The 72,089-nt window shown below is 45.7% G+C and overlaps 1 long non-coding RNA gene across 1 annotated transcript; it reads left to right on the forward strand.

The window, feature by feature from the left end:
• The first annotated feature begins 20,936 nt into the window (after window positions 1-20,936).
• Window positions 20,937-29,687, forward strand: LOC147747410 (uncharacterized). Its single transcript, XR_015299470.1, has 3 exons — window positions 20,937-21,030; window positions 22,080-22,239; window positions 28,867-29,687. It is a non-coding gene; the product is annotated as an uncharacterized LOC147747410 (long non-coding RNA).
• The last annotated feature ends 42,402 nt before the right edge of the window (window positions 29,688-72,089 follow it).

Genomic DNA, 72,089 nt, shown 5'->3' on the forward strand with positions numbered 1-72,089 from the left:
GTCGGCAGAAGGAGGTGAGGCCTAGTAGGGAGCGAACCTGTTCCTGAGTCTTAGGGACATGTGTTTCGAGAATGGTTTGGATCCGGTCGGGAGTGAGTTTCCTTCCGTCTTTGGACAAAAGGTGGCCTAGGTAAGTGACCTGGGGTTGGCAGAATTGCAACTTCTTCTTGGAGACCTTGTGGCCGTTTTCCGCAAGGAAGTGCAGGAGTTGAATGGTGGCTGCAACTGCTAATGGAGTGGTGTCGGCTGCCAAAAGGATGTCATCGACATATTGCACTAACACCACTCCATCGGGTAACTGGACTTGATCTAGTTGTCTCTTGAGGGCCTGGCTGTAGATGCTAGGGCTTTCTGTGTAGCCCTGGGGTGCTCGGCAGAACCTATATGAGCGGGCTTTTAGGGTGAAGCTGAAGAGATATCGGCTGTCTGGGTGGATGGGGATGGAAAAGAATGCATTTTTGAGGTCAATGACAGTGAAGGTGGTGGCCGTAGAAGGGATCAGAGTCAGGATGGTGGTAATGTCTGAGACCACGGGGTACTGGGGTACCACCACTTTGTTGATCTCTCGAAGGTCAATGATAAAGCGGTATGCTTTCTCATCTCCTTCTCCCTGTTTCTTGATGATGGGCAAGATAGGGCTGTTGCAAACGTTGCTGACCACTTCCTCTACCACTCCTGGGAGACCTCTGGTGACAGACCCTTAACATAATTCTGGACAAACAGATGGTGTCCGGTTGCAGTGGTCATGTCCTGGCCGCTGTAATCGGAGAACACCGTTTCAAACTGGGAGAAGTAATCCGATACATCCTCCTGGGGTTTCTGGCGACAGGCCGTTACTATCGACCAGTCCACTTTCTTTTCTGGAATCAGGGTTTTTAATTTCTGTACGATCTTATCTGGGAGGTCTAAAATGGATTTCAAAGGCTTTTGTCCAGGTTCTCGTTGCTTATCAATGCCATCGATTTGTGACCAGGTATGTCCAAACAGCTCAAGGTGGTCGACTTTCCGGATTTGTTTCCACACATCAGCTGGTAGACATAACCCGAAAAACAAGTCGATGTCAGCCAGGGTCATAATCGTTGAACCTAGGGCTGTAGCTAACTCAGTATAGAAGGCAGTGGGGTTTTTACGTAGATCGGGCAGAGATTTCCGGAATGCCAGAATCTCTTGCCGGTCCCACGGCTGGTAGACCCAGTTGTACACTACCCTTCCTTTTGCATCTTTGTTGTTTGCATCATCGTGAGTCCCCTCACCTCGTGGAGGAACCCAGTAAGAGGCAGCTTCTCATATCGGCATCATGGCGTTAGATTGCTCAGTTTGTGGTTCGGTCACTACGGATGTCGTGGTTTTAGGGATTGGTGTCAGTACAACGCGTTGTGTTACAACGCATTCCGTTACAACGCAGATTTTACAACGCGGGATCCATTACAACGGATGTCAATACAATGCATGGCATTACATCGCAGATGCTATTACAACGCATGGCATTACATCGTAAGTATAGGTAAGTATACCTTTTTTTAAAAATGTTATTTAGTTTATTGTAATTAATATTTTTAAAATAATTTAATTAAAAGACATTTAAAAATTGTCATTAATTTAATTTAATAAAATAATATCTATTTAATAAATGTAATTTTATTAAAAATTGTAATTAATTTAGTTTAATAAAAAAAAAGTAATTAGTTTAATGTACATATTTTTTAAAATGAAATTAAATTAAATTAAAATTATTAATTTATTTAATTTAATTAATTTAATTAAAAAATGTAATTAATGTAAAATAATTAATTTAATTTATTAAATATATTTTAAAATGGTAAATATAATTTAATTATCCCTAAACCCAAACCCTGCCCTAAAACCTAAAAACACCCCTGTACCCCAAAACCCAAACCCTGCCCTAAAACCTAAAAACACCCCTGTACCCCAAAACCCAAACCCTACCCTAAAACCTAAAAACACCCCTGTACCCCAAAACCCAAACCCTACCCTAAAACCTAAAAACACCCCTGTACCCCAAAACCCAAACCCTGCCCTAAAACCTAAAAACACCCCTGTACCCCAAAACCCAAACCCTGCCCTAAAACCTAAAAACACCCCTGTACCCCAAAACCCAAACCCTGCCCTAAAACCTAAAAACACCCCTGTACCCCAAAACCCAAACCCTGCCCTAAAACCTAAAAACACCCCTGTACCCCAAAACCCAAACCCTGCCCTAAAACCTAAAAACACCCCTGTACCCCAAAACCCAAACCCTGCCCTAAAACCTAAAAACACCCCTGTACCCCAAAACCCAAACCCTGCCCTAAAACCTAAAAACACCCCTGTACCCCAAAACCCAAACCCTGCCCTAAAACCTAAAAACACCCCTGTACCCCAAAACCCAAACCCTGCCCTAAAACCTAAAAACACCCCTGTACCCCAAAACCCAAACCCTACCCTAAAACCTAAAAACCCCCCTGTACCCCAAAACCCAAACCCTACCCTAAAACCTAAAAACACCCCTGTACCCCAAAACCCAAACCCTGCCCTAAAACCTAAAAACACCCCTGTACCCCAAAACCCAAACCCTGCCCTAAAACCTAAAAACACCCCTGTACCCCAAAACCCAAACCCTACCCTAAAACCTAAAAACACCCCTGTACCCCAAAACCCAAACCATGCCCTAAAACCTAAAAACACCCCTGAACCCCAAAACCCAAACCCTGCCCTAAAACCTATAAATACCCAAACACCCCAAAACATATACCTCAGTACCCCAAAACATATACTCCTATACTCATACTTATTTAAAAAATCACTTAAATTAATATATTTAATTTATAATATTTAAAAACAAAAATAAATATTTTTTTTATTATTAATAATAATTAAATCAATTAAATAATATTAAATAAAATTAAAAAAAATTAAATACTTACCAATACTTACGATGTCATAGTATGCGTTGTAATAGCATCTGCGATGTAATGCCATGCATTGTAATGACATCCGATGTAATGGATCCCGCGTTGTAAAATCTACGTTGTAACGGAATGCTACGTAAAAGTTGCGTTGTAGGAGTAACATACCGGTTTTAGTTCCCGATTTTTGTTCAGTGAGGTGGCGGAAAACCTCAAGCGTGCGCGTAAGGAGGTCCGTCACATCACACTCGCCCTCATCCCCGATATCGACCTTCCGGTACAGAGTCGTTAGGCTCTCAGGACCTTTGTCTCGATATCGGTCTTCGTATGCGTTCAAGACATAGTAACACAGTCGAACGGTAAAGTGTCGTCTGTGACTTCCTGTATACGATCTAAACATATCTGTGATATACTCTTCATCTTCCTTCCTTTCTACCAGTGTCCTTGCTATCTTGTCAATCCCTGCTCGCTCATCTTTGCTTAATCTGTTTGTTCTTGCAGAACCGGCCCCTCGGGTCTCGGGGTCGCCTAACGTTGTTGTTTGTGTAGTATCTAATACAAGGAGTTCGGCCGGCACAGAGGCCATGGGGGCCGAAGCTGTGGCACTACTCTTGTTTGTACTTGGGGGTAATGGGTGCTGTGCTAGGAGTTGGGAGGGGGCATATGGAGGGGGCATGTAGATGATCGGAGGACCTAACAGCAGATCATCGTTGGTTCGTTGTTTCGAGGGTAATTCAGGATAGAGCGTAGGGGGCGTTCTAACCGGACACTGGTTTGATGTTTCTATTTCTAGTTTCTGTTTGGCTTCCTCTCTTTCTTTTATCTCTTCTTCTAGTTTCTGAGCAGCTAGGTGGTCTGCTTTTCGCAGCTCTTTTCCCAACCTACTCTCAGTTTTCTTTTTACGTTGTTCAGTTTCTTTGCGCCACATGCCGAAACTATCAAGCATAGTGGGTGTTGTCTTGTTTTTACCAAGGGCCGTTTCTAGCGCGTTCATTTTATCATCATCGAAGGATCCTATCAGTGGCCACTGACTTTCTCGATCCTTTTTTGTATATTTATGCCACAGCTTGCTATAGGCTATAGCGATCAATCCATGCTTCATGAACATGTCCTTATTAGGGGTGCCCTCCAGTGGAGCCGGATGGTTCATCTCTAATAAGCGGTCCGGGCTAAACAGGCTACCAATCAGTGGGGAGAAGACAGGCATGACGGATCAAAATGGGGACAAAAGTCAGCACTACCTATCTTATCACTGCGTGCAAAGACTAGACAGAATATTTCTATTCTACGTTGTTTGCAGGCGGTGAATACCTCAAGAACCAATATCAAACAGTCGATGCTCGGTCAATCAAACAATCAATGGGGAGAATAAATAGGCACACAAAGGTCTGCGTTCCCTACCCTTTCACTACCTGCAAAGAGGGAACCTGTTCTTTCCTGTTTGTAGACAGAGAATCTCCAGAAAGTAATCCGCGAACAGTAGTTCGGGTTCAATCAATTAATCAGTAGGGGAGAAAGATAGGTACGACAGCTGCGTTACCTATCCTTCACTGTTTGCAAAGAGAGAGCCTGTTGTTTCTCCGTTTGCAGACAGCGAGTCTCCAAATCAATCAAAGAGTAATACTAGTATTTTCTAAACAATCAAACAATCATTTCGCAATTCATCGTGTTTACACGACCTTACCCGGACCGCATGGACAGTTTCTTGTCTTCCGAATCCAGCGCCCGATCGTCCTCTATTCTTCGTATTCCTCGTGGCACTCCTGATGGTTCCCAGTCAGGACCGTAGATCACTCGAGAGAGGTCTGTTCGGAATCAGTGAAGTTCGGATGATCGGCTGTCAGACGAGGGTCTATCGGACAGGTGCACTCCCGATCGTTGCAGTCGTTCACTCTGTCGTCAGGACCTCTCCCACTGGATCCACTGGTCGCTGATGGGCCCCACGTTTGGGACGCCAATTGTTGAAAAAGGTACAGGCAGAAGACCTTCTCCGAAGTTGCCCGGCGTTAGTCGCCTCTATACCCACTCACGTTTACCCAAACAAAGAGGCAGGCGCTGGAGACTGGAAGGCAGGAAACAGAAGTTTTATTCCGACGGAGCAGAACACGTCAAATCAGACAACAGGGTATCTTCACGAGGTGCTCTAGCTGCATCTCCGAGGCCTGGCCTCTTATACACAGGTTTATTACTTTATTGCATAAAACACATCTCTGTCAACCCTTTGATGTACGGAAAGACATCCTCAGAATCCCCGCTTCAGGCCCGTTCCCACACACATTTACAGTTGAAGTCCCCACCCCGGTCACAACAGGTGATGATTATCGCGCAGCTGGACATTCCGCCGATTCACGGAATGTGTGAGGTTGATCGGATCTCATGGGGTGGGGGCTTTGATCAACCCTTGGATCCTTTGATGAGGGGAACTTCCTACTGTACAGGAGAGGGGGGCAATAACAGCATCCGCAGGGCCAGGTGGCGGCCTGGGAACGAGAAAGACAAAACGGGTGCAGAGGAAAGGGGGTTTTATCAAAGGATCCGGGACCATGAAAGGAATGGTGGGAGGCGTCGCGCTGGGAACAGGATGAGGTTCCGAGGCAGAGCTGTGTGGAAGAGGGGTTTACGATCCAAGGCATGTGAGAGCGGGGGTTGTCAGCGTGCGGGGGGATGTTTTGCGAGGTCAGGGGAGAGAGAGAGAGAGAGAGAGAAAGACGCGCTGGCTATCAACGATGGGCAGAGAGGCCATAGTACTCAAAATGGCTGCCGTTTACGCGCATGAATGGGCTTGAAAAAAAGGGGGCAAGATGGCGCCGATAATGTTGACGCTGCGACCTAAGGTTTAACAGATTGAAGTCTAACATTCAAAGGCATTCCCGACTGACATACCAATACGGAGCCCTAAATGTGAAGCCCACTACAAAACACTTCTAGTTCAGTAGTGTTTACGACCGTATAAGAGGTGGCTCACATTGTTACTCACGGTTATGTTATTGTATATTATTTTTATAGTATTTTACCACGTATTTTCGTGGCTCGGGGGTGCCCTACATGCAGAAATGAATATACTTCAGCAAACCGCAAGATTTTGAGGTACTTTCTTTGTAAAGCAGGAAATTCAATGCGACTTGATAAACTGCGGATTCAAAAGAATGGAAGGGTGAACGTTACCTGAATGTTTGTTTATTCGCGAATTCAAATTCAACGTGCCCTGTAATAAAGATTAAAACCCACATTTGGCTCAGTTCTCTATGCTTGTTCTGCGTGCAGCTCGAGACACCTATTACCCTTTAAGGTTTCACCCAAGCATCAGTCACAGGGGTTCGATAACTTGAAACCATTAATCACAGCTATCAGTGCTAATAGTAATAACCATGGAACATCAAGTGAAGCCAGTACTCACCCACCTCAAAGTGTATTTCAAGATTCAAATCAATCCACTTATGGCGTCAAATTGAACAATATCAATGTTCAAATACTCTGCCTCTTGCAAGATATGAAAGCTAATGCTTATTCATGTGAAGGATGAAGCAAAGCCGTTTCTTGGTATGACCTTTGAAGTAGCTTTGCAGATGCAGGCACGGGGGCAGTCTGTAGTTGCTAGTAACTATTCCCCTTGTCGAGTCCCTTCAATACATTTCGGCAGCTTTCTGAATTAACTTTTTTGATTTCCTGCCTCCTGTTACTGTCTCGGGAATTCTACATGGAGATTTTTGGATCACTGGGCTTAGCTATTCTTGGCCAGGTGTCGTTCTGGTCGAGAAAGGTGAGTGGGATCTTGTCTTTGAAGTGAATACAAAAAGATATTGCTTGTTTGCTTTCTGTTTGTGAAAGTTGCCCCAACTCCCTCCTGTGACAGGTCGCCGGGGTTGAATCCTGTCTTATAGTGCTTACACCTGTGAAACCTTGCAGCTGTAATCAAAAACTGCTGTGATTTAATTAAAGTAAATTTTTTGGGGTTGTTTTTGGCCTCGTTCCCTCAGATCTTTTTCTTTTCCAGCAAAGCAACAGCTGTTTGTTTCGCTCTTTTGTTCTCTGTTTTTTTACCTTGTGTGACTATTATAACTTCTGATTTACACACACACGTTATGCAGTGCAGGTATGGATTAGCTTTGTGGATCTTGGTCATTTACATCAGGCAGGGTGTATTTAAACTTCACTACACAACTGATCGGTGGCTCTGATTTCTGGGACACTGGCACTGACCAGGCCGTGAGGTAATTGGAATTTTTATGGTCAATTGTGTCCCCTAACGTAGACCCCAACGGCTCCATGTACGTGCTTCAAGTACATGTAATTTCCCTCCATGACCAGATATGAAGACGCAAATACATTTGCGACCAACGTTAACATGTCCTCTTTCAGATCCACCATGAATGGGTCGATGATTCCGTTCCTAAGTATGCCGTGCCACCGTCTTTACATGGTGCACTTTCACGTTTCCCTGACTCGACTGTCGAGTTAGGCCCTGATTTCTGCCATCGAGCCCTTTCTGCCTTCTGCCTCAGAAAACTGCAGCCTGGACCTGCGTCCATGACCCTTACCCTACTCCCTGTGCGGCGAGCGGTGCCCGGCTCGGCCTGCTTGCCTGCCAAGACAATTCAGCCTTCAAGTTATCTGCTCCGCTCCTCGAAAATGCATTCCTGTCTAGTGATTTAGGTAAACATCTCCCCAGCTGCAGAGCAAAGGGCCCGGCCTTTCTGTCTCCGTGCATGAAATTCATTGCTCCTGTTACCATGGTAGGCCCATGGCCCCTCGCATTACACGTAGACACGTAGACACATATGCACGCACTAGCAGTCAGTATAGAATAGCCTCTGCCCGACAGACCTTTCCTTCTAGATAAAACAGTTCTACAACACAAGATATCAGATATGATTTGGGTTTAGGTTGTTCTGACACGCCAGACTTCTGTCTCCCCTTTTGGTGCTAAATGTCAAGTCCCCTTCACCCTCCAGTTCCACGTCAATCACACGTCATGTTGCCTGCGCGCGCATCCAGCCACATATTTCTGCTGACACTGCAGGATTCCTCTATGAATCCACCCACTTGTGACACTTTCATGTGACGTTTCTAGCACACACCTCCGTGTACGCCCTCGTGCACGCCTTCTGTTACGCACATGTGTTCTTATCTCGTTTCTTTCAGCTGTTGCACCTTCTGTATCCTCACCATTGTATGCATTTACTATATATAATGTGCACTGTTAATAAAGCATTGTCTATCCCTTCCTGAACCTTCGTGGTGATGGAACATGATACCATGGTTCGAACCATTCCATTGCATGGAATAAAACCCTTATAAACTCAGGCTACACGGACTCTGCCTCTCATTTTTGATTGAGCTATTCTATTGAACTTATACCGCATAGAAATTCAGTATACGGTAAATTTATTTACCACATAATTGGCGCCCGAACAGGGACCCCTCCCCCACCTTACACGCCGGCGATGCGTCGCAGGCCTTGCCCCCTGCCACAGCCGTGACGGACAACTACGCGTACCCGCAGGATTTCCTGTATCTCCCTCAGGCCTACGGAGGTGACGGAGACTGCGATCGACATCCAGACAAGGCGGTAAGGAGTGCGGAGGATCCCGACCAGAGCCCAGCCGAGAGAGCAAGGTCCGAGGTGTCTAGAGGCCCACCAGTTCCGAAGTACCTACGTCACGTGTCGAGTCGAGTCCAGTCGGGTCGAGTCCAGTCGAGTTTCCGAGGCCTTCTGTTCTGTGCTTCCCGGTGAGTACCGTTGCTGGGGACGCATCTAGACGGGTGCATTAATTTGTGTCCGGTCAAGACGGGTTTGGGTACGCAGACCCGGTCTGCACTGTTTTAGCAGTGTATCTGTACTGTTTAGCAGTATATCCAGTATCCAGTTATTCAGTTATTGTTCGTTCTGAAATGTTTAAATGTATTTTCATGTCGTGGTATGAGTGATTGTTTGATCTTCATTCCTGTGTTTATTGTATTAGTTGTGTCCAAGTCCGAGTAGGTATCAAGTATCAAGTATCGAGTTACAGGATGCCTCTATTCTCTAAACTAAGACAGATAGGAACTAGAAAAGGGATACTTGAGGAGGCTGTTCCCATCCCACCCAGGGACACTCCCGGTCATTTTATGTACCACAAACACGGCTTAGACGCCGTATTATATCTCGACTTATGGGTAGACTACACTAAGGATTTAGCAGAGAATCAGAGATGGCCCACTACAGGGACATGGGATGCCGAGTGCATCATGAGAGTAGAAGAAGTGTTGTGGAAAAAGAAAGCCAGACAGTCTCAGAAAGATGCCATCGAATTGTGGCGTAAAGAAGCACACAGACGGACAGAGAAAGCACTCAGAAAAGCAGAGAAAAGTAGATAGGATTCTGAAAAAGCCAAAGAAAAAGAACTACTAGAAGAAGGAGAACGAGTTAGAATGGAACAACACGACCGACAGAGTAATGCCATTTTGACAGGATTGTATCCAGTCCTGGCCGAGGGCCTGCCAAGGCGACCCCGGAAACACCGAAAAATCTGCCCCCTCCATTGGTTCCGACCAAATTACGTCATAAGACCGCAGCAGATATTTTTCTTTCATCCTATTTAGACGATGTAGCTCCCGCATATACCAATGTACCCGCTCATGTACCCCCTGCTGACCTTAACCTACCCCATGATCATCAGCCCCCAGGTCCGCAACAACCGACCCCTCCCGGTCCGCTTCCTGCACCCGTACCTGTTGGTCCCCCTATTAATCCGCTTAATCCTTTTGGGTCTGGCATGGTTCAGGTTCCAACCCAGTTACAGCAGGTACCAACCCTACAGCCAGGTTATGCCTCAGCCTCCGCTTCAGGAGGTGCTACAGGAGGTTATCGCACCCCGCCCCAGTTACATCGAGTAACATTGAGAGAATTCGCAATGTCGCGGACACCTAAAGGTGCCCCAGCCGAAAAGCTCAGATAACAGCTTACAGATTGCAGATATGACACAGTGCCTGGTAAAACAGGGCCCATGTTGTTAGCTTCCCTACGTTTAAGACGTGTTACAGATTATTTGCAATTGCTACCAGAAATGCCAGACCATCTAGACAAAATGTATCATTTCATTAGAACAGGAGAAGGACCGGAGAGTGTTGGTGACGCCATGTCACGTCAGAAAGTTGAGAACAAAGGTTTAATCATGCGATTTTTGGTTAATTGTTTGATAAGAGAACAAGATCAGGCAGGTTTTCCACAAAATGAAATGGATAGATTGAACAGATGGAGTCAGAATATTGCTGATGGTAAACATGATAGAGAGAACTGTGTACATGCTATGGTTAGAAAGATCCGTAAAGAAATAATAGCAATACATGCCCGTCGAGAGTCTGAAGAGCCACTCGAATCAGACGATCAGGACTCCTCACAGGAGGAGGATGAACTAGAGAAGACAGCAGAAACTTTGCAACTAGCAAGCAGAGACATGATAGTATATGTAGGTAGAGAGAAACATCCTAGACCCCACTCTTTTGATAGGCCCTTCGATAGACCCATTTGTAAACAAGAATCGTTCGAAAACAAGGAACGTTACCTCTGTCCGATACCAGAGCGATGTACCCTTGAACATGTATTCCAAATGACTGACAAAGTACTTAAAGAAAGGGTAGGTTATCAAGAACTCCATACCCTACGTGATCAGGAACTAGCTCGGTCCGCAGTACAGTGGGCCGGAGATGACAGCATATATAAAGATGATTCGGTAGTGCAAACATTTTTAAGTCTTATTCCAGAAGAACAGCGATTAGCTGGTATATACATGACACAACACCTCATTATACAGTATGAAAATAGAGCATCTGGCCCAGGTCCGTTATATAACTTACTGCAGGACTTACTCCTGAGAAGATGGAGAGGTCTAGGTACTGAACTAATTGAAACAATTTTAGAACAACGCCACAAATATAGAACATTCTTGGCACCACATCTTGTTTCTGTTCCACCCCCAGTCAGGAAACCATTTCACTTTGACAAACAGAATCCTTTACGAGAAGTACATCCAGTCAGGAATGCTGATGATACCCTTACACGTGTTTACGTATATACGCCTATAACTAAAATGGAATTATTAGAAATGAAGAAAATAGTGCCCAGTCATGATAAAGACCCTGCAGGTTTCCACCGTGAAATAAAAGACATGTTACTCATGGGTGATTACACCTATCCCGACATTATGAAAATATTGAAAGTTTTACTGCCTGCCGGTATTTACGAGAAACTCAAAGAAAAAGAATGGGAGGTGGGAGATCAAAAGATTGAGTGGGCTGCATTAGAAAATGAAGAAACGACTCGAACCCCAGGTTTGGGTCTTGGGGATAAAACTAAAGCATTACCAGGATTGTTAGTACAGGTTTTGCCACGTTTGTTAGCAACTAAAAAGGAGGACTGGGATGCAATCTCAGCCTGCAAACAGAAAACCGATGAAGACACTAGTGATTTTTATTCCCGATTTGAGAAATGTTTTATTATTAATAGTGGCCTAAAAGCAAGTAGCGAGTCATACCCACACCTTTTTGTATCCAAATTAGTCGAGAATTCATTGCCCCAGGTTAAGAACTGTGTACTGAAAGTCGAGAGCACATGGCAAGCTAATTCGCCTTCACAAATGTTACAAATGTTACAGTATCACCAGAATAGGATTAGGGAAGAACATGACCATGAACAGAGACGTATGAAAGACACGAAAATGAAAATGCTAGTTGCTCAGTCAGTCCCAACAGACGGTCATAAAAGGGGTACTACACAATCCAATAATTCAAATTCAGCAGCTCCTGTTAAAGGGATATGCAACTATTGTAAACAGCCAGGTCACTATGTAAACGATTGTACAGTTTTGAAACACAACATAGCCACAGGTAAAACTAAAGAGAGACCGCGTCCACCTAGACAGGACCAGGCCCCACAACACGTTCCACAGAATGTTCAGCCTATGCAGACTTCACAACAGACTGTAGCGGTACCACAGCCACAACCCATTGCCGCAACACAACATGCAACCCAGCAGATGTACCAATATGCACAATCTGACTATCCCGATTATCAGCGATACACATGAAACAGCCTAGAGAGGGAGGTCGGCTTGCCTCTTATTGAGGTTCCTGTAGATCAAGAGGGTCCTTATGTACATAGTCAGGTATTAGGGAAAGATAGAAAGTTTTTGATTGACACAGGGGCAAGCAGGACAACAATCAGTCACGACGAAGTCCCAGGGGCACCCCTCTCAGGCTCACAGAATGTTTCCCTTGGATTTTCAGGAAAGCCTATTGTTAATGAAGTATCGAAACCAGTCCCACTTGCAGTTGGTCCATTGTCCCGCACCACTGATTTATTACTCACGAAATCATGTCCAGAAAACTTACTTGGTATAAAGACCCTAAAAGCTCTAGGAGCTGTAATTTGTTGTTCTCCGGAAGGAGTAAGATTGTTTCTGCGTGATTTCAAAGGCCATTACGTATTGAGAGATTTTGACCCCCGGTTACAAAATGTTCCTGCACATTTATGGGCGAAAGGCCCCACTGATGTAGGTTGTATGCACATCACTCCATATCGCGTCACACTGAAGCCAGGAGTCGTACTACCACGCATTCGGCAATACAACTTACCACCAGATGCTGTAGTGGCTTTACTGAAAATCATTTACGAGCTCATTGCACAAGGAGTGGTTGTAGAAACCGACTCCAATCTATGTAATTCCCCTATCATTCCAATTCTTAAACGTACTGATCCAAATGCACCTCCAGTTTATCGATTAATTATCGATTTACGAGAATTGAATAAATGCATTGTACCACAATATCACGTGGTCCCAGATATTTCATCCCTATTGACAGCTATTGAATCCGAAACGACGTTCTTCACTGTAATTGACCTCAAGAACGCCTTCTTTAGTGTCCCAATAGACCTGGAAAGCCAATATCTATTCGGATTCTGTTTACATGGCAGAAGCTTCAAATTTGCACGCGCACCTCAAGGATTCACAGAAAGCCCCAGTATCTACAGCCAAGCATTGAAAAGAGAACTTGACAGTATCCACATGCCTGACAACACTGCCCTACTCCAGTACGTCGATGATCTATTGATCACCGCCCGTAGTGACCCAGAATGTGAGCAAGCGTCACTGACAGTTTTGCATTTCCTGGCGGACAAGGGACACAAGGTGTCTCCTTCGAAGCTACAATTCTGTGCCCAGCAATTGGTGTACCTTGGGCACTTGCTGTCCAAGTGGGGTAGGCAGCTGACACCTGACCGAATTCAGTTAATTGCACATATTCCACAACCTAAGACACAGAAAGAAGTACGAGCCTTTATTGGACTCACTTCCTATTGCAGACAATAGATTCCACAATATGCATTCCTAGCTAAGCCACTCATACAGTTGACAGCACAGGAGGCAGCGTCTTCGACTGTCCTCCCTTGGACTCAGGAACATACACAAGCTTTTGACGAATTAAAGAAAGCCTTATGTCAGGCACCAGTTTTAGCAACACCATGTTACAGCAAGCCTTTTACACTTTTTGTCACTGAACGCGAAGGTACTGCATTGTCAGTACTCACCCAGGATCAAGCAGGTTCACACAAACCGTGTGCTTATTTTTCTAGTACATTAGATCCTGTAGCCCAGGCTCTGCCTGCGTGCTTGAAATCTGTAGCATCAACAGCTCTAGCGATCAGACAGAGTGTTAGGACATCAATTGACAGTACAAGTTCCATATTCCGTGGAAGTCCTCTTGAACAGAACACAGACTCAACATCTGACTATAGCACGACTGACAGGGTATGAATTGACATTGTTTCAGCCACACATAGATATCAGACGCTGCAATACATTGAATCCTGCTACACTTTTACCATTAAGTGAGACAGACCCTTTGGCACATGATTGTGTTGAAGTCATTACCATTACGACGAAACCCAGACAAGACTTAACAGACACTGTATTACCAGATCCAGACCTGACACTTTATGTGGATGGTTCATGTATGAGAACAAGTACAGGAGAGTTAGTGGCCGCATATGCAGTGACTACTGAAACTGAAGTCATAGAAACACATCGCATTGACACACTGTCAGCCCAAGCAGCAGAGCTTATTGCTCTGACTCAAGCCTGTATACAAGCAAAGAACAAGAGAGTTAACATTTACACGGATTCACGTTATGCATTCGGAGTTGTACACGACTTCGGTGTACTCTGGCGAGAAAGAGGTTTCTTGACCTCTCACGGGGCCAAGATCCAGCACGGTCCCCTCATCCAAGCTCTGTTAGAAGCAATACATTTGCCTACAGCCATATCCATCATGAAGTGCAAAGCACATACGAAAGTTACAGATATCATTTCCCAGGGTAATGACCTGGAAGATCGAACAGCCAAGCATACAGCTCAGACTCACACTCACACAATCGATATGACAAAGACAGTAGTCCCGACACCGACACATTGCATGACAGTTAGGGATCCCGCCTTAGATGTAATTGACATACAGACACATGCTACACCAGATGAAATCAAGAAATGGATTGAATTAGGAGGGATACAGACAGAACAGGGATGGATGACGAAGGGGAAAGCCACATGGTTTCTCCCCGACTCTATGGTTCAAGTTATCATTAACACAGCACATAGTCCTGCACATTTAGGAGAAAAAGCCATGTTAGACAGTATTCAAAACCTTTGGTTCAATAAGCATTTACGAGCAGCAGCAAAACAGAAAGTGCGTACTTGCATGATCTGTTGTCAGTTCAACCCAGGAAAAGGCATTCCCGTAGAACAAGGTGGATTTCATCCTCCCGATCACCCGTTTGAAGTCCTCCAGATGGATTATATCCAGATGGAACGTTGTCGAGGATTCAAATATGTCCTCGTAGTTGTATGTGCACTCTCCCGATGGACAGAAGCATATCCAGTCCCAGATTACACTGCTCCGACCACTGCCAAGCAGCTGGTACGTGAATTCTTCCCCCGGTATGGTTTACCCCGTATCGTGTACTCAGACAATGGTCAGCCATTCTCGTCCGAGCTTATGAAGCAGGTATCACTCCTGCTAGGATATCAGTGGAAGTTCCACTGTGTCCGACATCCCGAGGCAGCAGGTCTCGTAGAGAGACACAATCAGACCCTGAAAACACGTCTCGCCAAAGTGTGTAAAGAGAAGGGCGTAGATTGGATAGTAGCTTTACCAGTTGCTCTTTTCTTCATGAGAATGGTAGCCCATTCGAGAACAGGGCTATCCCCGTACGAGGTGGTCTTTGGTAGGCCACCGAATATGTGGGGGACGCCTCTGCCTCGTAAGATCACAGATGTTGACTGTAATATGCTGACAGATTACCTTGCCTCCTTGATGTCTGCACTACAATCATGTCGTTCACAGGTAGCTGCAGCCTTTCCCGACAACACCGAGGTGAAGCCACACGAGATCGTCCCTGGAGATCTAGTACTTATCCGGAATTTCGATCGGAGGAATCCGCTGGAGCCCCGCTGGCAGGAGCTGAAGCTTGTTCTTCTCACAACAAGGACCGCCGTGAAGGTGGAGGGCCGCAAAGGCTGGCTCCACTCGAGTCACATTAAGAAATACCATGGACTTCCGCCAAAAACAGACTCCCAGCCCTGCCCCGTTTCAGAGACTGATACTAAACTCCCCCTGGTAGAAAATACTCCTCAGCAGGAGTACAAACTGAAATTGAGGTCTAGCAAGTCAGACAGTTTAATTGTTTAAGTCCTCCCCTAGGTGAAGCGGTTAGACAGGTTCCTGACATGTATCAGTTAGACCCCAATAGAGAGAGAGATAGACAGAAACAGATCAAGAAAGAGAAATATTGTAAATCTCTCCGTAGCCATTGCATTGTTGCATTATTGATTATGTTTTTTCTGAGTCTTACAATTATTGCTACAAGTTTATTATTACACATGTATTTTCCTATTTCCGTACGTGCACATTCTTCCTCAAATGACACTGTCGAGCATACTTTCAGTGAATTGCCCCCTCACGAGTTATCTTACCGACTTGCGCTGCGCAACAATACTTTCATCAGTATGTTACATCATTCTCATCAGACCAGCAACGCTACAAATTGTTGGATATGTGGCCGACTCCCTCCCTATCAGAAATACAAGGGAGTTCTGCCCCTCTTTCCGTATCCGTTTACACACAATGGATCCTGTGGTGCATGGTTTAGTTTAATAAATTCTTTAAATTCTGATTCCATAGTTTACCAGGGCAATTGGGTATGGGGGAATCTGAACACAGTTATGCATAACGCATGTTTCCCTGACAAGGAGGGTCTTCCACAAAGGACAGGGACTGATCTAGAAAACGAAGTGTACGGATTGGGTAATTTTACACTTAACCTCCTGATTCTGAATGTACTGTCCGATACAAAACCAGACTTACCCGCTATGTCAGAATTACCAGTCAAAGGTGAATTATGTGTCAGAAAGAATGGTTCAGTACACCTAGGTCATAGTGAATGTACTACTGTAATTGAATTCAGTGATAAAGGCAAGTCTACATTCAAAGCTTCCCGTCATTCCTATTTCATTTGTGGTCAGACAGCTTATGTACGCTTGCCCCTAGATTGGGATGGTACTTGTTACATTGCATTCCTTCTGCCACCTGTTTTCCTAGCCCCACCTGATTATCATAAGGACTCCCATCTAGTACACAATAGACCCAAGAGAGATCTCCCGATTGTCGACTATACTGAAACGGCATGGGAGCAATACACAGACTTTAATAAAGGTTTCTTTCCCTATTTAGGCACTGTCTCAAATAGTAAACTAATACGTAAATTAACCAGAACCCTTGAAGCAGTAGTGAATGAAACTACTTCCGCCCTAGGCAACCTAACAGAGGAACAGTCTGCTATGAGACTTGTTGTTCTTCAGAATCGTCTTGTTCTTGACGTCATCCTGGCCGATAGGGGCGGAGCTTGTAGAGTCATCGGATCGAGCTGCTGTGTTTTCATTCCAGAAAATGCACCATCAGTATATAAAGCCATAACCCGTCTCCACAAGATTGCAAGTCAGATACACCAGAATCCAGGCACCTGGACTTGGTCCGGTTGGCTCTGGAGCGTGTTATCAGCCTGGGGATGGAAGGTCCTATCCTTCCTCGGAATAGCCCTTCTCATAGTATTCAGTTGTTGCCTATGTTTACAATGTGGGCCGGCGATTTGCGGCCTATGTGCCACATCATGTATTCCCCATCCAAGTCCACGTTCTAAATCCCGCCTAAAAAAGGAAGAGCAAATGATGTTATATGAACAAATAGATGGACTAATGAAGATTGATATATCATGAAGGGTCCGTAGGGGGCAAGGAGGGAATGAGGTAATTGGAATTTTTATGGTCAATTGTGTCCCCTAACGTAGACCCCAACGGCTCCATGTACGTGCTTCAAGTACATGTAATTTCCCTCCATGACCAGATATGAAGACGCAAATACATTTGCATCCAACGTTAACATGTCCTCTTTCAGATCCACCATGAATGGGTCGATAATTCCGTTCCTAAGTATGCCGTGCCACCGTCTTTACATGGTGCACTTTCACGTTTCCCTGACTCTGTCGAGTTAGGCCCTGATTTCTGCCATCGAGCCCTTTCTGCCTTCTGCCTCAGAAAACTGCAGCCTGGACCTGCGTCCATGACCCTTACCCTACTCCCTGTGGGGCAAGCGGTGCCCGGCTCGGCCTGCTTGCCTGCCAAGACAATTCAGCCTTCAAGTTATCTGCTCCGCTCCTCGAAAATACATTCCTGTCTAGTGATTTAGGTAAACATCTCCCCAGCTGCAGAGCAAAGGGCCCGGCCTTTCTGTCTCCGTGCATGAAATTCATTGCTCCTGTTACCATGGTAGGCCCATAGCCCCTCGCATTACACGTAGACACGTAGACACATATGCACGCACTAGCAGTCAGTATAGAATAGCCTCTGCCCGACAGACCTTTCCTTCTAGATAAAACAGTTCTACAACATAAGATATCAGATATGATTTGGGTTTAGGTTGTTCTGACACGCCAGACTTCTGTCTTCCCTTTTGGTGCTAAATGTCAAGTCCCCTTCACCCTCCAGTTCCACGTCAATCACACGTCATGTTGCCTGCGCGCGCATCCAGCCACATATTTCTGCTGACACTGCAGGATTCCTCTATGAATCCACCCACTTGTGACACTTTCATGTGACGTTTCTAGCACACACCTCCGTGTACGCCCTCGTGCACGCCTTCTGTTACGCACATGTGTTCTTATCTCGTTTCTTTCAGCTGTTACGCCTTCTGTATCCTCACCATTGTATGCATTTACTATATATAATGTGCACTGTTAATAAAGCATTGTCTATCTCTTCCTGAACCTTCGTGGTGATGGAACATGATACCATGGTTCGTACCATTCCATTGCATGGAATAAAACCCTTATAAACTCAGCCTCCACGGACTCTGCCTCTCATTTTTGATTGAGCTATTCTATTGAACTTATACCGCATAGAAATTCAGTATACGGTAAATTTATTTACCACACTCCTGTTACTGTCTCGGGAATTCTACATGGAGATTTTTGGATCACTGGGCTTAGCTATTCTTGGCCAGGTGTCGTTCTGGTCGAGAAAGGTGAGTGGGATCTTGTCTTTGAAGTGAATACAAAAAGATATTGCTTGTTTGCTTTCTGTTTGTGAAAGTTGCCCCAACTCCCTCCTGTGACAGGTCGCCGGGGTTGAATCCTGTCTTATAGTGCTAACACCTGTGAAACCTTGCAGCTGTAATCAAAAACTGCTGTGATTTAATTAAAGTAAATTTTTTGGGGTTGTTTTTGGCCTCGTTCCCTCAGATCTTTTTCTTTTCCAGCAAAGCAACAGCTGTTTGTTTTGCTCTTTTGTTCTCTGTTTTTTTACCTTGTGTGACTATTATAACTTCTGATTTACACACACATTATGCAGTGCAGGTATGGATTAGCTTTGTGGATCTTGGTCATTTACATCAGGCAGGGTGTATTTAAACTTCACTACACAACTGATCGGTGGCTCTGATTTCTGGGACACTGGCACTGACCAGGCCGTCGTGTCCATGTGCTCTCGGATGATCCACTCAGTGAATTAATCGTTCATTGACGGTGACCTGATCGCACTTAGTCAAGCACTTAAGGCCCCCAGAAAAACATGTGATGTGTCAGGACCTGGGAGGGAGTACAATGACGTGTATGATGTCTTCTCTACTCCCCTTTAGGGTAGAGAAATGTTGCATTACTTCCATTATCCTTTATTAGGTTCAGGGGGTTTTGCCTGATTCCACTACACTCTACTTGACAGAGTGGAAAAATAATGGATACCAGTACGATTTTGGGGGTAGCGGGTAGTATGGCTTCAATTGCTCATATGGGTTTCGTCCAGTTGTATGTCTTCCACTACTCTTTCAGGGAAGGGGAGAGTCGGGCGCCTTCATCTACTCTCTGTAGGACAGAGGAAGGATAACTCCTATGCTCTTTCCAGGAGTGGGAGCGTTGGATGGTAGGATTGCTTCCTCTACTTAACAGCAGTAAGTTGCTTCTACCACTGTATTACAGTGTGGGTGGAGATTATTTTTTTCCACTACACTCTCCTGGACAGAAAGGAGTAGGAGTTTCCAGACCTCCTTTAGGGTAGGGGACAAGAGAATGGATGCTCGTAGTCTCATTGGGGTTTGAAGTTAGTTTGATGGGGCTGACTTCCACTACACTCTTTCAGGCAGAGGAGAGGAAAGTAGAAGCGTTTCCACAACTCTCCATCAGATAGAGTAGAATGGAAACAAGTACTCTTATTTGGAAAGTTGTTTGACTTCCTCCACCATCCGTAAAGTAGCGTAATGTATCTGGCCGTCTTAAACTACCTCATGGCCAGCAGGGGAGCATTCACCACTTTCATTGTTCTTCCCTTTCTGGGGTCCAAGCATGGCTTCCTTCCATCCACCTGAACAGGCAATTTGGGTTTTGTAATTCAGTATTTTGAAGGGTGGTGTTGAGGGCGTCCCTTCCTAATACCAAATCGCAGTGTTATGTATGAATGTTCTAGGACCGAAATGTGATTGCAAAATATTTAGCAATTTACCACTAATTCAAAGTTGGTGGTAACCCATTCGCACATGGGAAGGGTTTGCCCGAGGGTGTTTTTTTTAAAAGCAATCATGTGATGTAGTGTTCTGATCCTTTTTAGATCTGGTTAATCGTAGTTTTAGATGCCTGGAAGACCTTATAACCTCACTTCTTCAAAAAAATGGATGAAGTAGAGAGTGAGAAGATAGGCTTTGCATCGGCTCCCTTAAGCCATTTGCTTGCATATATTTGTCTTGGTTTGCCCTTGCATGGATTAGTTATCCATCAAGGCTATGGCACCTCTTGGATGGTAACATTGTCCCGTTTGGGTACCCACTAGATTTTGGTGATGGGGTATTAAGTAATATGTTTACTAAACTGCAGATGCGACCTGATCTATAGTTTGTAATTTCAAGCTTGAGTGTTCTTTGATGTATTTGTTCCGCTGATACAGCCCCTTTTTAAATGCTTATTTATGTTTTTTTTTGTTCAGGAGGTGGTGCTGTTTAGAGGCCTTAGCCTGTCATAAAGATATAGTGCTATTTAAGTTCACCTATGTTATGTACAGTTCTTCATATGACTCATTTTCATAACTCTTCTTTGATGGTACAGCTCAACTCTGTTAAGACAGTTTGTTTTCACCCAGGATGTTGCTTCTTTATGGATTATTAATTATGTGGCTGCAGGAGGCAATAATCAGTCACCCTACTATTCCTAACAACTTCCACTAACACAGCCAGGCAGACATATTGGCTTTGTCAATGGTTTTTTGGTAGGGTTTTCACTATGTATGTATTTAAGATAAATACAATAAAATAACTCCAGACATGAAGAAAAAAAACTGACCCCCCCTGCTTAAAAAGAGGACAATGCAGTTATTGCTTCATTGACTAAAAATTAAGATTTGGAAAGAATAAGCTGTACACCAGGAGTTAATATTGTCTGCTTGATTTCTGCAGATTCCGTTTCAACGAAAGTGATATACCTCTTCTTAAATCCCTTCCACAGTCTGACATTGGATTCAAGTTGTAACCATCAGCTTCAAACAATGGCTGCGTGTGACAGGTGAGTGCTCACCAAGACACTGAACATCCCACTAATAAGCTCAGCAGACCAAGAACAGCCATGTTTACCAAAGTTCCAATAATTGTGGCCCGGTTTCAAGCTCGTTCTCGTCTTATTTCCTTCATTTTATGCTTTATCTGCCTAATCTCAGTTTTATATGCAACACTATACCTCCGACAATGCTGTTAGCTTTGCCCAAGGGTATTTATTGATGCCATACAATAAAGGCGTCCTGCTGTCAGGCCACTCTCTGATTTGATGGAGAAGGAAAATTCATTTTTTTATCATATAGATTACATGACTATTAAAAGTGCTGTAAACGTGATTAAGTGACGGTGTAGGGCTTTAGTGATATTCATGTGCAAACAAGTGAATCGCAGAGCGAAGCGCCTGGGAAGAGGATTTCAGTGGCTGTTATGTTTTCTGAGAAGTAGGTGGGTAAACACTGCCCGCTCATCTATTAGATCTTCTTGCTGAGTGGTATCAAATCTGCAGACTGAGAAATTTGTCGAGGTTTTGACGCAAATTAAGTGTTTTTAAGGTGTCGTTATATAAAAGATTTAAAAAGGTAAGTCACCGTATGTTAATACAAGCAAGCTGTGTTGATTAGGTAAGAAGGCTGGACCGTTTCATATCAATCTAGAATTTCAGGGCAGGCGACGGCCTAGATTGGTAGGATAAGGTCGGGCAGACACAAGTGCCCAAAGGCAAGAAGATACTTCGAAGGGCTAGCTTGAAAAGGCTCAGTTCTGTTTTAATCCCTCTGAGTTTAACCTGATGACAGTGTGGTTATCTATGTCCAGCCAGTTGAAAGAGGCTTCAGAATTGATGGCAGAAGCACAATCATCAATGTTCTTGGACAAACTCACTGGGGAATTTTAAGCTGACTCTAGAAAGGTGGAATTCTTATGCTCTGGGTGTTAGTGTGGTACATGGTAAAATAGGCCATCCACTCTTAACATATAATAAGATCTCTGTGGGTGACTGGTTTGTTATTTTGACAGGTGTCTGAGGAATTAATCATTTTGGAGATGTGTTTTCTTCCACAGAGTGCACCACAAGGAACTCTTTGGCCCTTGACTGATTAGGCAGATCAACAACAACAGCTATGGACTGTGCTGGAAGAACCCAGAGTAGACCATCTTCTGCATTCCCTGGAAGCCTCTCGCCAGGAAGGATATTATGGGTCAGGACTGTGAGCTTTTCAAGGTACTGCAAGATTCATGATTTATCCAGGCAGGGCTTCGTGGGCTGAATCAAGATATACAGCTGAATCCCACTGTTCAGTATAAATTACGCTAGATAAGAATAATTGTTATATCAAGTTTTTTATGTAAATCGTACAGTATACAAATTGCAATCTATCCCAAAAAAAACCCAACAATTTGGAAGCTTTTAAGGTATTTGTAGAGTAGAGTAGTGTGGCGAGATCTGCCTCTCACCTCACATTCACCAATTTCGCTCGTCATATTTTTCCAAAGGACAACATATCGTGATCCCTTTTCCTCTTTCCAAATATTTCCTGCCAACTCCTCTTTCAGGGAAAAGGTTGAATTTAATGAAAGGGGGTGAAGATGGAGAGGATTTGCTACTCGAATCTACTCAATAGCGGTACAGGTCGTTAAATAATCATGTGTATCCATTGGTTGAATTACATAACATAATAAGCTGTAACTGGTCAGTGAAATGCTACACAAATACTAAAGATTGAGATGTTTTGCGCATCCTGGCCATACCTCTGACCCTGCCCACTGATCCAATCCTCAGGTTATTCCCATTCTCTGATTCTCCGCCCACAGTACCCCTACTTTTTTCCCCCCACTTTGACCACTGATTTAAAGTAATCTAAAGGTGCATGATTTATGAACATTCCTTGTCCTGCTTACTGTCCACTTTAACACAGAATTTTAATCTGCTGCTGTAAGGGAATACCAAGCATTGAAAATGCAATAGGTCTTGCCTTTGACTAAGTTGAAGCCATTTGCTTTGCTAATGGTATTGTATAGCAAAGCAAATGGCTTTAACTTAATAAAAGGCGAGACCTATTGCATTTTTATTGCTTGTTCCAGTATGTAGTAAAGCGTCACTTGGAACGCGCAAGCTAAGCAAAACAGTTAAGTGCCGTCGGCCATTGTAAGGCGTTGTAAATCTTACTGGGCATGAGGCTGCCGATCAGCTCCTACTGGCACCGGGGACGCCATGGAGATTCGCGCAGCAGGAGTTCTAGTCTTGTGGTTGCCATTGTCAAGATACTGACATGCTTTCCTTTGAGAGCACTATACTGACGTCTGAATTCTGATGCATTTGTACAGCACAACAAGCTCTACTTCCTCCAGAAAGCACGTAGAGATTGGGACATTGGGGCCCCAGGGGGAGCAGAGTGAGAGCAGTCTCCCACTGGGGTCTTTCGCCCAGATGGACAAGCCCAAGGACGGCGTTAGGCAGGTAGGGATTGAAGCAGGGGCGCGCGCTGAGGGAGGTCGTGAGGCGGCAGCTGGGTGGCAGGAGGTTAGTTTTTTGCGAGTGCGACATCGTTTTTGGCATATTTACTGTAGCGGCCTTTTGTAGTGGGGCATTTTCTTGTTGCTGAGAATGTCACTGAAAGCGGAGCTGCTCGAAGCGCTCCGCATCATACAGGAGGCGGGTCCGGCTGATTTATTATCGGTCGAGGCCCGCAGGGTGACGCAGCATTCACTGGTCAGGCCGCGAAGGCAGGCGGCGACCGGAGTACAGCGTGCTGTGGCTGCGTGTTTGCCACAGAGTTCAGTGAGAGGGCGGGGAGCTTCGCGTTTGGCAAAAAAGAGGCCTGCCAGCATCTGTGGAACCAGGGGCACAGCACGCCCAGCGCTGAAGAGGCAGGCGCGCTCCCTGTCGCCAGTTGGGGCACTTGTGGACCGAGAGACTGTGAGGGAAGAGTCCGTGGAGTGGTTGGGACCAGTGGAAGGTAGGGGCAATTTGGCAGGGTTGAGAGCGTTTTTTGTTTGCGCAAGGCACCTTTCAAAGGGTATAGCAGGCGTGGAGGAAAGTGTGGTGGACGAGTTAGTGGTGGTGCAGGTCATGTGGTAGATACACGGACGGAAGCAGTGCAGCAGACATTGCCAGATAATGCAGGAATGCCTGGAAATGTTGCCCTTGTCTTTTCTTAGTCTGCCACATCGCAGCAGACCCCTTCATTGGTACTTTATTGTAGTGATTCTGAAGAGGACCAGGAGGCGCAGGAGCCTTTGGTAAACACAGTGAGCTTTTCATTAGCAAAAGCACCTGGTGGTGTCCTGTCGCAAGTCAAGAGTAATGTCATTGCTAAGAACCAGTTTGTGGGTGGTGCTGGCAATTTGCTCTCCAGTGTAGAGCCCGAACTGGGGAATGTGAGGGACGGCGCTTACGTATGCCAGGCAGCAGATTGTGATTTTGAGGTAGTGGAGGTGAGGCCCCACAGGCAATCATTTCCACAGAGTGTTGTAGGACAGGATTGTACCGTTAGGGAGCCAGTGAGCCGTTATAAGACTGAGAACATTTTTCCTGGTGCCAGGTCCCCTCCAGGCCAGAGGTCCTATAAACACGCCTAGGTTAAGTGGGAGGAAGAAGGTCAGTGGGTGTGGGTTTCACATGACAAGACATAGGGTTGTGATAAGGAGAATGTTTTTCACGTGTTGGATACAGAGTCAGGCACGTCCCTTTCCCCTCATTTTGCGTCAGATAAAAGGACAAGGAAGAATGTTTTGGTCGCAGCCACACATGACGGCCGTATAGTTGGGAAGCTGCGGCGCAGTTTGCGGTTGCCAACAGTACTGCAGTGAGTGACGTGTCACGTGCGGATTCTCTCCAAGCAGGCAGACCTACTGAGCGGAGGTCTGTCAGAGACTGGACTGAATTTGATGGAGGCATAGGTGACGGTGAAAGCACTAGTACTAAGCGGTCTGGTGGTGAGGATCCAAATTTTTATTTTGAGGTGGACAGCAATATTTTGGAGGAAGGTGAATTATGTGATGTGCAAGATAATGATGGGTGGGTAGGTGATGGGAGGGGTTTGTGTGGGTCAGGGAGGGGGGAAACATTTTGTGCTCCCTCATTGCAGAAGTCAAGAGCGGACCGGACAACTACAGAGAAAATTCACCAACGTAAGCAGCAAAGCAACAGCTGTTTGTTTCGCTCTTTTGTTCTGGTTTTTTTACCTTGTGTGACTATTAGAACTTCTGATTTACACACCCATTATGCACTGCAGGTATGGATTAGCTTTATGCATCTTGGTCATTTACATCAGGCAGGGTGTATTTAAAGTAATCTAAAGGTGGATGATTTATGAACATTCCTTGTCCTGCTTACTGTCCACTTTAACACAGAATTTTAATCTGTAAGAATTTCAAGACAGAGCGGAGCAACAGCCTGGGATTTCACTGGTCATACTTTAGGCAAGCGGGTGGGGGAAGGTCTAAGGGAGCAGGACAAACAGGTACGGTCATGGGCTAAGAAGAAGGGTAATTTGCCCGATACCTTGGAATAAATCCCCATTGTTCAAGTGGGATGGAGTGACGAGGCTGTGCAACAGGACAAGCATCAGTTAGTTCCAAAATCGACAGTTACTGAGGTAAACATAAAGAAACGTCTCCCTTACATGGGTTTGGCGATGCCTTTAGACACACATTCATCATTAAAAATGAAACAAAGAATTTGGGATCATTAATATGTAGACGTTTTTAAGTTACTGCATAGAGACGTGCAGGCCAAAGAAGAGTCAAAGTAAGAAGAGTGGGAGTTAGCGAGGCGTCCTAGGGTCCCCCGCAATATTGAGAATTGGACGTCGGCATTTCTCATCTTTGCCAGCATATACACTGAAAAAGACCCCGTGAGAGGGCGGTTTCTCTTTTTAAATACATGGATTTAGTCCGAAAAGTGCAGATGCATTTTGGGGGTTATTCATGGCTTAATTATGAAGAAGAATTTCAAGCCAGAAGGAGTATATGTCCAGAGAAACCTTGGGGGGGACGTAGATGCAGAATTGTGGCTACAATGGATGTCATCGACAAATCCGCCAGCTACAACACATACGGCTAGCGGTCTACCAGTTGTCTATCGTCCCTTTCTGCCGCGTCCCGCTCAGCCAGGGGCGGGTAACCAGGGAGAGGTCAGATGGCAGGATTTGGAACATGTTGGAATTTCAACAGAGGTTTTTGCAGCCGGCCAGTCTGCCGTTTTAGACATGAATGTTCCCAATGCGGAGGCTGCCACCCTGTTACCCAGTGTGTTGCAGTGCCATCAGGGCAAGGAGGACAAAGGGTGCCAGAAGCAAACTTTGTTGCGAGAGGAAGGGGGACCCCATTCCCAGTTGTTCAAAAGGCGGCTACGCCAAGTAAGTTAGAAGCTATGATAGCATGGTTGGAAATTTACCCGGACTGGCATGCAGCGAACAAATTGTATTGGGGATTTCTTGAAGGTTTTCAGATCAGTTATCAAGGGCCTAGAGTACGACGCTGGGCCGATAACCAAAGTCAGCAAAATAATTTCCCGAAATAGTGCGAAAGAAATTAGATGAAAAGGTGTCATTAGGCAGAGTAGCAGGTCCTTTTGAGATGTGTCCCTTGCCTAACTTGATTGTGTCACCAGTGGAAGTTATTCCTAAGAAGACAGCTGGTGAGTTTAGAATGATACAGCATTTGTCATGGCCGGAGGGCCAATCAGTTAACGACTTTATTTCTCCCATGGATACAACAGTTTCATACATGTCAATTGATGCGGCCCTGAAAATGGTCAATAATTTGGGCAAAGACACGGAGTTGGCAAAGTGCGATATTCAATCTGCATTTAGGTTAATACCGATACACCCGTCAGATTTTGAGTTGTTGGGTATGTTTTTTGAAGGATGTTACTATGTGGACAGAATGCTTCCCATGGGTTGTGCGGCCTCATGTGCGCTATTTGAGATCTTTAGCACCTTTTTAAATTGGGTATTCACACAGACTTGTCAGCAGGGTGAAGCATGTCACTATTTGGACGATTTTCTTTTCATGGGAAGAGGGCGGACACGGGACTGTCAGGTGGCATTAGATACATTTCAGACATTGGCAGAGAATTTGGGTGTGCCCTTAGCGCCGGCAAAATCTGTAGGTCCTACCACAAGGTTAACTTTCCTTGGCATTGAGATTGACACAGTTGAAATGATGGCAAAGTTGTCAAAAGACAAATTGCAGGAGATTAAGGAGTCTGTGACAAGTGCTTTAGGACAAACAAAATTGGAGCTTAGACAGGTACAGCGTTTACTAGGTTATCTGAATTTCACATGCAGAGTCATCAGAGCAGGCTGTACTTTTAGTAGAACTCTGGGCATGGCTATGTCAGGCGCCTGGCTAACTCATCATAGGGTGCGCATTTCTAGACCAGTGAAGGAAGATTTGAATGTTTGGTTAACATTCTTGCAGGAGTTTAATGGGGTACCATTGCATTTCATAGAGGAACAATTAGTTTGGCAGGTACAACTGTATTCTGATGCAGCGGGCTCCAAAGGTTTTGGCATATTTTGGGACGGACGATGGTGTGCCGAGGAGTGGCTGGAGGATTGGAAGACTCAAGGGAGGAGTATAGCATTTCTAGAACTATTTCCCCTTATTGCAGCACTTTTGGTATGGGGCATAGAATTTCAGAACAGGTCGGTCCTTTTTCATGTAGACAACATGGCTGTAGTGAATCTAATCAACCATCAAAAAGCTAAGGATTTGAGGGTTTTGCGGCTGCTCAGGGAATTTATGCTGATCAGTTTGAAATTAAATATTGTCTTTAAAGCAAAATACATCCCTGGGGTTAATAACTGCATTGCTGTCGCCTTGTCTCGTTTCAATTGGCAGCGTTTTCGTGCTTTGGCGCCAGGGGCAGAGGCCAGCAAAACCCTCATCCCAGACAAAATTTGGGCCCAGGGGACTGAGAATTACCCAACTGATAGAAGACTCTTTGGCCGAGACTACTAAAAAGAATTACAGACAAGCATGGGTGGAGTTCCTCAGTTATGTGCAGTATTCACAGATCAGTAGCAGTACACAAGTATTGGTTCCCATTATGTTGGATTATATTCTGTTTTTGTCTACCAAGGGTTTATTGTCTAACACAATAAGAGGTAAATTAGCTGGGGTTTCGTTTTATAGCCGGTTACATTGGGGCATTGACCCAGTTGATAGCTTTCTGGTCACAAGGATGATGAAAGGTTTGAGTGAAAAGACGAAAATAGTCCCCAAGCCTAGGGCGCCCATTACTTTTCAATTGTTACAAAATATTTTATCTACCCTACCCAATTGTTACAATACACACGAAGTGGCTTCATTCAGACTGTGCATGATTTGGTTATTTTTTGGAGCCTTTCGAGTATCGGAATTGCTGGGAGTGAGGGGTAAAGAGGGTCTCAGTTCAGAGGATGTGGTATTGGAGGGCAATAGAATTCGTATATGGTTAAAAAGCTCCAAGACGGATCAGTTGGGCAGGGGTGTTTAGGTTTTTCTGAGTAAAAGTGGTTTTATAAGTTGTTGCCCAGTTTTAGAGTGGGAGAAATTTCAGTTGCTCATGAATTTTCAAGGAGGGGATGTGTTTGTTCATAAGTCTGGTGCTCATGTATCAAGCTCCCATTTGTTGGCAGTCTTAAGGAAGGCTTTGCTCATCATTGGGGAAAACCCTGCGGCATACGGGACGCACTCATTTAGGATAGGAGCAGCCACAGAGGCGGCACAGTTGGGCTTGGGATGGGAGGCCATCAAAAAAATAGGGAGATGGAAATCAGGTTGCTGTGCCCGTTATGTGCTCAAATGATAGTTTGATTGCTGTTTGTGGCTTGTTTTTCTAATTGTGTTTTCTATATAGGTGATATTCGCGGTGTACCAGGAAAGAAACAAATCTGGATTGTCGGGCATTTATTTGTCAAATGGGCGGCCATCTTTGCTGAGCGGCAAATTTATGGACGGAGCCTCGGCATTCCAAGCGATGGACATGAACTACAGTGGCGCGGGAAAGGTGGTATGAGATGGGTGGAGCTATTCCCTACTCTTACCAAAATGAGGTATGACAGAGGTTTGCCAGCGGTATTAGTAATCCATCTTGGCGAAAACGACTTGGTGCCCCTGTCCGGCTTAAAAATAATAAAATGTATGCAACTAGATTTGGCAGTTTTAAAAAACAATTGGTTAGGTACCTGTATTATGTGGACCGATTTCATCTACAGACAACACTGGAGGAACACTAGGGACAATTCCTCAATGGACAAGACTCAACAGAAATTGAACAGGGCTATGAGGGTTTTTTGCGCAGGGATGGATATAAAGTACATCTGTCATGAGCACATTGGTAGCAGAGAAGGCCACTTGTTTAGGGATTTTGGGGTGCACTTGACGGATTTGGGTTTAGCATGTTATTTTCTGGAGCTGCAAGATTTTTTAGCAAAAGAACTGCAAGTGAATTTGTGGTGCACTGGAAGGGATTAACCAATTTGAAGTACAACATGGGTGGGGTCCATGAAAACTCTTCGGTTTTCCTGGGTGGCGTTGGTATTGGGGTGGGTAAGTCTGGAGCAGATTTGCCCACCTCGGATTTTGGGAAAAAAGAATGGTGAAAGGAGTAAAGGTAACAAATGAAGAGAAATGAAACACAAGGTTTGTAAAGAATGTGATAACATAATATTTTATGGTTTCGGTCTGAAAATGCTAATATTTAATACGCAGGAAATTATTAAAGGTTTTGGCACGTTTGACTAAATTGTGGATCTTATGAACTCAATTGCCTGAGTTTGGAGTTACCTGATCTAAAATAAAGGTAGCCTTTTCTGCTATTTAATAAACATGAGTCCGGGGCTGGTTATTTTGGGCGTTTATCATTGGAGATTTTCTAACACATGACGTTGTGTGTTGAGTGCAAGTTTAGAACGCGTAGACTGGGTACTAGTCATGAGGCCTTTGGGGTGGGCTATCAAAGGAGACATTTTAAGAAGTTTTAATTCTGCAGTAGAGAGTTTGTTGACTTCACAGGAGTGCAGGATCATGCTAGCAAGTGATCTGGAGACAACCTGTGACAGACTCATGCAATGGTATCATTCTGATTTTCTTCAGTTGTGAGAGTTGAGTTTTGGATTCGATGGATGCAATGTTCAGGTGAGAAATCGCTCACTGGAGGAAAAGACATTGCATTACCTGTGAAGGCTGTTTTATGTCATGTCATCCAGTGGCATATGTAGGGTCGAGGGGGTGCTGGCGATTCCTGTGTTAGCCGCCCTGCGACGGGCGCAGGTAAGAATCCCCAATACTCGTGCTGCCCACCCCCCATTCTCCTCTTGCTACGCAACTGCATGTCACACTATTTCAATGCAGATGTTTGTAGATATGTATTAGTGTGCTATGGCAAGTTTTAGTTGTGGTAAGGTTTAGGGCGTATCTGTATTACACCCCGCTTTTGTGTCCACCCTTGGGGCAGTGTGTAAGCCCAAGGTTCCACCCTTCCTAAGGGATTAAGGGCGTTGGGGCATTTGTTTAGCCTAAGATTGTACAGGTGTATGTTTTCTCTGTCCTGTTTACTATGCAGAAGTAGGAGAGCGGGTTGAGTGACAATTTTGTGAAGTGTGATTTTGGCCATCCTTCCTAAAGGGGTTTAGGATGTAGGGGCAATGTGTTAAGCCCGGTGGGTAGACACCATCCTTCCTATTGGGTTAGGAGGATGGGGCAGTTTTTAGCCCAATGTTAAGGGATATGTTGTTACACCCCTATGCAGCAGATGATAGGTGAAAACCTGTTTTGTTTAGATATATGTTAAGGGGGTACATTGTTACACCCCGATGTAGTAGAGGGTAGGTGAAACACTGGTTCTGTTTAGGTGTATGGGGATGGGGGGTACATGGTTACACCTTAATGTAGTAGAGTGTGGATGAAGCCCTGGTCCTGTTTCAGTGTTGTGTTTTGGAGGGTAACGGGCTGGTCCTGTTGGAGTTTTTGTTTTGTGAGGGGAACAATTAGTTGTGTTCAATTTTCGGGGTATCTGCACACTTCCATTGTGAAATTGAGGCATGTATTGATTGCATGTGTATATCTGAAAGAGACTATTAGTTATGGATTCCTCACCTTAGAATTACCCCCAGGCAACAGACTGGATCCGTAGAATATTTTCCTGAGCAGTCTCTCTGTTCGTCAGTAGGTGGCATCGGTCGACTACGCATTCGTCATTGACTTCGTGATCACTGGAATGATGTCACAGTATCTGACTGTTACTTGCGGACAGAGGAGGAAACAAAAGGTCGTGTGGACCTTAAAAACACCCCATTGGAAGACCCGGATGGCATCCTGTATGTGGATGGGTCATGTTTTAAATTGCCGAATGGTGATGTGACTACTGCTTATGCTGTGGTGACATTGAATACTGTTGTTGAGACTGCGAGATTGAATCAGAATTCTGCCCAAGCTGCAGAGCTGATCGCTCTTACTAGAGCATGTGTATTAGCAAAAGGTAAACGTGTGAATGTGTACACCGATAGTCAGTATGCTTTCGGTGTAGCGCATAGTTTCGGACGATTGTGGCGAGAACGTGGTTTCTTGACGTCACATGGCACGAAAATACAGCATGGCCAGCTTGTGAACGATCTTTTGGATGCATTGACTTTGCCTGCTCAAGTTGCAATTGTTAAATGTAGTGCGCATCGTAAGGTGACGGATGATGTTGGTCGTGGTAATGCGTTTGCAGATGAGATTGCTAAGGAGACTGCCCGGAACCTTAGCACTCGAATGTATGTGACGAATTCGGTTAGGTGGCCTACAGAATCAAGTATGTGTGAGAATACTATAGAGAGTGTGAAAGCAATTCAGAATGAGGCCACCGACACTGAAAAGATGAAGTGGAAAGAAAGTACGGGAAGGTTGGATGTGAATGGTTGCTGGATTGATTTGTCAGCACAGAAAAGATGGATGTTGCCTGATGCGTATGTACTGGCCGTTGTGCAAATGGCACATGGGTTAGCACATATTAGCGCGAAAGGTATTTGCAAGTTGTTGGCTGATGTGTGGAAGAATGATGGAATTACTAAGTGTGCTGAACGTTTGGTGAAGAATTGTATGGTGTGTATAATGTACAATCCTGGCAAAGGAACCCCAACTCCCCCTGGCAGTTTTGCTCCTCCTTCGTATCCCTTTGAGGTGATCCAATTGGACTTCATCCATATGGAGCGATGCAATAACCTGAAATACGTTTTGGTTGTGGTTTGCGCATTCTCCCGATGGATCGAGGCCTATCCCCTCAAAGATAATACTGCTTTGTCTACTGCGAAAATCCTACTGAAGGAATACTTTCCTCGGTATGGAATGCCTAGAGTCGTGTGGTCAGATAACGGAAGTGAGTTTGTTGGAAGTGTGATGAGGAGTGTGTGTAAGGGCCTTGGAATTAATCAAAAATTCCACAGCGCCAATCATCCCCAGTCAGCTGGATTGGTTGAAGGGTACAATGGCACCCTTAAACTAAAATTAGCGAAGATCCAGGCTACGACTGGACTTTCGTGGCCTGACGCTTTGCCTCTAGCATTACTGTCAACTAGGGCGACTGTACACTCCCGAATAGGGCTTAGTCCCTATGAAATAGTGTTCGGCCGTCCTGCGAATGTGTGGGGGGTTCCTAGGCCAGGTATATTCGTTGATCTTGAGTACCCGATGTTGATTGACTACTTACATGACTTGACTGCTAAACTGAGGTTAATTCATCAACAGGTTTACGACGCCTTGCCGACGCAGACGGAGGGTCCAGGCCACCAGCTCCAGCCTGGTGATTGGGTTGTCACCCGAAATTTTTCGCGCAAGAAGAATCTGGACCCCCGCTTTGTTGGACCTCACCAGGTGCTTTTGGCCACGAGGACTGCCGTTCGTCTTGAGGGACGGAAGAACTGGGTACATGCTACCCATTGTAAGCGAGTCCCTATTCCCTTGCCGGCAGACCCGTGGGTGAGGAAAGGCATTGCGTCAACAGAAGCAGCGACATTGCCGGCGTTTGTACCTTTCAGTGACGCACAACTTGTTGGTGAACACTCAGTGCAGCAGAAAGCCATTGTTGGAACATTGTCAGCAAAAGACTCAAGACCAAATCAACAAACTGATCAACAGGACGCTGTCTCTTCGACAGATCCTTTGTTCGACGTGCAGACACGTCCCGGGAAACATCGATATTCTTTGCGATCTCACACTAAGGACAAATAAAAATTTTTTGCTTGCTTTGCTGAAATTGATAACTGCAATATCTTCGTTTCCCATGATCAACTTTGAACATTCGTATCATTGAAAATTGTTTTGTATATATATATATATCAAGCTTCTTCCTTGTATCTTTTTCCTTCCACAGCTGAATTATTGTGCTAAATAAATACATATTGTGTATTGAGGGCCGTAGGGCCGCGCGCGTACCTCCTTCTGGACAGTAGGTCTTGACGCTAGGTTAAAGGCCGTCGGTTCCTAGGAACTCCTGGGAATTGACTATTGCTGCACAGAACGAAGTGCGTCAAGAAACGTTGCGGACGGTCGTAGGGAAATGGCATTTTCAAAGCTGAACGATTTGGAAGGAGCTCAGGCATATAGAGTCAAGCTGCAGAAACTCAGTCGTACGAAATGTTTTGTATCCCAATTGTTTGTATTGTTTTTAACTGCTTCCGCATTTTTGGCGGGTGGGGTGTATTACACTATGTCTTACTTCTTACTTCCTACCCCTACTCCTACTCCTTACCCTAACATTACTTCTACTGCTTCTCCTCATTCCTTTCATATGTTACCAGAACACGAACAGGCTAGACGTGTAGAATTCCGCAACAATTCCTTTATCCAGCTCCTCCATCAGCATCAGTTAGTGGTTAACACTACTAATTGTTGGGTGTGTGGGTTGATGCCACATACTACGGGTAAGGGAATTCCATATCTGGTGTTACCGTATAGTTCCCAAGGGTCAGCTCGAGCATACCAAACAATGCTTCGAAGCGCACTAGGTTTCCACCCCTCTCCAGAACGTTCCCCCAAACCGGGTCCTACCTCATGGCAGTGGGTGGTATCGATGATAATACAGGATTTGGAAGATGAGATCTATGATGCTTATCTCATCCCTAAGGCAGAGGTACAAGCCTATAGGGCACCGAATAAAGGGGAATATAGTACGTTCACTAATGAAAAGCAGCTTAAAAGCTCGTCTCCAATATGGGTCGTACCCCACACTGGTAATCTTTGTCTTGTGGGTCGTGGCTCGCAAGCCTCACTTGGAGTAAGTGCTTGCACTGAAAGTTACGTTCTGTCAATGTCCCCGATCCCTGTGCTTCTGGCTGCCAAGGGTACGTACTTCATCTGTCATGATCGTGCATACACATGGTTGCCCGCAGACTTCATGGGCTCATGTTTTGTTGCAAATCTGTTGCCTCCGACGTTTACTGTAGATGCCGATTATCATAAGACTAGAGTTGTACGAGGCGTAATTAGTGAAGAGGATACTGCCGGTCAAGAGGCAGGAGACTTTTTCAAGGGTTTCCTCCCGTTTTGGGGACCTATGGTTAATAGTAGGAACCTGAGACATTTGACTCGAGTGGTAGAATCGACAGCTAACATTACTGCCAGTGCCCTTGGTAATATCACCACAGAACTTCAGGCGGAGAGACTTATGACATTACAAAACCGTATGGTTTTAGATGTTGTCTTAGCAGATCGCGGTGGGGTATGTAAAGTGATCCATTCGAGCTGTTGCATTTTCATACCTGATAATGCTCCTACTGTCTATCAAGCCATCTCGAAGTTGCACAAGATCTCCGAATCCATACACGTGGATGTAGGGGATTGGACGCTACTTGGTTGGTTTTGGGGCCTGGTGTCGACTTGGGGTTGGAAGATTCTGACGATCATCGGGGTTGTGGTAGTGTTCCTGTTCACGTGTTGCCTTTGTGTGCAGTGTGGTCCTGCCTTATGTGGCCTCTGTGCTACAACGTGTATGAGACAACCATCTGTTACCAAGGGGACTCGGTTGGACAGAGCTATGCTACAACGACATCTTGATGGTCTGATGAATATCGAGTATGATTCCGACTAGTGCTTGCCTACATGAGGGCAAAAGGAGCGTCTGAGGTTCCGTGACAATTGTAAGTGGTGTTTTCGACTCACACGAATATGGTTGAGTCTAGTATCTATGAACCGCAAATGACGAGTTTAGCAAGTGTGCGCAGTTTCGCTGTGCTAACTTAAACCGTTCGTTTGTTATGTGGGTTTGTCATCTGTACCCACGGGTTCCATCTTAGATACGGCATCCATTTTGTCTCTTGCCCTCAAGTAGCCAGCGAACGGACGCTGTCCGCTTCGCGACCCTGGGACTCCCAAGATATTTGCGGAAGACACATGTTCTTTGTAAGTGTCTTTATGACGAGGGGGATGCTACTGTAAGGCAGATGGCGCCGCTCGAGGCTCATCTTGCCGCACGGGCTTATTGTCTCAGTTGTGCATCTCATTAGGCACGTCCCTTTGATGCCTGTATCTCGTGCTTCTCGACACTCCCCTTTTACACCCTTTCCGATCTCCCCACTGTCTCCGTCTTCCTCTGCACCTGTCTTCGTTCCTATTTCGATCTACTTTACTGCTGATTGGAATTTGCTAATGGTGGGAAGATGGGTTTTTACAGTTGGGAACCGCCAAATGTTTCCGCACTTATGTTCCGGATCTTGTGTGTTTCAAAGTGATCTAAGCGACCCCTCTGAGAGCGACTTGTGGGAACCAGGTTGTAAACTATTGTGTATCATGTTATCCTATGGGTAGAAACTGTATAAAAGGAGCGATCCACAAATACAATTTGAAGCAGTCTCCCCGAACTACACTCGATGTACTTCTTGTGACTTCTGTGTTCCCTGCAGTAAATAAACCTTGACTCTTTGACGCCGAAGGAAGTGTCCCGTGTCTCTGTGATTTGTACGCCGGAGCAGGTTACCCACGAAGGTTTCAGGTGTTGTGCCCTGGCACCGCTGGGTCCAAAGAACCCAGTCCTTCAGGGAGCGGTCCCGGAAGCTTCTCAAGACCCGGCAGTCCGCTCCGCGCCGGTCGAGAAGGAGGTCATGGGACCGGTCGCTGAGCCCTCACCACCACTCATCGGCAAAGTCTTTGTCTTCAGGTAAGTCGAAGCACACAAAGAAGGTGAAGAAGCATCGCCGCTTTTCACTTTCTCCGCGTCCGTCGGCTGACGTGACGCGGGTTGCGGAAGGTAGTCGTTCAGCTCTGCCCACAGAGCCTGTTCGGTCAACCCCCAGCCTCCTTCCCTTCCCGGGAGACGGGGCGACCCCTGCCCAACTTCATAGTTTTTACAATGCCCTCCACTTGATCTTTGGACAGCCTGACCCTTCCGACTTCAGGGACTCGGCTGTGGGCTCTATGCTTTCGATGCCGGCGGATATGGCTCTAGCGCTGCAGGGCTACGGAAGGGGTGCCCATCACGTTCTGTCCGGAGAATTTTTTCCTGAGCAGTCCACCTGCGCGTCAGTAGGTGGCATCGGTCGACTCAGCATTCGTCATTGGCGTCGTGATCACTGGAATGACGTCACAGTATCTACTTAGACACCTCCCCAGCGCACTGACATCAGTTCTTTGTTTTTCCGCACCAGCCAGCACCGATCGTGCAAGAGCGGTACCGCAAGTCACTTTTTGCTACTCTTTTTGCTACTTTTTGTCAAAATCCCTATGTGCACTCCTGGTGCACATAGGGATGTCCCGTCCTCGAGCAGGCTTCAAGGCTTGTGACTCCTGTCGCAAATTGATGTTGGTTCCATACCCGCACCTCGTGTGCCTTTGGAATTTGGAAAGCGACCACGACCCGCAGTGGTGCTCCGAATGCCAGGCCATGAACCTGAAATCTTTGAGTCCCGAAAGCTTCTCAAGACTCAGCAGTCTGCTCCGCGCCGCTCAAGTTCCCGGTCGAGAAGGAGGTTGCGGACTGATCACGGAGTCATTACCACCAGTCATAGTTGAAGTCTTTGTCTTTGGGTAAGTCGAAGCACAAACAGAAGGCGAAGAAGCATCATCACTTTTCGCATTCTCTCTGTCCGTCGGCTGACGTGACGCGGGTTGCGGAAGGTAGTCATCCGTCTCTGTCCACGGAGCCTGTTGGGTCGACCCCGAGCCTCCCTCCCTTCCTGGGAGCTGGGACAACTCCTGCCCAACTTCATAGTTTTTACGAAGGTCTCCACTTGATCTTTGGGCAGCCCGGGTCCGCCGGCCCTGTGGACTCAGCTGGGGGCTCTAGGCTTTCGATGCCGGCGGATTTGGCCCTGGAGCTGCAGGGCCCCCAATGATCCAGGCCTCGATCCGGATCGGCACCCATCAACCTCATGACACCTCCGGCGCCTATCAACCTTGTGACACCTACAGCGCCGAATCCAGTGGTGCCACCTCCTCCCCCTCCGACGCCGGGTGTGTCCCCAGCCGACGTCGACCTTAGCCTCCCCCTCAATGTGAACGCGGACCCGGACAGACATCGACGAACATCGGGACCAGCGCCTACCAGTACTTTTGTACCACTGTTCTCCCCTGGTTTTCTCTATCGCGCTGAGTGGCTACCAGAGGAGGGGTCTGTGGACCCTCTGGCAGACCAGTTAGAAGTACTGGATTGGAGAGAGGAGTTGAGTGAGGCCAGTGGTCTGGACACCTCCCCAGACCTTAGCAGGTTATCTCCCCCTACCATGACTACGAAGGAGGGTGCATCATACACAGTGGTATTGCATAGGGTGGCTGAGGCCTTAAACCTTGAGCTTCCTACGGTGGCGATCAGGACTAACCTCTTGACCAAGGTGCTTCAACCGGCTGTGGCCTCTTTGGAGCCCCTGCTGCCGTTCAATGAGGCTCTTGCGGACATCCTTTTGAGCACTTGGTCCAAACCCAACACAGGGGCTCCTGTGGATAGGATGATTGCCCAACGGCACCGGATGACCCCATTTTCCTCTCCCAACACCCCACCCCTGATAGCTTGGTGGTCCAAGCCTCGACTTCCAAGGTTGCATTCCCTACCGCTCCACCTGATAGGGAATCCAAGAAGCTGGACCACTTTGGGAAGAAAATGTTTTCTTCCTCCAGCTTAGGACTGCGGTCGGTGAACACCACATGTCTCTTGGGCCGTTACTCCCACTCTATGTGGGACACGGTTGCGCAGGTGCTGCCACAGTGCCCGGAGAAGGCCTGGGCTGTGCTCTCTCGTGCAGTTGCCAAAGGGTGAGATGCAATGAAGTTCACCATATGTTGTGGGCTGGACACTGTTGACTCGCTGGGCAGGACGATTTCAACATCGGTAGCCCTGAGACACTACACCTCGCTGAGGTCCACTGGCTTCTCGGAGGATGTCCAAGCTACGCTTTTGCAAACATAAGGATATGATGGACGGAGCGCTGAAACTTTTCAGACACTCACCCCTATTTAGAGATCTGGGTTGAATCCATCATCATTCTTTAGCTCACTTCGCCACCCCAGTTCAGACACAGTTATATGCAAATCAGTCTTGGCCCTGTGCCTTCTGGGAACAGTCTAGTCCGAACTTCCAAGCCATATTGTCCCTGGACCGGAAACAAGCATCCTGGGACCGGTTTCGGGCTAACAGCCCTCATCAGCCAGGGTAGCTTGAATCCAGTGGCAAAGTGAGCAAGGGACTCACGTCTGGGCATACCCTGCCAAATTAGGGTGAACAACATTTGGACATGCCCTTTTGATAGCTGTTGCTTGTTTGGCGACAAAGCAGACAACACGCCTGCACACTTTAAGGACTCCAGGGCTACGGCCCGGTCCTTGGGCTTGGGCCTCGCTTCCACCTCTCGCCCCTAGCAGTCTGCTTTTCACCCCTTTTGTGGCTAAAGAAGGGGTGCCCGCCACTTTCCATCCAGAGCCACAGGCCTGCGCAAGCTGTCCAGCTTCTGCACAGCCGGGGACGTGGGACGCACCGTCGTGTGTCTGGGGACCAGCGGGCGGACCAGTCCTCCAGCACCCCCTCTGCAGCAGCCTCCAAGCCCTCCTAGTCTGACCTTTTCAGGACCACCACTCGCCAGTGGGCAGCAGGATTCACCATCACCTACTCCACTGGCTCAACATCACATTAGACAGGTGGGTTTTGCAGATAGCCTGAAGGGGCTACTCCCTCCCCTTCGAGACTACCCCTCCATCCATGCCACCTCAATACCATCGCATGTCGGAGGATCACTTGGCCCTTCTCCAACAGGAATTTACGGCTCTCTTGGCCAAGGGAGCAAACAAGTTAGTTACTGCACCAGAAGTAGGTCGTGGTTGTTTTTCCCACTACTTTCTGGTGCCCAAGAAGGACAAGGGCCTTCGTCCTACCTTGGATCTCAGGAATGTCAACCGCTTCCTCCGGAAGGAGATGTTCAAAATGTTGACTCTGGCTCAGGTCCTGTCTGCCCTCAACCCTGGAGACTGGATGGTCTGATTTGGACTTGCAGTGGTGGCTGATGAACCAGGATTGGGTCAATTGCAGATCCCTCTCCCTTTCCCTTTCCCAACCAGAGTTCACAGTGGTGATAGATGCATCACTCCTGGGATGGGGCGGCCACAAGGGAGAGGTGGAGATCAGAGGGCTCTTGTCTCTGGCGGAGTCCAGGCTCCACATCAACCTTCTGGCAATCTGTCTTGCACTGAAGGCATTCCTTCCCTCTGTCAAAGGGAGAATAGTGCAGGTGTTCATGAAAAACACCACCGCCATGTGGTACTGCGACAAATGGGGTGGGGTGGGGTCGTGAACCCAATGAGGAGGCACTTCATCTCTGGAAGTGGCTGGAACATCAGGGCATGTCCCTAGTGGTTCAGCACCTGGAAGGTTCTCTGAATGCCAGGGTAGATAAACTCAGCCGCCGGTGCATGATGTGACCACGAATGGCATCTTCACTCGGAGGTGTTGCAAGGTCTCTTTCAACAGTGGGTGGTTAGATCTATTCGCCACTGAAGAGAATGCGCAATGTCAGCAGTTCTGCGCATTGGAATTTCCAAGGCGGCACTCGCTAGGTAACGCTTTTTGCCGCTAGTGGAGTTGCGGTCTTTTATACGCCTTTCCGCCTCTGCCACTTCTGCCCAGAGTGCTGAAGAAGATTAAGCATGACTGGGCCCTAGTCATTCTTGTGGTCCCAGACTGGGCACGAAGAGTCTGGTATCCCGAGCTTCTACACATGGCCATTGATCCTCCGATCAGACTACCTCTTCGGGGGGATCTTCTGTTGCAGCAGCAGGAGACGGTCCTCCACCCAAACCTGTCCAGCTGCAACCTCCTTGCGTAGAGATTGAGTGGCAACAGTTGACAGCTTTCGACCTTCCTCCCAAAGTCTGTAACATTATCTTGGCAGCGGGCGTCCCTCCACCAAAACGATATACGCCTGTATATGGAACAAATTTGTGGCATGGAGTGCAGCAAAGGCTGTGGATCCCATTTCTGCCCCCCTTCCAGAGGTCCTCATCTTCATTCTTTCTTCAGCCCAGCAGGGCTCTGCTCTGGGCACTATTAAAGGCTATCTTTTGTACATTTCGGCCTTTCTTTGGCTTCCTAATCAGCCTTTTCTTTTCAAGTCCCCTATTGTAAATCACTTCCTTAAGAGCATTACTCACTTGTTTCCTCCCAATCCTCTTGTAATGCCCCAGTGGGACTTGAACCTGGTTCTCACCTATCTTATGTGCTCTCCTTTTGAGCTGCTACATAACTGTCCTCTCAGACTTTTGACCCTTAAAACTGCCTTTTTGGTTGCCATCACCTCTGCTCGCAGGGTGATTGAGCTTCAGGCTCTTTCTTCAAAACCTCCTTTCCTGGCTGTTTATCTGGACAAAGTTGTCCTTTGCACTAGGCCTTCTTTCCTTCCCAAAGTGGTTACCTCTTCCCACATAGACAGACCATCACTTTGCCCACATTCTTCCCTTCTCCACATCCTTCAAAAGAGGAGGAGAGGCTCCACTGTCTGGATCCAAAACGTGCACTTTAATTTTATCTGGATTGTACAAAGCAATTCCGGGTGGATGAACAACTCTTTGTTGGCTATGTGGGTACCAAGAAAGGTTGGGCTGTGCAAAAGTGGACTATCTCTTGATGGGTCATTCTTTGTATCAAAATCTGTTATTCCTTGGCAAAGAAGGAACCTCCTGTGGGGCTGCGCGCCCATTCCACCAGGGCGACTGGAGCCACATCTGCTTTGGGACGTGGAGTCCCTCTTCGTGACGTCTGCCAGGCAGCCACATGTGCTTCATTGAACACATTTACTAAACACTACTGCCTGGACAGCCAAGTCTGTAGGGACGGCTTCTTTGGCCGTTCTGTTCTCCAGGACCTTCTGGTGTGATCCTAGTTTGCAGACCAACCTCCGGGGTTGGTATTAATGGGCTATCTATTCTAAGGTGAGGAAACCATAACTAATAGTCTCTTACAGATGAACAAATTGCTTATCTTCGGTAACGATATATCTGTAAGAGACATATATTAGTTATGGATTTCTCACAGCCCCACCCATCCTCCCCGTTCTGCGAACTGACTTCTAGGGTAAGGGATTCCCTTTCAGGGCCCTAGTTTTTGTGCACCTGTGGTCAGTGACATGCATGGCTCTGCGCTTCTGACGTGGAATGTTGCGTAAAGAACTGATGTCAGCGCGCAGGGGCGGCGTCTAAGTAGATACTGCGATGTCCCGCCGGTGATCACAACACCAACGAAGAACGCAGAGTCGACCAACGCCACCTACTGACGGGCAGGAGTACTTCTGAGGAAAAAATTGAACTGATCCAGTCTGACGCCTGGGGGTAATTCTAAGGTGAGAAGTCCCTAAATAATATGACTCGTACAAATATAACGTTAACGAAGGTAAGTAACTTGTTCTTTACCATCTTAAATCCCATTGGATAATTGAAGTTATTGCAGAGTGTTGTTTGACCTTTTCTAATAGCAAAGGTAACAAGGATTGTTAAGTCATGGTTTACAGGTATAAGTCCTAAAAGGACTCAAAGTACTGATAGGCTATATATAATAATAGAAAGCAGGACTACTAGTTCAGAGTGTGAATGTTTATGGGCCCAGGTGAGTATGGTAAAGTTGAGCTAGTGGTCCCGCGTGCTCTATCAGTATACATTTCTGGTAGCAGAGCTATGGTTAGGGCTTAGTTAAAGATAGGTAGTTAGTTGCATATTGATTATTGATCTTTTATTGATTTTATGTACTAACCAAAACCCGTTTGTATTGTTATTTGTTGTTTGGAAAATACTGGGATATTGAATAGCGGGTGGTAAATAGAAGCCACATTGCTGTGAGGTTACTTGCCTTGATGGAATAGGTGCGGGAAGTTAGATAAAACTTAAAGCACTAGTTAGGGATTATTTTCTAGTAAAAAAGTGAGAGTGATTGGTAGCAAAGGAGTTCGCTGGTGAAACTTTGGTCTTATATCATCTAGAAAGGGTAATTCAAAAGGAGTAACCGGTTCTATTTGCTTAAGTGACGAGTAAACGAAAGGTTCTTTTACTCGCAGTGTATGAAGAGTATAGGGAACTAGGTTTACTTATTGTGAGAGAAATTATCCTTTCTATGAACTTAGACAATGAGGCACAGATCAAATGTTTCTATGTTGTTTGAATAATATCATGTGCATTTAAATTGAAAAATAATTGAATTGTTGTATTACTTTGCAAAGGAGGGAGTCAGTCGCAGGTGCTGCACTGACGTCATAGGGAGCCGCACTGGGATTGGTAGAAACAGCGGGTGTGTAACCGTAAGAGACTTATAAAGGAGGGGTGAGTGCAGAAAGTGAGACTCACGTCACAGAAAAGCCACGCAATCATTGGTTAACGCTGCCTGTAATATAAACGTCATTGGTTATTGAAAATAAAAGACGTGCTGGTATTTGAGAAATATTTCTGCAAAGTAAACCAACTAAATTTAACTGAATTAATTAAAATGTCGTAAATAGCGGTATATCTGGCATCTCGATCCAGCAATAGTAGGAAATCGCCCAGATAAAAGATATTTAAGTTTTGCCCGAGAACAGAGTATTAGAGGTAGACCATACAACATGTACGGAGAGAAAAGAAAAATTTTGTTTATGCAGAAAATCAAGAATTACGTTAAAAAAGATAAACCAGTGAAAACTAGAGAAGGAATTATTATTCCTTCACCAAAAACGCCTGCACCTTAGATGATGGTAGAAAGAGGCTATCACACTTGTGTGTGGTTAGAAAATTTGATAGAATATACCAAAGATGATGGCATATTAGCATTTCCCGAACATGGTACATTTAAAGGTAGAATATTGCACAATTTGCGAACTCGCATGAATGAATTAGACCCCAAGACCAAGATTAACGCAATATGAAGCCCTAGAAGAGTGGGAGACAGAGGCTTTTGAGTGAGATAGATCTCGAGGTGACAGAAGTTTTAGTAGATTTTATTCCAGATTTCCAAAAGATACTCAAGATAAACAAATGAAACAATGGAGACAGTCTATGCTAGTGGAAAGATTATATCCTGTTTTTACCACAGAAAAACCGACTGGAAGTAAAAGTACTGACAATACAAAATGTTTAATGGCTGGTGGTGGTGATTCGGATGATGATTATTTAGATGATTTGTTAATAAAAAATCTGCCACATTATCAGGAAGAAACCAATAGAGTTGTTCCTAGTGCTCTGTTTTTGCAACCACCTTTAGTTTCACAGATCATACATGAAACCTCAATGGGAAAAGTCCTACAAGAAAGAGAGAAAGAAGCATTAAACAGACAGAGTAGTGAGTTAATTCAGAAAATCACCCAATCAAATACAAGTCCTGAAGCCTTAACAATACCTGTAACTATAGGTCCCGTAGTTCCTTTATATGGAGATAAGCAACCCAGTCCTACAACTCCAGTTCTAACTACACCCATAGTACAGACTAGGAAAGAATCCCTAATAGTTGATGACCAATCAAGTGAGTGTGAGTCCGTAATTTCCTTGATGGATTTACGTATACGAGAACCAGTGGGTGAATCAATCAGGAGAAATACTCCCCGATGTACAGATTAAAACTTCATCCGGAACGAGAAGTGCAACAGTACTGAGTCCAGACGAATTAGAAAGGTGGACCCGAGACATAGAAAAGCCAAAATCACAGCTAAAGGTATTGGACATATTTAAATTAAGAGTAGAATTAGAAGAAATGGTAGCTAGAAATGTAGGATTGGAAAGGCTAAATTCTTCCAATGAAGATGAGTTGTTCTTTATATGCAGAAGTATTACTTGAAATACAAAAATATACCATGAAAAGTTAATGAATTTCGCTTCTGAAATGGGAATTGACATTGGCAAATCAAAGTATTACAGAAACTGAGAAACAGAGAATCAAGACTTGGCTTTTCACCGCATAAATTTCACTAACTCCAGACCTGCACCGGAAACTGGACAATTCATAGCGCCAAGACACCTCCGGGCATTCGTGCGCTTTACAAATGGACAAATCAAATCAAATCAAATCAAACCATATAGGGCTGAATTTTCTGACAGATTTAGAAAACATGAATGTGTCAGGATGAAAATTGCAGATAAAGGAATTGTTGTCGTTGTTGCAAAAATGGGGTGATCTATACAAGTGGAAAGCTAGATGGACAAAGAAAAAGGAAGAGGCACAGGCAAATAAAATTACATCTGAGTATTTACTAAAAGAAACAGAGAAAGTTGAAAGTCTGTGTCCAATGAGAGAAGTGCCAGGAGTAGCTTATGTACGTGTCCCATGGTCCCCACAAGATATTTTATCATTCACTAATGACTTCCTAAAGCTTAGAGAAAAACCTGTTCAATGGTACCGGCAAGTTGAGAGGTTTCTGAAAGTGTCAAAGGTACTGTTAAAAGATTTAGATGGATTATTTGACATTGTTGTTCCAGCCGATTTGTGGATCTAATGTAAAATTACAGTAGATTGGCCAAATGATGAATACCCTAGAGATCCAAAGACAGGAGTTCGTCAGAAGACGAAATGAAAAAGTATATTCAAGTTGGATGTGGATTATTAGGACCAATCATTAGGTTAGGGTTTGTTTTAGTATCAACCTGCTGTGTTTTAAGATATTTTAAGAGTATTACCTTCTATATTTCATCATTTGAAGTAATGTTTCGCGGTAGTAGCACCTTTATATTTTTGGTATAAAACTGTATTATGTGTTTATATTGTGCTATTTTAATGCTTTTTAACAACAATAATTTCTTCCGTTGGGTACCTTTGGATGCTGCTGTTTTTATGTATGTGTCTTTTATGATGAAATATTCGAAATAAAGACGTATGAACTGAACTGAACTGTATATTCAAGTAATAAACTATTTAAAGGGAAAGATTCCCCCAAAAGAAACAGTCTGGACTAAAATAGACAGAACTGCTTAAAATAAGGATGAATTTGTACATGCATATTATGAACGCTTATTGCAGGTATTTAAACTATACAGTGGTTTAGAAAACATTGATAATAAGGACATGACACATTTTATTTATTGTTTTTTGTCCGGACTAAAACCAGAAATCTCCCAAACAATTAAAGAACATAAATTATGTTGGCAAGCGAAGCCTGTCGATGAAATTCTAAAGTATGCAAAATACTGTGAGGATGAAATTGATAACAAGCGAAAGAAATTAGAAGAAAAGGCAATGTGGGTAAAAATGTAGTAAAAATGGCAGAACAACAGGAACTTCAGTTGTCAGCAACATTTTTCTGGCACATTTTTCTGCCACATTGGACCCAGTGGCATCAGCATTGCCAGGTTATCTGAAAGCGGTAGTTGCAACTTGCATAAGTCTTGAGCAAAGTGAATCCATTATCATGGGACACCCTGTAACTGTATATGTCCCACATTCAGTAGTGATTCTGTTAACCAGAACACGTACTCCACATTTAACTCCAAGTCGGATGACTAAATATGGAAGAATTATTGTTGGGTCATAGAACGTGACAATAGTCAGGTGTACTATTTTAAATCCGGCAACCCTATCACCAAATTCACACTTCGAAGAAGTAAGAGAGGAAGTCGAACATGATTGTATCGACCTCACTGAGTTCAGTACTAAACCTCGAGCCATACAGACATACAGAAGAACCTTTAAAAGACCCAGAACATGAGCTATTTGTAGATGGCTCGTGTATGAGACATGAGGAAGGAGGACTAAGTGCTGCTTAAGCTGTGTGTACATTATCTGGTATAGTGGAAGCATCCTATTTACCAGGAGTAAAGTCTGCACAAGTAGCTGAATTGATTGCTTTAATTAAAGCGTGCAAAACTGGGAGAAATTGGAGAGTAACCATTTACACTGATAGCCAGTATGGTAACGGGGTTGTGCATGACTTTGGCCAGCTATGAATGCAAAGGGAGTTCATGACTTCTTCAGGAACCCCTATCAATTGCCAAAAGAATTGGCCGCTGTCAATTGTGCTGCTCACCAATCTGGAAATTACAAAGTAACAGCTGGTAATCGTTATGCTGACCAAGTGGCCCAACATTGTGCCAAATATAAAATGGCAGTAAACAAGAAAATCGATGCATGTGGAATCAGCTGCCAACTTATGCTGTTGAGTAGAGTGAATACATGGGAGGAAGTGAAAGAGCCCAAAGAAAGGTAAGGCTGGCAGAAAATAGGGTGTCAGATGGGACCTGAAGATGATGTGACAGTTTACCTAGATGGGAGACCAGTATTACCTGATTGTATGCTTGCACCAATGGCCAGGATGTACAATGGAGATTAACACATAGGTAAAGATGCAGTGATTTTGTTATTCGGACTGGATTGGTTTAATGCACAGTTCAGGAACATAGCAGAGCGTCTTTGCCAGAGATGCTTAACTTGTCAGCGAATGAACCCTGGTAAGAAAACTGTGATTTGTCCCGGGAAAATTGGGAAGGCAGAAGGCCTATTTATCAGACTACAAATTGACTTCATTCAGTTTCCTGCGTGTCGAGGATTAAAATATGTTTTAGTCCTTGTTTGCTTATTTTCCAAATGGGTGGAAGCATACCCCAGCCGGAGGAATGACAGCTTAACCTTGGACAAGCTCTTGTTAAGGGAGCTCAATCCTCGATTCGGTTTTCCAGTAACGATAGAATCAGACAGAGAGAAACCTTTTAATAATTAAATAATTGGATTGATTTGTGAAGAATTCAAAATTGAGTAAAAGCTGCACTGTGCATACCTACCAGAGGCTTCTGGAGTGGTAGAACAACTGAATGGCACAATCAAAGCAAGATTGGGAAAGATGTGTGAATCTACCCAAATGGAATGGCCCGATGCTTTACCTCTTGTCCTGATGGGGCTCAAAAGCATTCCAGACAAGAAAACAGGCTTGAGTCCCCATGAAATACTCATGGTAAGGGCAATGAGGCAAGCATGTGTGCCAGGACACCAACTGTTAACTATATCTGATGTTTTAGTGTTGGAGTACTGCAAAGAGTTGGCTGACCAAGTGCGTTCTATCTCTCACCAGGGAGGGGAAGACCCTGAAGCCAGATATTCAACTCCGATTCAGAAAAGGGGGTGGTGATGAACAGAGTGTCTGAATTAAGCAGACCACTCTTACCCAGTCCAAAGATCAGGGCTTGATCCATCACCGTTATTTATCTCACTGCACCATCCCAGCTCAGAACCTGGCTATATGCAAATCAGTCTGTCCCTGGCCCAGTGCATCATGGGAACAGGGCAGACCACTTGCAAGACGGCGGAGGAGAGCACCCGGAAAACTCGAGGAGATTTGCCAAATTAAAAAGACAATCCCTCCCTGAATGCGCCAGAGAATCTTTGCTCCTATAAATGAGAGAGCAGGCACCCTAAAGACAGAGTGGAAGCTTTAGGTAAAAAATAAACGTGAATGAAATACCGGGTTGTGGAAGGTTAGACCGTCCTCTGCACAAGATTCGCCTGCCAGACATTCCAGGCAGACTGTTTAATTATTTATCCCTACGGAGCAGCGGATTATCATTGACCCACTCCAACCAAGAAACATTTTGATTCAAGAAAGAAATTGAGAAAATCCAGATATGGTTAGATATCGCCAATTCTTTTAAAAAAAAGCGATTAACCTACCAACAGCCCACATCTAAGTGATTTTAAATAACATACTGTCCTGAAGAAGGTGACGACATAATTTCACCGAAACGCCGCGTCGACAATTTCTGTTTGTGTGATAAATTTGTTGTGTAGTAAAGTGTACCCTGTTTTTAACTATTTTTGGATCAATGCCAGATCATGTGTTTTTAACATATAATTTCTTATGAATAAATGTATGTATATGTTCCACAAGTCGGTTTGAACAGAGAACAATTTATAATAAATAATACATTTTCTTTTTTATACAAGTCACAGTTGAAGTGTTTACATCTTTACAATGTTAAGTCTGTTAGAATGATGTCCACTAAGGGGTAGTGAAATAGATTGTAAATTCAGTGATCCCATTACAACTTTCTGATACGTGGTTGGCTCACCCTAAGCGCCTTCTGTAAATTCTCAGAGACGCAAGTCTCTCCTTTTTGACTTGATGAAAAGGGAACTTGTATTGTTTTTCGACGCTTAACCCCCTCCCTTTTCACTAAGGGTTTCTTCTTCCTAATTTGAAGTCTGCTTAATTCAGACACTCTGTTCATCACCACCCCCTTTTCTGAATAATTTTTGTCCACCATAAGCGTTGAAGGGTATACTCAGATGTGAGTCCCTAGCTCATTGCACCATCAGGATTCAAGCAAGCCGGGCCGAAGACGGCTGAAATGCCAGAAACCGGTCCCCTGTAGCTTGTTTCCTTCCCAGTACAAGAATTGGCTTGGTAGTTTGGTCTGCCTTGTTCCCATGATGCACTGGGCCAGGGTCAGACTAATTTGCATATAGCCAAGTTCTGAGCTGGGATGGTGCAGTGAGCTGAAAAACGGTGATGGATAAAGCCCTGATCTTTGGACTGGGTAAGAGTGGTCTGCTTAATTCAGACACTCTGTTCATCACCACCCCGTTTTCTGAATAACTTACCGGATCAGGGGCAGCATCTGTTCTGGCTGTAGCATCTGACTAGAAGAAAAGGTTACCTGTGCTTTAAGAATAATAAACACACACTGTATGCAGGAGTAAAAACGCTCTCTATCATAAGAACAACACATGCACACTAGTTCACTAAGAACTGGGGTATCTTTATTACAATAATCATAAAATACACATACACAGATCTGCGGGCTCTCTATAACTAACAGGAACTTTAACACACCGCTGAAAGAAAAGGATTAGGCATACAGTATGAGGACAAGGTTATCTGCGGGGTCTCTTGATTAACAGGAACTTTAACACACCGCTGAAAGAAAAGGATTAGACATACAATAGCCTAGGGAATAAAGACAAGATTAAGGTGTAAGTGTAAAGCGGACTAGTTTAGACTACCTCACCTATTAGAAGGAAGATTTCTCTCTGTCTCTGGTGGGATCAGGGCTCTCTCTGTCTCTCCCTCCGTCACCGCAGCTCCACGCCTCTGGCTCAATTACTTCAGCTGACAGCCTCAACTCCTCCATCTGCTTTAATGCTCTCTTCAGCGTCAGTCATCATCTGCCTTCTTTATCCATTCCAGAAAACCAATAGAACTGCACTGCACTCTGCAGCTCCAGCAGACATCCTACTCTCCACTCTTCAAGAACCAAACTGACCACTCCTCCTCTTCTGCACTTCGCTGATATGGATTCCTCTCTCCTCATGGAAATTTCCAACAGAGGGCTGCCTCCCACCGAATTCCTGTGCTAGCTCCAGGGCTTCCACGCAACCGCAGTGCGCATCTGCATGTTACGTCTGGGCCCAAGAGACAAACACATTCCTCGGATAAGAACCAGTCCTGGCTGGTTTTCCCCTAGCAGTCAACAGCCTTAACTATAAACATTACCTTTCCCCTTCAAGCATCTCAGCTTTGCAGGGATAGAAAGCAAAATGGAGTCTCTCTAGTTCTGGGCCTTATAGGCCTGAGAAGTATGAAATAACCCTTAGCTCTGTCAGAGTACCTACACAAACCATAATATAAAGTCAGGACCACAGGATCCACCCTCTACTATAGGCAAAATAATGAAAGGCAAAGCCAATAGGCAATAGATGGATTAGAGTAAGGGATCTATCATCATATAAAGCAGCTATCCTCTTCTAGGTCTGGAAGAAAGGGCTTAAAAGAGCCAACACAAGCTAAGAATACGGATCCTAGATGTGAGCAAGCTTAAAGTCTTTATCACTCCGAAATAGAGCCAAAAAGCCTGTCAAGACACCTAGGTACATATATTCTTGCAGTAAGCCAGGCTTTAGGGTATGCAGTACTTCAAACTCCTATGCATTATGCATGTAGTGGTGTAACCACCTTTACATTTGTGCTTCAGACCTACAATTCCCCAGTCACTATCCATATACTCCAGTAAACACAGTGTGACTGCTGTTGCAATTTCATAATGACGCTTTCAGTACCATGCAGTAATTCATTCACTAAAGTAAAAGTCAACCAATTAAGATTTCACCTAGTGTCTTTACTTATATTAATGTAATCATTCAGTCAGTAAGCATGTACTCATGCAGTGAGCCAGCCAGGCTATGTATTATGCATGTAGTGGTGTAATAACCTTCACATTTGTGCTTCAGGACTACAATTCCCCACTCACTATACATACTAGGGGTTTCCAACCAGTAGCTCGGGAGCTACTGGTAGCTCACCAGCACCCTGAAAGTAGCTCTCAGAGGTGAAGCCAAACCTAGCCAATTTCAGAGATTCTGTGTATATTAAAGAAGGTAGCACTGCTCATTTCATTACCCTTAAGAGTTACAGACAGGCAAACCAATGGCAGGGCCTGTTGATAACACTCAAACACACACTGTGGTGGCGTATCAATTAATCAATTATGGATGTATAGAGCGCACTACTCACCTGTGAGGGTGTCCAGGCGCTGGAGGAGTATGTGGGTTTTTTTTGCAGCTTTGGTCATTCAAAAAGCCAGGTCTTATGGCTCTTCCTGAATGCTTTCAGTGTGGGGCATCATCTGATGCTGAGGGGGAGTTCATTCCAGGTCTTGGCAATGATGTAGGAGGAGGGTGTGCCTCCTGTCTGGTTCTGTGGATGCAGAGGATTTCGGCCAAGGCCTGGTCAGAAGAGTGGAGGTTTCATTTGGGAGTGTAGAAGGAGATTGAGGTATTGGAGTCCGGTGTTGTGGAGGGCTTTATAGGTGTGTGTGAGCAGCGTGAAGGTCACTCCATTTTCGACAGTGAGCAAGTGGAGTGCTCGTTTATGCTGGGTAATGTGGTCTTGTCGTGGGATGCTGAGGATGAGTCTGGCTGTGGTGTTCTGGACAGTCTGAAGTTTGTGGAGTAGAGATTTGTTGATTCCGGCATAGAGGGCGTTCCCGAAGTCCAGCCTGCTGGTGATGAGTGCTTGGGTGATGGTCTTCCTCGATTCGGGGGTTGGGTCTATTTGAAGGTCTTGCTGAGTATGTGGAGGGTGTTGAAGCATGTGGAGGTTGCATTGTTGGCCTATGGGTCTGTCACATGAAACATGATTATCCACTTTAAATCTAAGTTGGGGAGAATTACTGCTGTGGTAATACCATTTGTGGCACACTGCATGTGATGATTTGAATTTTACTTGATCAGAGGCATTTAATATTGATAAACGTTTTCCTAGCATTTTGCTGATAACTTCACCTGGAATTTTTTGGTGGTTACTATTGATAATTATGCTTAGGGTGGTCATAATGTAATGTTAATACATACCCCCAGCTCAGCCCCTACACTTCACAAACACCACTACACTACCCTAAACTCTAAAACACTACCCCCAGCATAAATCTCTACACTACATAAACACCACTGCACTACCTTATACCCTAAAACACTACCCCTACAGTAGACGAACACTACTACACTATCCTAAACCCTAAAACACTACCCCCAGCACAACCCCCTACACTACACAAACACCACTGTACTACCCTAAACCCTAAATCTACCACCAACACGACCCCCTACTCTACACAAAGACCAATGCACTACTTTAAACTCTATATCTATCCCCAGCACAACCCGTTCACTACACAAACACCACTACACTACCCTAAACCCTAAAACACTACTCCCAACACTTATACAAACAGAACTTCATTTATTAATATAGATAGTAACTCATAGTTAGTGTTATAAAATCACTATTACAAGTATACAGGTATCCATACAGTTACTCATGCAATCACTGAGTCATATGTATACTTCTTTATATACAACAAATGTCACATACACTGCCTTTTATTTTTGTACTTTGTTGCACATGTACCATTGAGAGATATATTTGCTCATCACCACACCCATAAAGATATTAACTCACCCAAACAATTGTTATAACATGTAGTCTTAACGTCATATACTTACTGAATCAACTATTCACACATCTTTGGGCAGTCAGACACCCCCCACCGAACCACACACACATTCACTCTCCCATACAAATACTCTGTTAACTAATCAATAAGTAATATAGACTTTCACGTAGCTAGTAACCAACTGGTGCAGCAGTTTACAGAACAACTGACAAAGTAATACAGATATTCACACAGTTTAGTCACTATCCAATATATTTAGTGAGACACTATACATTACTCAAGTAAACAATCAATCACACTGCTACTAAATCCTTTATACAGATTTTATTATATCCACTCATTCGTCAATGCAGATTGCTATATATATAATACATATTTAAATACCAACCCAAACCACATTCACTGGATGCTGTCATCAGTGATGTCATATGAGATATCATCAGTGATGTGATCAGTGATGTCCCTAACCATGTCATGAATAATGTAATATATATATACGTAAAGAACTGCGTATGAAGGGGCCATATTTAGAAGAAAAGGAAAAATTACGCAGGGTAACTTTTTCTCTCCTTGTGAATATGGAGGAGCCACCTGCGCAACCAGTACGTCACAAAAAGTGACATACTGGTGGCGCAGAGATTGTATATCTGCCGCAGAATTGTTTTCATTTCTCCTCATTTTTTTCTTCCAATATATGCTACAATGCACAGCATACATTGTAGGAGAAAATGCCTTCAATGATTTTGTGCAGGAAAGTGTGTCTTCCTGCACAAAAACAAACTCCACACGACACAGTTATTCTTGGTGCAAGGGTGCCTGTATCACCACATGCCTGCAGTTTAAGCAGCAGTGCAGGGGGAAGGACAGACTTCCAACATATTTATGTACATATGTTGCATATCTGTGCTTCGGAAGTAGCTCAGCACACTGTAGCTAATGAGCTTACAGTGTCAGGCTACAGCACTTCCTTATAGTTCTGCATTTATACATTCACCATACACCACAAATGCATTCTTTAGTCAATTATGCAGTATATATACATTGATGTAAACTTTCACACACTAGCATATCAAGTTAGCTCTTTCTTTAACCAGAGTAGTCAGTTCTGAAAATAACTTTTCTTTTTGTTTTTTGTACTTTTATATATTTTTTTTTGAAAGTTTTTTCTTTTTTTGTTTTTTTTAAAAGAAAAAAAAAGTCAACAGGACGAACAAAACCATGAACTTTGAGGGAATAAAAAAAAAAAAAAAATAGCATCAATGGTTATCAATCGCTCTGCAAACTAGGTCTACTGATTGCTCCCCATAACAAATTAAACAATTGCCTTCATGCAGTGCATTCTAACTTTCACAAATTGGGGACGTATGTCTGGTTGTGATGTTGAAGGTGATGCCGCAGAGGTACTTGGTATTGCCAGTGGTGGAGGTGCAATTTGGCGCAGTCTTCTACATAGTTCACGGGATGCATGGATAGTAGGTGCTTGCGCATACTAGCAGTGCCACATGAGTATTTCTTGTTTGGATCTCCTCTGACCAGTAGTGCCTGGCAAATCTTGCATGTTACTTTGTTGGCATTACAAAAAATTGTAAAAAAAAAAGAAAACCTAAAATTTATAAAAATATTTTTTAAATAGAATATATATATATATATATATATTACATTTTTTCAAAATATATATATTACAAATGTGTAATGTAATCTAAAAAATAAGATATCTAAAAATAAATATATGTAAAAAAAAATTGTAAATCAGTCTCAAAGAAATAAATATAACAATTAATACATTTCACAATTGTTATTGAAAAAATCTTTCGAAATCACTGAAAAAAACCTTGGGTTTCAGGCAGGTTATACTTTGGAATTATCTTTTAAAAAACCTTCGAAATTTAATGAAAAAAACATAGGTTTCAGGCAGGTTATAGTTAGGAATTATAATTTAAAAAAACCTTAAAAATTGACTGACAAAACCATAGGTTAGAAGCAGGTTATAGTTGAGAATTATCATTTGAAAAACCAAAGAAATTCACTGAAAAAAACATAGGTTTCAAGCAGGTTATAGTAAGGAATTAGCATTAAAAATAACGTAGAAATTCACTGAAAAACCATAGGTTTTAGGGGTGTTATAGTTAACTGGACATCTCACTCATACAAAACCATTGAAATTCCTCCGTTACAGTTAATTGTACTAACTGTATATCTCGCGCCCGCAATCCACTGGTGATGATGTCACATATTACAACATTCATGACATGGTCAGTGACATCACTGATGACATCACTGATGACATCTCAAATGACATCACTGATCCGTGGACCACCACCTGTCCGTGGCAAATGTATTGTTTTTGGGGAGGAATCTTGTTGAAGGAAACTTGAAAAATGTAAACGTTTATGGAAGCACTTCTACTTTATTATTTTGTTCGCTGTCTAGAAAAAGTTGGTTTATGAGTTTGCTATTTGGAGTCAGTGAGTTGCAGTTATCGAAAAGTGGTGTCAATCACTGTCACACTGCTGTTCTTTGGATGAGTTTTTAACATACTGCGAACAGCAATGCATCCTACAATGTCATGGTTTACTATTTATCTGCGGTGGTGGATAATGTTTCTTATGATTTCGATTGGTATTTTTAAAACAAATGTACTGTTATGAAGATGAAATATTGCCTCACATTTAACTCCCAAAAATGATATGTCTAGGCCTTTCTACCCGTAAATCTCAGTTTCATAACCTTGGTGATTTGAGGATCACTGATGCCATAGTACCTCAACTGCTGTGCTATCTGGTTCCACACAGCACAATTCAACTCCAGATACCAATACACATAATTAGCTCAATAACACACAATCTCACTCTACATTATTCTACTACAGTTAATACCATTAAATTACTATCCACATAATTCCACAGCACACCATGACACGCATTTCCACTACACAATTCCAGAACAAACAATTCCAATACAACTTATTTGTACTTGGCATTTCCACGAACCAAGTCATCTCTACCCCTCACACCCACTGCCCCTCTCATCTCAACTCTAACACTCCTACTGCCCTCTCTCTCACACTCCCTGTCTCCTCTCTATACTGTCTGCTCACACATGCTACCTTCCTATACCTCCTTGTGCTGTGCACAGGTCCACCTTTCACATCCCCCCTCCGGTGCCTCTCCCTCTCATCTCTCTCTCTCACACCTCTGTCTCACTCTCTCAAGCACTCTTCCCGCCTCTCTCATATTGGTTCACTTGAGGTTTTCGAGCAGTTTCTTCTGCGTGCCTGTTTAAGATTTCCATTCCTCAAATCCACACTATCCTCCTCTTCTTAGGGTGTCTTTATGCGTCTGTTGTTGGGTTGCATTCCTCTCGCTCTTGGCTCCTCCAGTGGTCGCGTGCAAAGGAATTTACAGAATGTTATGGGGAGGGATTTGAGGTACAGTGCTTGAACATTGACTTTTGTTTAGAAGAGGGGTTTGCCGTTGTCCTGCTGGCTCAATAAATCTTACCTTTATACTTCTGGTGTCTGGATCTTTATACTGGCGACAAGTTGTCAGTCAGCAGGACCTCACATGCATCTTTGCCGGCTGTGGTGTGCCTGAAGATGTCTCTACCGATTGTGTTCTGCGCTGTCGCCGCCTGCTGCCTCTCTGACATTGAGAGGAAGAGACTGGTAGAAGAATCTGCTGCCTATCACGCTGAAGATGTACAAGGTACCTCTGATTATTGTAGTTCAGAGCCACTCCATCTTCGTCCGCAAGCTCACAGCGCAAGCTCGGTCCACGCACCGCGAGCTGCTTTTGGCCATTTTGGCATTTGCCTGACCTTCTCCGACATCGCACACATATGCGCGCTACGTATAGCAGCCATTTTGCTTTGGGCGACTCAATCGGTGCATCTCTTCTGTCGAGCAGCGATAAATCTGAACATCGGTGACAGACACCCCATTTTTTTATTGCACGCGTCATTCTTCACTAATAAACAAGCATTTGAGAATGACCCATCCTTCTGCCTCAGTGCAATTCACATTTTGGTGCACTTGAGTACTTTTGATACATTGAATTTATTTATTCATTCTCTTCAACATCTATCTACATTCACTTGCATCCTGTGCATTCTATTACGGGGACTCGCACACTATATATTTGCAGTTTGTATTGTGCTGCATGCTTGCACTATTTTTTATCTATTTATCTTTTTATTAAGAAAGAGCAGAGATTTCATCATTCATTAGCAAAAATATAATCATAGCCAAGCATTATTACAGTATAGTACAGAGTATACCCCTGCCCTTCTCAAGGCCACTCTTCAATTAATCATCCCATTTCTGAATTATTCCATCAGTCTCTTCCCGGATCACGGAAAGCACGGTCTCTCGCACAGGTGTGGTACACAGATTGCCCCTTTAGTCATTCAATTTTAAAAAAATTCCCCCATTTTTTCAGGCATCTTCTCTTCACATAGACTGTTTTCTCAACCACCATGCACCAGTCCATGTCTCTTTTCCAGTCCCGGAGCGTGGGCGGGAGTGTTGCCTCCAGTGGCGCGCTATGTTTAGTTTTGCCACTATCAGACCTAAGGTAACCCATGTTTAATCTGCTCGTCCCAGATTTGAGTCGTCCCATACATTAAAGAGACACCATTTGGGCAAAGGTGTAAGTTCTTCTCCCACCACCCTCGATATGCATGATACTATCTCCTGCCAATAAACCGGGATCCCTCGACACATCCAGAGTACATGATAGAAAGATCCCACCTCCCGCTACTCCTATTACAAAATGTGTCAATCCTGCGACCCATCCTTACTAGTGTAGTGCATGATATGTAAGTTCAGTGTCAATTTTTTTGCTGGACTAGTCTAAAATGGTCCCTAATGGCTACTTCCCTCGGGAAGGCTAGAGCCTCAGTCCAGTCCTCTTCCTGTAAGTCAGTTATGTTAAGTAAGTTATGTCCTGGCACCATCAGTCTTTTAGGGCTGCGAGAGTGTCAGGTAAATTTATTGATTTGTTTCCGATAGGTAAGTGAAATTGTCCTACGCGTCAAATGTTCCTCGAGAATTCTACACTCAAGGGAGACGATTCAGGAAGCCCCGAACCCCGGGGCACCACTGCTTATATGACAAGTTGGATCTGGAGGTAGCGGAAGTACTCGGTCTGGGCCAGGTCATAAGTCCTTTGCAATTGTTCGAATGAAACAATTTTACTCCCAGTATGTAGGTCTCCCAGTTTCAAGAATCCTATTAGGTCCCATTTACTAAAGCTTTTTCTAATTCCCGAGGCACAGAGTGCACGCTTGCACTTTTGATTTTAGAACAATATTGGAATGCTGTTATCCAATCTTTAATTTTGTCTTTTTACCACAGCAAAGTTATTCACCTAAGTTATGCCGTCATGCAACAAGCAATAATGCCCCCAGCCGTATTTGTACCTAATCCTGCGTCTCCTGAATCTAATTGGGAATGGTGGAAAGAAGGTATTGAGGCATACCTTGATGCTCTTGAGGGGAGTATTTTGCGCACAAAAAGACATTTTCTATCTTGAGACATTGTTTAGGCTCAGAGTGCCACAGTATCTTGTAACATATTCCCACTGTAATGGTTCTAATAGTTGAAGGTGAAGGGGATGGTGTAGAAGAGGAGAACGCTAAAACCATCAAATCTTTAGATACACGATTCAAAGCAAGTATGAACAAATATAACGTTGGAGAGGCACAAATTCTTCAAAAGAACATAGTTACCAGGAGAATCTGCACCCAGCTATGTTGGTGCATTGCGTATTTTGGCTGTTTCATGAGGATAAAAAAATGTTTGAGGAGGATATGATAAGGGACCAATCGGTGGAGAAAACAAGTAACAGGAAGGTACAAGAAGCTTTGTTGTCTAAGCCTGATTTGACATTGCAAAAGGCTTTAGAAATAGCAACTTGGACAAGAGCACAACGTCTTACTTAAAACAAACGGCAATTTCTAGTCCTAAAACGTCTTCCCATGGGGTACTGGCAGTTAAAATCAAGTACAAGAACTCAAAGGAATACCCACACCAGAAAAAGAACAATAGGAACGAGAAAACTATCTTGAAGCCCGCTTTCAAGCACCCGGAGTGCTACCGGTGTGGCAGCACATCCCATCTTGGTAATGCCAGAGTGTGCCCTGCTATGGATAAAACATGTGCCAAGTGTGTTTAAAAGGGACATTTTGCTAAAGTTTGCAGATCTACTAGCAGGACATCGTTCAGCACAGATTCCACCAGGAAAGTACTCAAGGTGGAACAGTCCACAGAAGGAGAGTCATCTTCCAGAGAGGAAAATCAGATCTTCACCATCATGGAATCTCGAGAACATGCACTCATGATGGGCATGTGCAGAGCAATCTCAAAAGGAGGTAGGCCACGCTTGTGTTTGGTGAACATCAATGGTGTGGACATCAAAGTTTTGGCTGATTCAGGGTCTCCTTTTACCCTTATGAGCGAGAAAGTATGGGAGGATCTGTTCCAAGCTCAGGCAATTATTATCAGGCATTCTTCAATACAAGTTGGCTATGGAGGAAAAACTATCAATGTAGTGGGCGAATTCGATGCAAATTTATGTTTCAAGGACAGTGAATCCCGAGGGGTGGTGTATGTGGCAAGAGATGATGCATGTTTGTTGCGGTGTTATGACCAAGGTAATTTGGGCATTATATCCCAATGATCTCCATCAAGTGATATTGAAGGACTATGTCTGTGTTCAAGCAATCAAGGAGGAAGCATGGGAGTCGATGAATCCTGAGTTTTTAAGAAGGAACTGGGTCTATTCAAGGGATTTAAGCACAAAATAAGGTTGGTTGATAAGAGCGCAAGAGGTTGTGCACAAGATCCGTACAGTACCTTTGGCTTTGCGGGATGAGTCAAAACAGGAATTGTACAAGTTGTGTGCCAGTAATGTAATAGAATCAATTGAGTCATCCGATTGGGTTGCTCCTGTAGTTCTGGCTAAGAAAGCCAATGGAGCTCTACCATGTGTGCTGACTTCCGTGATCTCAAACAGCACATATGGATAGATCAATGCCCCCTGCCAAACATTACAGAGATGACTTCCACTCTCAAGGGTGGGAAGTGGTTTAGTTTGTTAGACATGACATCAGCATAGATCTGCATCCTGACTCTAGGCATTACACTTCATTCATCAACCCTGAAGGCTTGTTCCAATTTAAATGCGTATCGTTTTGGACTTGCTTCTGCAGTTGTTCAGAGGACTGTGGCGGGCATGTTTAGGGAGATGTCCGGGGTGATGGCTTTTCAGGATGATGTTTTGGTGAATGGTGTTAATCAGAAACAACACAATGAAAGGTTACACTGTGTGTTGTCTATTCTAGAGGGTAAAGGAGTTACACATAGTCTTGACAAATGCAGGTTGAATGTGACCACGGTGGAGTATTTGGGCACAAGCTATCTGCAAGAGGGTGGAGCCTAAGGCCAGTTTAGTAAAGGCAATAGAGATTTTAGCACTCCAGAAGATAAGGACCATTTGAGATCTTTTATGGGACTCACTGAATGTTATGCTAGATTTGTAGCCAATTGGCTGCAAAGACTTTTCACATGAGGAACCTTCTCGAAAAGAATTCTAGCAGGGCTCGAAAAATCTTTAAAATGTTATTAGACCTGGAGGTAGAGTAACTTTAATAAGCTACTCGACCTAACTGTAATGTACTAGACCCATGACCCGGTCTCGAATTGTGTGGTCCTAGGCAAATATTTTGTCTTATGAAGCCGCCTTTTTCTATATTATCACATAGGACAGCACCTTAAAATATGCAAGTTCACTCTTTATTTACTAGACTGCCGTGAACGAATCAGCAGGGCTCTCGTAGTCCAGGATACAACTGGTTTGGTCGGCCCAGAGCCACGCCTGATATAGGACTCCCTTTCTTTGATGTCCGGAGTCCTCGCAGGCGGAGGTCTTAGCGCTTTGGGGCTGGTTGTTGGGGGTTCTGCCTCGGCAGCTCCTTTCATCCTTTGAAGTTGGGTCTGGGGGATCCCAGACACTCAGCAGGCCTGTAGCCAGCCCTCGGGGAGGGCGGATGGGTGATCGAAACTCACCTTCGAGGGGAGGTGGAAGGTGTGACCAAGCTACTCCTCCCTCTCTCGCTCACAGGGAGCGCTCTATCCCCTGGCTGGGGATGGGGCCGTCGGCCGAGGTCGGGCTGGGGCCGGGGCGGCCATTTTAGGTGCAGGGACATGGGCCTCGGCCTCGGATGTCAGGAAAATGGGGGACGAGGACGGAAAGCCCAGGGTCGGGGAGGTATACCATGGCGGGAAAGGTAGGTGTTTCAGGGTCTGGTGAAGCTATCTGGTTCAGGGGTGACCACGCCACGAGGCTGGGTCCAACACGCGTCCCCCCCAACTGAAAGTCTGGGAGAACTACCCATCCTCTTGGGGATTCTCCTCGCTGAGGCGGAAGAACCTGGAGAGGCCGTCAGCGTTGGCGTGGTCGGTACCAGGGCGGTGTTCTACTGTGAAGTCCATCCCCTGGAGGGAGATTGACCATCGCAGCAGCTTGGGGTTCTCTCCTCTCATCTTCATGAGCCACCGTAAGGGTCGATGATCTGTCTGTACTCGGAAGTGGGTTCCAAATAGGTAGGGCCGGAGTTTCTTGAGGGCCCAGACTACTGCGAACGCTTCTCGTTCGATGGTGCTCCATCTCTGTTCTCGGGGCAGTAGCCTTCTGCTGATGAAGGCCACGGGCTGGTCTATACCTTCCTCATTGAGCTGGGACAGTATGGCCCGATGGCATGTTCGGAGGCGTCGGTCTGAACCACAAACTCTATGGAGTGGTCCGGAGCCCGGAGGCAGTACACATTGCGGTCTTTAAGGCGTTTAACGCCTTTTGGCAGGCTGGGGTCCAGTGCACGCGCTTGGGCTGCCTCTAGGATGTCAATTCTGTGAGGGGACCCACTATGCTGCCGTAGTCTTTGATGAATCTCCGGTAATAGCCGATGAGGTCCAAGAAGGCTCTGACCTCGGTTTGGGTTTTGGGGGGTTCCCAGGCCAAGATGGCGTCGATCTTCAGTTGGAGCGGGGCGACCTGCCCGCTTCCGACCTGGTGGCCTACGTAGGTCACTGACCCTTGCCCAATCTGGCACTTGCTGGCTTTCACCGTCAAGCCGGCCTGGTGCAGGGCTAGCAACACCCTCTCGAGGTGCCGGAGGTGGTCACTCCATTGGGAACTGAACACGCAATATTGTCCAGATAGGCAGCGCTGAACTCTTCATTCCGAACGGCATCACTCGAAAGCGATAGTGCCCGTCCGGGGTGGAAAAGGCGGACCGCTCCTTGGCTCCTTCTGTGAGCGCACCAGTAGCCGCAGGTCAGGTCAAAGGTACTCAGGTAGCGAGCAGACCCCAGGCGGTCAATGAGCTCGTCCGCACGGGGAATGGGGTGGGCGTCTGCTCGGGTAACTGCGTTGAGCCCCCAGTAGTCCGCGCAGAACCGAAGTTCCGGGACAGCTCCAGGGGCCGCGGCTTTCGGGACCAGCACCACGGGGCTGGCCCAGGGGCTGTCGGAGGGCTCGACCACTGCTAGGGCAAGCATTTTTGAGACTTCGGCCTGGATGCAGGTCCGGACTCGATCAGGCACTCGGTAGGCCCGGTGCCGCACCGGTGGGCTGTCTCCGGTGTCCACGTCATGGACACACCAGTCGGTGATTCCGGGGACTAGGGAGAACAAATCTGAGAACTGCCCCAAGAGCTGGCGGCAGTCCTCACGTTGCTGAGGAGTGAGGGAGGAAGAGAGGTACACTCCATCTACGGAGCCATCTTTTTCTTTGGCACACAGGAGGTCAGGGAGAGGCTCCGTTTCCTCTTCCGCTCCGTCGTCGGTGGCCAAGAGCAAGCTCAACTCCGTCCGCACGAAGTGAGGCTTGAGGCGATTCACGTGGAGGACCCGAAGGGGGTTCCGAGGGGACTGGACGTCCACCAAGTAGGTCACTTGGCTCTTCCTCTCCACAACCTTAAAGGGGCCTGTCCATTTGTCTAGGAGGGCGCAGGGTTTCACCGGGGACATCACCCAGACCTGCTGGCCGGGTTGAAACTCGACCAGAGTGGCATTCTGGTCATTCCAGCGCTTCATTTCCTCCTGACTTGCTTCGAGGTTGGTTTCGGAGGGTGAGGATGTATCGGTACACATCGGGGGAAGGTTCTTGGGGGGGGCTGCTTCCCATCCCTCCTTGACCAGGCTCAGGGGTCCCCGAACCGGGTGCCCGTACAGCAGCTCAAAGGGGCTAAACCCCAGGGACTTCTGGGGGACCTCTCGGTATGCGAACAGGAGACAGGGAAGGAGGACATCCCATTTGCGCTGGAAGGGTTCTTCTAGGCCCATGATCATCCCCTTCAAGGTCCGGTTAAACCGTTCCACCAGGCCATTGTCCTGGGGATGATACGGGGTTGTGAATTTGTAGGACACTCCACATTGTTGCCACAGGGACATCATGTACTTCGAGATGAAGTTCGTTCCGCGATCACTCACAACCTCGCAGGAAAGCCTACTCGGGAGAAAATTCTCATCAGCGCCTGGCCCCCCACGGGGGCCGTCACGGTGCGGAGGGGAATGGCTTCGGGGTATCTGGTGGCGTGGTCTACCAGGACCAGGATAAATCTGTGACCTTGGGAGGTCCTGGGGTCCAGGGGTCCTACTATGTCGATCCCGACCCGCTCAACGGGGGTGCTGACGACCGGAAAGGGCTGGAGGGGAGCCTTGCGCGCGCCTCCACTCTTTCCACTAGCCTGGCACGTGGGGCAGGACTTACAGTGGGTCTCTACATTCGTTCGCATTTTGGGCAAGTAAAAGTGAGTGACTAGGCGATCGTAGGTCTTATCTTGGCCCAAGTGTCCCGCCAGGGGTACATCATGGGCCAGACCCAGGAGAAAGTCTCGGAAGCGTAGGGGTACCACGAGCACCCGGCCTGACCCTAGCTCCGCAGACCTCTGTTCGCTGTACAGGAGGCCATTCTCCCAGTACAGGGAATGAGTCCCAGTTTGGTCGCCCGCAGCTTGGGCCGCGGCTTGTGGCCGGAGTCCGTCCACAAGTGGCTTGCTCCTGACAGAACTCCTCTCGGGAGGGGCCCCCCTCATGACTCCACTGCGCCAACTCGGGCAGATCATCTATCTCAGTAGGCTGTGCGGCCTCGGGATACAAGGTCCCAGGGTCGGGAACGGTTCTCCTTCCGGGGAGAGGCCGATCAGCCCGATCTTCTCTATCTTCTTCTACCGGAAGGTGGTTGGGAGGCTCGGCAACGACCGCCCCGAAGAGGGGTAGTCGAGCGGACATGGATCGAGTGGTGGCCCACACCCACTCGGGCAAGCCCATCATGCCCAGGTGGGTCTTACGTTCTACCTGTCTCCATGGAGAAATTTCTAGGTCGTTGCCCAGGAGACAGTCTACAGGTTGAGAGGCCCTGACAGCGACTCTTAACTCTCCTGTCACTCCCCCCCATTCGAACGGTACTAGGGCCATCTTGCAAAGACTCTCAGTGTTGTCAGCGGACAATACGGGGCATAGGACATTCGGAATGATCTGGTCCTCCCTGACTAGGTGGCTGAGGATACCTGTGATACTTGCTCCGGTGTCACGAAGAGCTTCCACCCGGTGGCCGTTCACCTTCACTAATTGTCTGTACTTCTTGGTATTATCAGGCAATGACCGCCCCGAAGGGGGGTAGTCGAGCGGACATGGATCGAGTGGTGGCCCACACCCACTCGGGCAAGCCCATCATGCCCAGATGGGTCTTACGTTCTACCTGTCTCCATGGGGAACTTTCTAGGTCATTGCCCAGGAGACAGTCTACGGGTTGGGAGGCCCTGACAGCGACTCGTAACTCTCCTGTCACTCCCCCCCATTCGAACGGTACTAGGGCCATCTTGCAAAGACTCTCAGTGTTGTCAGCGGACAATACGGGGCATAGGACATTCGGAATGATCTGGTCCTCCCTGACTAGGTGGCTGAGGATACCTGTGATACTTGCTCCGGTGTCACGAAGAGCTTCCACCCGGTGGCCGTTCATCTTCACTAATTGTCTGTACTTCTTGGTATTATCAGGCAAGGGGGCCCCAGGGATCATTTCTCGGTCTCCTAGGGAGACTAGGGCCATAGCGGCGGGTTCCCACTCTTCGGTGTCCTCCATCTCCTCCCCTAGAGCTACATTTGCTACCTGTCTGGCTGGGGGAGCTGTTGCAGAGGGTCGCGGGGCCATGAGACACAGGGGATCACTGGCGTAATTCCCGGTTTGTTGGCATCGGTAACAGAAAATCGTGACCCAGTGCCCACGGTTGCCCAGGGGAGCGGAAGTGGCTGGAGCCGTGGCTGGTATGGTCTGGGTTTGGCCTCTGGGGGACTACGCTGGGGTCCTGACTGGGAATCCCTCTGTCTACCTTGGTTTCCCTCACCCCTCTGGTGGGGAGATCCCGGTTTTTCTTGGGGGCTCTACTACGGGACCCCGGGGGACCCGGGTATTCACCCAGCGATCAGCCTCATGGCCAGCTTCCTCGGGTCGGCAAGCTTGCTGTCGAGCAGATGCTGGCGAAGTTCCACAAAACAGTTTACGGACAGATGTTCCCAGAGCATGAGGTCAGTGAGTTCCTCCATGGTGGTCACTTTGCTGCCCTTGACCCACCTGTCGAATGCTCTGCTGAAAAAGTTGACGTACTCCACCCATGTAGTCCCAGGAATCTTCTTGCAGTCCCGGAACCGCTGGCGGTACATTTCTGGAGTGAGGCCGTATCTTGACAAGAGGGCCTCCTTCATGTGGCTGTAGGAGTTCTGCATAGAGGAGGGTAGGTCGAGCAGAGTGTCTCTTCCCTTACTCAGGAATCGGCCCCACAGCCCAGCTCCCCAATCTTTCTGCGGAACTCGGTGGGAGGTCATGGCGACCTCATAGGCTTTAAACCATTGCTGTATGTCATCGTTCTTATAATATTCTCTTACCACATCCTTGGGGATGTGGACCTTTGGTTCTGGTGAGGGAGCCGCTTCTCGGTTTCCCATAGTTCGGTTGTCTTCGCTCCGGGCCTTGAGCTCGATCTCCTTCAGGCCGCGCTCGTGCTCCAGCTGGAGTCTCTTGTCTTCGTGTTCTCGTTGGAGCTTCTTTTCCTCCAACTCTCCTTGGACTCGTAGTTGTTCTACCACTAGTCTCTTTTCTGCTAGCTTCAGTTCACACTCAATTTTGAGTTTGGCCAATTCGAGTTCATGATTGCGGGTCCTTTCTCGGTCCGCTAGTTCCCCGGGGGAGAGGCCCCCCATCTGGGAAGCTGCTTCGTACCGGAGTGTTGCTGCCTCCTCTTGGGTTGGGTTCAGGTTCGGTCGGTCGTTCTGTTCCTCCTCCTGACGGGGGAAGGTGGTCTTCGGACTCAACCCAAGTTTGTAGAGCTTTTTGCATATCTTCCTTGGTGTTTAGGCCTGTGGTAGCGATTCCTCGTTCCTTGCAAAATTCCTTCAATTCTCTGTTGGTGTAATCTTCTAACCGTTCCGGAAGGAACGTTAGGCTTGCATCACTCTCAGTGGTACCCTTGTTACTCTTCTCTGCCATCTCTGTTTGGTAGTGCGTCAGCCGCTTACTGTACGATATCAAGATTTACGGACTCGGATCCCGTCGCTTGCCACGAATGTTAGAGGGCCGATCTCAGGAGGGGACAGATTTCGCACCTGACCACCCTGGGACCCACCTCTCGTAGGAATACAGCCGAGCACTGGCGGGAGACCCTCCGGCTGACGGTCTCGAATCTAGAATCGTACGCACTGCGCTAGCACCACTTCAACAGAGGGACACCACACTGGAGATTTTAAGAGAACGTATACTTTATCTCTTCAAAAATAGAACTGGATCTTTATGATCCGCAGAGTATTACGTACAGGCGAGCTGGGGCTCGAAGAGTCTTGGCAGGGGTAGGGTAGCGGGACAGTCTTAGAGTTCAAGGTATCCGGCGCACAGCTCTCAATCCTTGAGCCGGGGGATACTGGATGATCTTGGGTCCAGCCGGACCGGAGTAGTCTCTTGAGCCGCGATCGAATCAGCAGGGCTCACGGTGATCTTCTTGGTTGCAAAAGGAGCCGCAAATGAATCAGCAGGGCTCGGTGGTCTTCTTGGTTGCATGGAGCCGCGAACGAATCAGCAGGGCTCGGTGATCTTTTTGGTTGCAGGGAGCCGCGAACAAATCAGCAGGGCTCAGAGTTCTCAGCGTGGCGAAGGAGCCGCGACAACGTCAGCAGGGCTCGGTGGTCTTCTCGGTTGCAAAGAGCCGCAAACGAATCAGCAGGGCTCAAGAGTTCTCCGGATAGTAGGGAAGCCGCGACCAGGTCAGCAGGGCTCTCTTAGTCTAGGATACAAGTGGTTTGGTCGGCCCAGAGCCACGCCTGATATAGGACTCCCTTTCTTTGATGTCCGGAGTCCTCGCAGGCGGAGTTCTTAGCACCTTGGGGCTGGTTGTTGGGGGTTCCGCCTCGGCGGCTCCTTTCATCCTTTTAAGTTGGGTCTGAGGGATCCAAGACACTTAGCAGGCCTGGAGCCAGCCCTCGGGGAGGCTGGATGGGTGATCGAAACTCACCTTCGAGGGGAGATGGAAGGTGTGACCAAGCTACTCCTCCCTCTCTCGCTCACAGGGAGCGCTCTACCCCCTGGCTGGGGATGGCGCCGTCGGCCAAGGTCGGGCTGGGGCCGCGGCGGCCATTTTAGGTGCAGGGACATGAGCCTCGGCCTCGGATGTCAGGAAAATGGGGGACGAGGACGGAAAGCCCAGGGTCGGGGAGGTGTACCATGGCGGGAAGGGTAGGTGGTTCAGGGTCTGGTGAAGCTATCTCTTTCAGGGGTGACCACGCCACGAGGCCGGGTCCAACAGCCCTGCTATGGATAAAACATGTGCCAAGTGTGTTTAAAAGGGACATTTTGCTAAGGTTTGTAGATCTACTAGCAGGACATCGTTCAGCACAGATTCCACCAGGAAAGTACTCAATGTGGAACAGTCCACAGAAGGAGAGTCATCTTCCAGAGAGGAAAATCAGATCTTCACCATCATGGAATCTCGAGAACATGCACTCATGATGGGCATGTGCAGAGCAATCTCACAAGGAGCTAGGCCACGCTTGTGTTTGGTGAACATCAATGGTGGGGACGTCAAAGTTTTGGCTGATTCAGAGTCTCCTTTTACCCTTATGAGCGAGAAAGTATGGGAGGATCTGTTCCAAGCTCAGGGATCAGGGATCAGGGAGGCATTCTTCAATAACAAGTTAGCTATGGAGGAAAAACTATCAATGTAGTGGGCAAATTCGATGCAAATTTATGTTTCAAGGATAGTGAATCCTGGGAGGTGGTGTATGTGGCAAGAGATGATGCATGTTTTTTGGGGTGTTTTGACCAAGGTAATTTGGGCATTATATCCCAATGATCTCCATCAAGTGATATTCAAGGACTATGTCTGTGTTCAAGCAATCAAGGAGGAAGCATGGGAGTCGATGAATCCTGAGGTTTTTAAGAAGGAACTGGGTCTATTCAAGGGATTTAAGCACAAAATAAGGTTGGTTGATAAGAGCGCAAGAGGTTGTGCACAAGATCTGTACAGTACCTTTGGCTTTGCGGGATGAGTCAAAACAGGAATTGGACAAGTTGTGTGCCAGTAATGTAATATAATCAATTGAGTCATCCTATTGGGTTGCTCCTGTAGTTCTGGCTAAGAAAGCCAATGGAGCTCTACCATGTGTGCTGACTTACGTGATCTCAAACAGCACATATGGATAGAGCAATGCCCCTTGCCAAACATTACAGAGATGACTTCCACTCTCAAGGGTGGGAAGTGGTTTAGTTTGTTAGACATGACATCAGCATAGATCTGCATCCTGACTCTAGGCATTACATTGCATTCATCACTCCTGAAGGCTTATTCCAATTTAAATGCGTGTCGTTTTGGACTTGCTTCTGCAGTTGTTCAGAGGACTGTGGCGGGCATGTTTAGGGAGATGTCCGGGGTGATGGCTTTTCAGGATGATGTTTTGGTGAATGGTGTTAATCAGAAACAACACAATGAAAGTTTACACTGTGTGTTGTCTATTCTAGAGGGTAAAGGACTTACACTTAGTCTTGACAAATGCAGGTTGAATGTGACCACGGTGGAGTATTTGGGCACAAGCTATCTGCAAGATGGTGGAGCCTAAGGCCAGTTTAGTAAAGGCAATAGAGATTTTAGCACTCCAGAAGATAAGGACCATTTGAGATCTTTTATGGGACTCACTGAATGTTATGCTAGATTTGTAGCCAATTGGCTGCAAAGACTTTTCACATGAGGAACCTTCTCGAAAAGAATTCTAGCAGGGCTCGAAAAATCTTTAAAATGTTATTAGACCTGGAGGTCTAGTAACTTTAATAAGCTACTCGACCTAACTGTAATGTACTAGACCCATGACCTGGTCTCGAATTGTGTGGTCCTAGGCAAATATTTTGTCTTATGAAGCCGCCTTTTTCTATATTATCACATAGGAGAACACCTTAAAATATGCAAGTTCACTCTTTATTTACTAGACTAAATGTTTGCTCCATGTATACCCAGAATCAAGATCATGTATAGGGTATATAAGATCACTAGCTTGCCTCTTAGTTCACTAATAGCATTGTCATCTGGGCAGGAGCAGTAATAGTTGCCAGTTCATGCTTAAAAATTCACTTTTCATAAGTATATTACCAAAGCATGATGTTGTAGTGCACTATCATTTATAGATAGCATATTTTACATTGAAATGTCCACCAACTTTCCCACTAACAAATAGTTTTACTGCTAATAGCTCATAAATAATGTTTGGAAATTGGGTTTCAGTAAAAATATTAAAAATTTGCACATCACCAAGTAAAGTGTTCTAATTCGTTTTGATCCTAAATAAATATTTATTTCACCACAGAATTCCGAAAATGGGTCTTCATAACTAGTGAAATATATTTGAAATGTTTTAACAGTTCACTTAGCTATTTCAGTGTTGTGTTAGAGAAAAGCCTGACATCTTACGGTCTTTCGTTTAACATGCTTTGCACAGTTCAATTGTCACATAATTCAATTTACAAAATCCTCTAACTTAAGTCACAGAAAGAAAAATAAATGTAGAAAGACAAACTGACTTTTGAGCTCTGTTTCTGAAAGATAGCAAATGTGACAAGATACAAGATTTAAAAGAATTTTTATTGCTCTTTGCAATAAAGATGCCTTTAAATCTTATCTTGTCACATTTACTCTGCTTTCACGAAGGTCAAAAGTCAGCTTGTCTTCCTAAAATTTACTTTTTGTTCTGTGACTGAAGGTAGAGGATTTTCAACTTGCCAAAAAGGTTGAGTAGTCCCTAAACATAGCTCGCCCTGAATAAATCTAGCTGGTCAATGTGAGTGGGAGAGTGGATTTTTCAAGCCCTGTCTAGGTTTAAGTGGGCAAGTGAGTGTGCAGAAGAATCTGATTTAATCAAGAGAGATTGCAAGTACTATTCCTATAAAACCCTTTGACACCAGGGATCAGACCATAATCATGACTGATGCAAGTAAAAAAGAGTTGGGTGCTATGCTTATGCAACAAAGAGGTGGCAAGGATGAGGTGGTATTCTTTGCACCCAGAGATTTGAGGAGAGCTGAAGCAATGAATTCCGTTGTTGAACGCAAGGCTTTGACCTGCTGGTGGGGTATCAACCATTTCAATCCTTATTTATGGGGTTCGAAATTCATGGCGAGAGTACATCACAAACCTTTAGTTCAACTCATTACCACTATAGGAGATGAGATGGCGGACCCCAGGATTGCCACGTGGCAATATAGACTTTTGGAGCACAGTTTTAATGTTGAATACGTCCCTGGAAAGAAGAATGTGTTCGTGGATTGTCTGTCTAGGTTACCAAGTAGTGAGGACAAGGGAGGTGGTGAGGAAGAAAGGGACTGTGACTCTGAGATCATTTGTCAGACTGTGAGTTATTCAGAAGGTGCTGGGTTAGAATAGGAGAGGAGATATGCTTATGAAGCGGATGAGGAAGTTAAGAAGGTCATGAGAATTATATGCATAGACTGGACAGGAAGCAATTTGAAGGACAGGTCAGTCAGCAAATATAAACACGTTTTTGATACGTTATCTGCTGTTAATGGGTTATTATATATCAGGCCTGTTTGCTTGTGGTCCCTAAAACCATGCGGATCAAAGTGCTCATGTTAGCCCATGAAGGTCACATTGGCATGCGTGCTATGCAGAGAAGAATCCGGGACAGTTTCTGGTGGCCAGGTTTAGATAAGCAGATGGAACACTTTGTGAGAGATTGTATGTGTTGTGCCAGTAGCAACAAGTCACAGGTAACTGTGCCCAGCCCTGTAGAAGCAGTTGAGGTGCCCAGTAAAGCTTGGGCCAAACTAGCAATTTACATCATTGGTTTTTTGTCACTGTCTGGCAGCAGTGTTTCTGAGTATGGCATCACCCTTGTGGACTACTTCAGTCGATGGCCAGAAGCTAAGTTTGTGAAAGTGCCCAGTGCAGCATGTGTGATTGAGCTTCTTGAGTCATTGTTTCACGGGAAGCAGTGCCTGATGAGGTGCTTTCCGATAATGGGTGTCAATTTACTTTGACGCAATTTTAGGAATTTAAATAAATTCATGGGCATAAAACACACTAGAACCTCCCTTTACCATCCCAGGAGCAAATGTCTTGTTGAAAGATTTAAAAGAGTGATCACAGAAAATGTACAACTGTCCAAAGCCAGTTGGTTGAAATGTAATCTAGAACTGAAGAAACTGTTGTGGGCAGTGGGCACGACAGCCAACGCTGATCCTGATGTTTCTCTGTTCATTTTGTTGAGACAACGAGTTCCCTCTTCCAAAACTTTAAGGAGGTGGATGGGTGAGTTTTAGTTACCCGACGAGAAAATAAAGGAAGTAGGCAGGACGAGAGCAGAAGCTCAAAACACATATGTTCAGCCAAGGCCTAGAGAATTGAGAGTGAAAGTTGGTTATCTGGTAAGGGTCAAATGTTCAGGATTTAACCCAAGGGAGAATCTAAGTTCTCTGATCCCAAAGCAGTGGAGTGAGTTAACAAGAGTGCAGTAAAATTGGAAGATGGCAGATGGTGGAACAAAAGTAAAATTGCAGTGTCTAGGTTACATCAGGAGGCTGTGTCCTGGTGTGTCCGGGGTCCATACTTCTAGCTCGTAGGGCGTCCGGAACTTCCACACAGGGTGTCAGTCTTAGATCACTACCCGGTCTCCCACTTTTAGCTGAGGTTCTTGTGCTCTTCGGGCTTCGCTGTCTCCCTCCTTGCTTGAACTGCTGCATCATCCCACTCCATGGGCACCCACGTCGGGTCAGACGGGATACTGTCTTGGGGGGCTTGCTTGAACAGTAGATGAGCCGGAGCACACTTGGTGGTGCTATGAGGGGTCTGTCGATACGCACCAAGGAATTGGTCAAGAGCTGTTTCAGCATCTTCTCCCTTTCCACAGCGATGCGCAGCGCTCAGTTGAGTGTCCTCATCAGACGTTCCACTTCCCCATTTGCTTGTGGCCATAGCTGGGTGATCTTCCTTTGGCAAATCGCTTTACTCCCAAGATACTCCTGGAACTCTCGGCCCTGGAATGGGGGTCTGTTGTCGGACTTCACCTCTTCCAGCAGTCCCATCATTGCAAAAGTTTTGTCCAGGACCCTCTTCACCTGGGGAAACGCTGTTGACGACACCACTTCAACAATGGGGAACTTCGAGAATGAGTCAACCATGACCAACATGTGACGTCCATCT

This window comes from Lissotriton vulgaris, chromosome 1_1, assembly GCF_964263255.1.
Source record: "Lissotriton vulgaris chromosome 1_1, aLisVul1.2, whole genome shotgun sequence".
Classification (NCBI taxonomy): domain Eukaryota; kingdom Metazoa; phylum Chordata; class Amphibia; order Caudata; family Salamandridae; genus Lissotriton; species Lissotriton vulgaris.